At 39.3% G+C, this 72,089-nt stretch overlaps 2 protein-coding genes across 6 annotated transcripts; both read right to left on the reverse strand.

Annotated features, from left to right (window-relative positions):
* Positions 1-21,397: 21,397 nt before the first annotated feature.
* On the reverse strand, positions 21,398-52,030 carry LOC121340022 (cytochrome b5 reductase 4). 5 transcript variants are annotated; one of them, XM_041412388.1, is made up of 16 exons: positions 51,906-52,030; positions 50,473-50,626; positions 47,594-47,694; positions 45,470-45,554; positions 41,353-41,394; positions 39,035-39,089; positions 37,629-37,686; positions 37,426-37,519; positions 36,859-36,891; positions 36,038-36,160; positions 29,646-29,786; positions 28,339-28,491; positions 27,590-27,740; positions 24,582-24,668; positions 23,035-23,199; positions 21,398-22,015 (listed from the first exon to the last, which is right to left on the reverse strand). In XM_041412388.1, the coding sequence occupies exons 1-16, from the start codon at positions 51,978-51,980 to the stop codon at positions 21,961-21,963; spliced, it is 1,572 nt and encodes a 523-aa protein (XP_041268322.1). In that variant the 5' UTR covers positions 51,981-52,030; the 3' UTR covers positions 21,398-21,960. The 5 variants fall into 5 exon arrangements, with proteins under 5 accessions (XP_041268322.1, XP_041268319.1, XP_041268321.1 ...); XM_041412385.1 differs by having other exon boundaries at positions 23,035-23,202; XM_041412387.1 differs by lacking the exon at positions 51,906-52,030 and adding an exon at positions 51,459-51,754 and having other exon boundaries at positions 23,035-23,202.
* A 1,190-nt stretch (positions 52,031-53,220) lies between these two features.
* RIPPLY2 (ripply transcriptional repressor 2) lies at positions 53,221-55,679 on the reverse strand. Its single transcript, XM_041412416.1, has 3 exons — positions 55,371-55,679; positions 55,169-55,233; positions 53,221-53,386 (listed from the first exon to the last, which is right to left on the reverse strand). Exons 1-3 carry the CDS (start codon positions 55,677-55,679, stop codon positions 53,221-53,223), a joined length of 540 nt encoding a protein of 179 aa, XP_041268350.1.
* Positions 55,680-72,089: the final 16,410 nt, after the last annotated feature.

The raw sequence follows: 72,089 nt of genomic DNA on the forward strand, positions 1-72,089 counted from the left end.
CAGTCCAACAAAGCAGCCAGCCCTCTGCAATATCCATCCTTTAATGTTAGTGGATCTTTGCCAATGCTCTGAAACTTGTTAGCACTGTCTTCATCTGTTCCTTTATAGGCAGGACCTGGGTCTTGGACAGCACTGTCCCTCTCCAGCAGTGGTCATAAAAGCTACCAATACTGTCCTCTTCATCTCAAAAACACAGAACTGATGCTTGTGCATGCTCATGATTGTAATCAGAAATGTGAATAAGCACAATGGCAAGTCAGGAACTTCCCATCTCCTGCTATTTGCAGTGCTGTTGAAAAGATAGAATGACTCAGGCTTTTGCTATTTTTCTGAGCCTTAAAAAATAATTAGCATTCAAATTCTCTCTAAAAAGAAGCCGCCTCAGGTAGCCAGTACTCCACCTCCAACACATCTCTGCTGTCCTGTAAGAAAGTATTTCAGAGCTTTTACACAAAATGCAAAGAAGCCAAAAAAAAAAAAAACCAAAAACAAAAAAAAAAAAAAAAACCCCACAGACTAATGAACCAGAATTGTAGCATTTTTCTAAAGAGTCTAAATTTTGTTTCTAACAGTTCTTATTAGTGAAAATGCAGAATTAATGACAGTTCAGTAATAGCAATGCAGCTGAAGTTGCAGCAGAAGAAACACAGTATTCTTGCCTGATGAGATGTGGAACTGCAGGTGCACAACAGCAGGTGTAGATAGGGGCGCTACACAATGATTTTCCATTCCTCCTGTCATTCTGTCAATTAGTTTTCTGACACTTTATGCTCATCATTGCTGTCTCTTCCTTCTAATAGGGACAGCAGTGGGAATTTTTAAAATGCAAAGGAATTCAGCTGAGGGAAGAGGAGCGGTAGCACAGGAATTCATATTGTGGCTGACCAGAATGAGGATGGAGCTTCATCTGCAGAGCTGCCCTTTTATGGCTCAGCAGCTGCAGCATCAGCCCCGGGTTTAGTGACACACAGCCAGAAACTGCATTCACAATTACAGCACAAATTCTGCAGAAATTCATTCTGCAGAATTCATTCTTTCTTCCCAAATCTTTAGATTTGTGTGTAGTTAGCAGCTGCCTGAGGTTTAGCAGGCACCTAGAAAGCAAAGGAAAGTAAACAACACTTCTCACTGCAGCTGATTTAGAACTGACGACAAAGAAAGAAAAACCAACAAAACAACAACAGAACAACAGTCTTGAAAGGAACACTACTACAGAGTTAAAAGCTTTGAGTTCCTTCCAGACCTGTGGTGGTTTAAACGAAAGAAAGAGAGGAGCTTTCCTGCACCACTTACAACAATTATGACTGTGTTATAAGAATAAAGCTGTATGGTTGCAGTTGCATGTTAATTAAAATGATATAAAGAAACAAGCTTCTGAGTTTTTGCCATTTTTCTGTACTACATTAGCAAAAAACTTCTAAAGGTTGCAGATCTACAAACCAGCTGCTCAAGCTGATTTTCAACAGTGCTGTTGACAGACAATTGTACTGACAAATTCAGGGTTCAAAATTGCCACAGATTGATTCTGATATTCCTTCAAACTTTATTGAATTCCTCTGTTTGTCATGTTTTAAAGGAAATAATATTTTAGCAAAAGCATATTTTATATACCTTTCAAGATGAAACTAAATTAGAAGCTAAGACTAAAACACTTATGAATGGAGAGTGAAGTTTTAACAGAAGCCACTCCTTCAAGTTAGATGCAAATCTGCAGCTATAAATAATTAATAAAAAGTGGATTACTCACACACCGTGTTCATATCATTGTAGTGACACCCCTTTCACAAGGGATAATTTTAAGGTGGAATTAATATCAAGTGCAAGCTGCAGAAAAACCATGGGAAAATGGCATGTTGTGCCAGTGGAATTGCTTCTCTGGCACACTCCTTGCCCACAGTAGCCAAAGAGAATCCACCTTCCTCCATCGAAGCATCTTCCACTGCTTTTATACTCAACTACTGAAAATGCTGTCTCCTTTCCTGTTGGAGTTTGAAGATCTTAGCACCGTTTTTATGATTTGTTTCTTGGTATATTCTAATGGTGACTGAGTAACTACAATTAGCACCCTTTGAATAAGGTTCACTGCATCCCTTTTTTCCTTTTAATAATCAATTTTCACTTTCCAATGAAGATAGATCAGAACTTAGACGTTATTCCAGCACCAGACACACAAAAGGTGAATATCAACTCTCTAATGATCCTGCATGTTCCTCTTTGCAGTAGGATGTAGAGCCCACATAACCACTTCATAACAGCAGTCAAGTACTTAACTGCTAGTTTTGTCCCTAGAAACTTCTCCAGAATCATAAATTTCTAGCACATGCTCCTTTTTTCTTTGGTGTGACCTGCAGTCTGTGTTCCTCTCTCTCCAGACTCCATGTTCTGAAATGCCTTTTAACAACATAATAAAAAAAGCCAGGTCAGTTCATGACTGTGACACCTTTCCACTGATAGCTGTTTAAAATCTGAATCAGCACCACACCTGATATATTCTTACTTGCATTTTAATGCAATTAATTGCGTTATCCAAACATGGTGCAGATATTACATGTAACTTGCAATTATTTTTATGAGCCCCGAAGTTGTAATCTAATTTAAAAACTGTCTTATACTGGTTAGATACACCCTAGTTCCCTTGAAAGTACTAGGTGCTAGTCAGGCTTTGAATAAGCTCACCTCTCTATTCTCAGGGGTTAAAACAGTTTCTCTGACAGCCAGCAAATATCAGTAATCAGATTCCTGGATAATTGTCCCAACTTCCCCAACACTTGCAGTTACCTCCTAGAAAAGTTTAAGTCCTGAAAAGAAAGAATAAGTCACCCAGAGCACTTGCAGTCTTCGCTTTAATTTAATTTGATTCATCCTGTGCCAAACTTCCTGCTCGTTTGTCCACCTGTGACAACCTATCTAGGTCGTCCTTGTACAGATCCTCTCATCTGGTCCTTTTGGTAATGCCTTAGCACAGCATCCTTTTTCCTTGGTGGTTTGATCACAGAATAAATTCTATTGTGATATCATATTATACTCTATTTAGTGAAAAGCCTTGTTCCTGGAACAGCTCCTATTTCTGAGAGGAGTAGAGAGAAAAAAGCCCTCAGTGGTTTCTGGTTCAATCTTGTAAGCTGCACAAGGAAAGAGGGACAGGCAGACTTCATTCTGATAAATTTCAGATATTGTTTTCTAAATATTGTGTTGTATATGAAGCAGCTTTATTCCAACAAAACTACTTATGAGTCACAGGCATTATATCCTAGTTTATTCTGCAGATGACAGTTCTGTCATAATTTAGCAAAATAACCTGCAGTGCCTGCCAAGCCCAGCATTAGTAAGTAATGAAACAGAAATATGCTCCATGTCTCTGAGATTTGATAAGCTACATCACACAAAGCCCTACCAGAAAGCCATGTTCACCCACTGAAATCGATAAGCCATGTCAACTGCTGGAAATCACGAGTGTCCCTGACTGCCCAAAGCTCCTCCAGGTTATGTTTGCTTTATTTTGGAGTCTGGGAAACGGGTAAACCTAATTTCCTTCTACTGCCCAGATTTTGCTGTGCTGTGCAGAAGAGCACTTCTGCAATGGAAGCCAAGGCAGTTGTATCTTTCCATAGATGGTTGGAAGGGAAGGAGGAAGCCTAAGTTCCATTCTGCCTTCAGACATGAGGCTCACAAGTCCTCACAGACTCTTGCACTGAAATTCAATTGTCCTGAAGTTGTCTGTGAGGAACTGGCTGATCTGAGACTGGAGGAAAATAAGTGTTTCACTGCAAGTATCCCCCGGCTTCCTAGCAAGGGCAGCTCATCTGTTTTGTTTCACAGATTCATGTCTAGGCAGGGATGACCTGCCAAGCATATTAATATTGGTGTGCCTTGCAGGTATTGACTCAGATGTCTGGGTTGTGATAGGCTTTACTGCACATACTGCCCTGCTCAGTCTGTGTTCTCCTTCTTGTAGCTCAAGTCATAGCTCACATGGGCCTGTGAGTGGGGCATTCTCCCCTGCAGGGATAAATGGGATGTGACCAGACAGCTGGAGACTGCAAAGGCAGGACATGAATATAATTCCACATTCCCTTAGATAGAGAGAGAGGACATTCAGATATTCGTTATCTGGTGATTTACAAAGGTTGTCATTTTATGCTGAACCCTTAGGGCAGGTTGTGAAGCTCCAATCTAGCCTAGAATTTGTAGTATTTTCATTCCTGCTGTCTCCTCCATAGTAGAAGGGGGTACAGTGGGGATCACCTTCTGCCAGAAGTGTGCTTGCTCACAGAAGATTTATAGTCATGTATTCACTGCTGCAGAGAGGATCTTGATCAACCAGGTCTGCACCTCTTGAGAAATCATGTAATTGAACTACAAGGCAACTCACCATAAAAAATTATTACACTGCCTTCGTTGAGGCATTGTTTGCTGGGAGCCAATTTATTTTATTAGATAAATCAGCAGAAATTAATATAATCAGACAGGCAGACTAACATGCACACAGTCCTTCGTCTGGTCTGAAGGAGAAGCTACATCCTCAAAGCCAAGTGCAATTTGAATGAGGTTTTAACTTGAATTTTCTTAATCTGTAATTGGTTTGAAAAAATATGTGATTGAAACCTGTAAAGCAGAGGTTGATATTAGAGAGACCGAGAGCTCTAAGGTTGGTAGCTCCAAAAAAGGAGAGAGAAGTACTTTACTCCATACAGAATAGATCTGTAAAGGATAAATCAAGGATGGGAAGCAGGCAGAAGCCAACATTCTTCAGTCTGTGGTTTTCAGTATGCAGCACAGTTATGAACTATGCTTGCCAGACTCTTCTGGTTAAGGTAAACACTTTGAGGGCCATGAGAGAGGTGAAAGGAGCACTTCTCTGAAAATGCTGACAATAAGGAGGTGTTTGCTCTGTGCTATGGCACAGCAACAGTTTGGTTTCTTCAAAATTCATAGACCAACATCCCCACTTCTACAAATACAGCTACAGTCCAACATAACGAGCTCAGATACTGAACAGTCACTGTAATGACAACATTCATTTAAATGTTCCTTCTTAAAATATCATGGGTTTGGGGAGCCCCTTAAACAGACCTTATTATGTTATAGGAACAACCCCTGATTATAGTACATGCACAGTTGTCACATAGCACCAGCACTGGTGAGTGTATGGAAGAAATACACAATCAAGAGCGACCCACCATCTAGAAAAGATTCTTGGTGGGAAGGAATTGCCTCCTTTGTTCAAGGTGGTCAGCAGAGACTCCTAAAATTTTAATAGATTCCATTTTTGTTAGGCACTTTAAATACTAAACATCACTTTAGAACATCTCTCATTTAACCTCCAGTGCAACTTTAGCTCTTTAAAGGGCTTGCTGTTTTAAAAAATTCATTTTGCACAGTTTGTATAAAACTACAGCTCCCTAAAGTCTGCAAGTAACTGGCTTTTAGCCTTCTTCAGCTTTGAAAAGTTTCCCTTGATAAAGCAAGATATCCTTGGACTACAATCAGGTTTTTTAGTCTCTAATCTTTGTAAGTCATATTTCTTCAAAGAAATAATCTTTCTGCTTGGACTAGGATAGAGCTTGGAAACAGCTATGAATATTTAAGTACATGCTATTTGTATAGGGAAAAGCCTTTCATCTGGAGGTCTCAAGACTTCAGGCCAGCTTCAAATCCAACTCTTGAGTTCAACAGAGTTGTCTGAGCTGCCTCCTGTGTCAGAGAAAAGGTTACAGGCTCTTTTATCTTCTGCACAATCAGACTTAAAGTGCTCCAGAGGCCAAATAATCTCTGTGACTGGAGAGCTTGGAGAACAAAGATGAACAATACAGGAATCCTTCTGTCTAGCACAAGGACAGGAGGTCAGGACTTTTCACCAGCAACTAGGTGAGCTATATTCATTCCTTCACCTTTAAATGAGGCTGCCCTCATCATAAAGGGCTAGCTAGTAAATTGAAAAGGCTGAACTTGCTAACCTGTAGGCCTTCTTTCCCTGAGGGTCTGGCAGTTGTAGCTTCCAACAGTTAAAAGATTATTTTGTAGTATGGAAAAGTTTTTCTCTACAGCACTGACAGGTAGCATGCAGCCTTGCTTCAGTGAGAGTCTTGTGTCAGAGGCTGTGTGAGTATGGAATTATAAGTCTGTACTCATAAAGGCTTTTGGTATCTGTCCAAAATCTTTCTTAGTCAGAGAAAAACCAACTCTTTTCAGCTCCCTTAGTTCAAAAACAGTCTGATGACTCTGCCAGGTCTAACCCAAGCTGTGTTTCAAAGTCCACGCTGTTCCAAAAATCCCCATTGACAACTTGTTCTCAAATGGAACTCAGTGGGACAGAAAAAAGGGCAGAGGTGAGGCCCACCAGCTTCAAGCAGCATTCAGCCCTCTGTGTAGTCTGGGCAAACACATGGCACAAGTATTCCCAGAATGAGCAAAACAAAGCTGCTACAAGAGCTGTACAAGAACAATGCTGTAGTTAAGCAAATGGTTTAGAAAGTTAAGCTAAAATGAGAACACCAGGTATGTTTAAACTGTCAAATATGATAAAGCCTTTCAGTGACAATAGGCCTGATATGCTATTCCTCTTGCTAGGTGGTGTTTGAGAATGGAGTAAGGTTCTAACAGCTCAGTAATATAAATAATAGGCAGCTTTTTGGAATCATACTGTACACCTCATAATGAAACTAATGGGCCTTATCTGTACAGATCAAAACAAAATAAGATTTCAGTATTTTAAAAGAATATAACAGTCATAAATTGGCATCGGCTTCATATGGAGATAAATGTGCAACAATTCTGAGTGCTGGTTTTAGGATCAGTGTGAGTGTAAGTGATATGCCTGAAGCCTCCTCATGAGAGACACAATTAATGCTGCAGTGCTTCTCTCCAGCAAGACCTGATTATTAACTTCTTGCTGCTTTTCCATGTTTTCAAGAACAATTTTTGGATTACACGAGAGAGAATGAAAATGAAACTTATAATATCCATATATCTTTCTTGTGACTTAAGTTCCTAGTAAGCAATTTCGTGTATATATTTGATAAGTCCATTATAATTACGAAAAGTGGCAGAGGTCCTCTGAGGTTGTAGGATACAACAGTCCTTATATCTAATTTAGAAGTTTTTTATAGTGAGGGTGGTAAAACCCTGGAAACTTCAAACTTTCAAGGCCAGATTGGATGATCAACTTGAAGATGTCCCTGCTCACTGCAGAGGGGTTGGACTAGATGGGATTTAAAGGTCATTTCCAACCCAAACTGTTCTATGTTTCTGTGATTAAAACATTCAGGAAAAAATCTTGACATACTAAGCTAAGGAACTCCAAATGAAGTTGAAGAACTTCAGTTCTTCATTTTCTTTCTACTTTTTTTAACACAGCCCTTTGCAGTAGTTCCAGATCTTGATGTTTCACAGTAGGAAGCAGAGTACGAGTCCATATAATGGGGCAGCTCTGTCCTGAAGCAGACAGAGATTAAATGGGAGTGGGGGATGTTACAGCAACATGCCCAAAAGAAGATTTGAGAAACCAAAGCATAAAAATATATTCATACTTTGTGTCCAGGGAAAACACCCCAGCTATCAGTCCCAAGGGGAAAATATAAAAATGCTCTAAAAACCTTGTTCCCAACTCTTACCTTTGTCACTATGATTAAATCCTCCATCATGAGCAGTAGATAGTATATTTGTAAATTGTTGATGGAGTATCCTGCACTATGCTATATTGTTTGGCTTCAAATATTTTTATGACTTTCCAGAAGGGGGAAAAAACCAACCAACAAGTCAGTTACAGGAATAAAATATAATTGAACTCAATTTCTTACCTTCTTCACAGAAGCAACAAGGGCACAAAAGCAAGGTATGTCAGGAGAACATAAGGCTGGAGATACCAGCACAACCTCATGGTTAAAAACACCTCTCTCAGATTATCAAAAACTTACAATTGGTATCAGGAAAGAAACAAATGTGGTGGCTGAACTACTCACAGTGCTACTAGCTAGTACTGAAAATTGTAGGACTGGTGGCACAATCTGCTTCTTTGCTAAGAAGCTGACTCGAAACTTTCCAATGCTGATGGATGGCAATGGGAAGAATTTATGTCATGAAAACTACTCACAAGCAAAATACTGGACAACAGCCAAGGAAGATGGAGAAAAGATTGCTAAAGCTGAGAAATACAATGCGTACTAAGTATTAAACAGTAGGAGAGTGAAGGGAGCTAGGGAGTCAGACAATAAACAAGTGACAAGTAGAGCCCTAAATTAATTTAATCAGACAGGAAAAATCATAACAAATTTTGAAGAAGAGTGAAAGGAAAATGCCAAGAGGCTGAAAATTGAATAAAGGTGCAGAGAAAGCACAATGCTTTTAAATTGGTTTAATTTAAAAATGAAACCACAGGAAGAACACTTATCATTGTACAGGGGAAAGGAGACAAAGAGCTCTCTATCATCCTTCATTCTTCATCCTTCATTCTCTATCATCCTTCAATTTGCACAAGTCATCTTCAAAACATGGAAGAAAGCTACTTGTGTGTATCGTTATTTGAGCCTGATAACAAGCTTTTCTGTAACACCCTCCCACTGCCACAGTACTGAAGCAGATTGTGTGGACCCATGGCAGAGATTTGAAAGGCCTTACCCAAGCAGTCCATGGCTAAGCCAGGATCCAAAGACAGATGATACTTGAAAAACCATGAGCCAAATGCTGCTGGTACTTGAGACCATCCTTTCTTGCTGATGGTCTGGCCAACACATTGGCATGGCTAGGCTGGTCATCCCCAAGCAGCACTAGAGGACAACCAGGGCTTTGCAAGTTGTTGTTTACAGCTATGGAGAAGACACAGACTCCTGCATGTGTTCCCAGATGCTCCAGCCTCTGTATCTTCAGAAGCTCTCTGACTTTCACCAAAGAGAGCTGATTACTGCCTTCACTGTTAAGATCTATCCTGTAAGAGCTGCTTTGCTTTAGTGGCTTCAGCAACCTGCTATATATAAATGTGCCAACAATTACTGTCCCAACCAAGGCTTCAGGAACTCACACAGCTTGACTGGAAGCTGAGCTGTCTTCTCAATGCAGAAGTGTTGTGTTGTGGGTTAACCTGGAAGGCAACTGAGCACCACAAAACTGCTCGCTTGCATCCCCCTCCAACCCACAGTGGAGAAGGGGAAGAGGAAAGGAAGAGCAAAAGCAAGACCAGAATTGTTTAATTAGCAAAGGAGAAGTGAAAGAAGAAAGAAAAAAAGAAAACAAACTGAACCAAAGCAAACCAATCACTTACCACCTCCCACAAGTGGACTGATGCCAGCCATGAAGCAAAAAAAAAAGATGGCTCATCTCCTTAAATACTCTCCTGTCCATTTTGTTGTGAGCATGCTTATTTTGGGACATCTGCCTGGTTGTGCTCTCCCTGCTCTCAATCTGTTCCCTGATGGGGGTGGACACGAAGAGTGAGAAAACATGAATGAATAAACAGCATTCCAACCAGGATCAGTACAGGGAAAGCGGAGGGAAAGATAGGAATCATTGCCTAGATTCCCTGATGGGGGTGGACACGAATAAACAGCATTCCAACCAGGATCAGTACAGGGAAAGCGGAGGGAAAGATAGGAATCATTGCCTAGTGGAAACTTCTCTCTCTGCAATTGACACATCCACTGTAGGAGTCCATTCCTGTCCTTCTCTCCATGACTATAAGCAGGAGTGAGCTGAACATCCTACACTTGACTTCTGGGTAGTCAAGGAAAGTGAATCATGCATCTCACTTTTCTGTCACCCCCACTACATATAAAGGTAGAACACTTTCCTGTTCACTGATGCTTTTGTTTGAAGGCAGATCAACAATGGCAGTTACTGAAAATAACAAACATCTGGAGTGGAAGAAATTCCATTTCCTACAGCAGGCTTAAGGAGGATTGTCCCAGTTTTGAGATGCTCATTATCAGAAGCTGAAAGAAAAAATTTAGGCTCATACACCATGTGAGAGCAAGCAAATTACATTGCTATGCAACTCCTAAAGAAGTGTTTTTAAGTTCAAATCTTGTCTTCCCAAAAGCAGAAATACTAAGTTTACTTCTAGATGAGCCCTGCTGTTCCTTCCCAAAAGCAGAGAGTAATACTAAGTTTACTTCTAGATGAGCCCTGCTGTTTTGGATGCTATAACTTAAAAAAGGAATAGGATAAGTTGTCACATTCACATTCTCTGGAAAAAATCCCTTCACCCAGGATTTTTCTCCTGGGAATCTGAGAAGCCTCAGAGAAAAAGGAAAACAATAATTATTTCATTTGCTTCTCCTGTGTTTTGCTCATGTGGAATGTTTTTGGAGATTGTTCACCCACAGGTGATTGTTTCATTGGGTTCTGGTGTGAGTTGTTTTGTCTCATTGGCCAATCAGTGCCAAGGTGTGTCGGGACTCTGGAAAGAGTCATGAGTTTTCATTATTATCTTTTTAGCATTGTGTAAGTACCCTTTCTGCATTCTTTAGTGTAGTATAGTTTAGTATTCTTTAATAGAATATAGTATCATAAAATAATAAATTAGCCTTCTGAGATCATGGAGTCTGATTCATCATTCCTTCCTGCCATGAGGCACGTTGTAAATACAATAGTAGGTTGTACAGATTACAATTTTCCCATCCCAATCTCAGGTTTTTCAGTTATTAGAACAATACACAAATATTTTTCTACCCAATTTAACAGCAAACAGCACTTGTGCACATCTTCTTGCTGAATTTGATTATTTATCAACCAACTTAATGGACAGTGTTTGGGTACTGCCTAACATGAGGAATGTCAGATTCCTAAGTGTCAGAAATATCTACAAGATACAACCCACAACAAAAAAGAAAAGTCTTGATGAGGGTGTGGAAAGAGAATCTTTAAGGTTCCTTCCAATGCAAACCATTCTATGATTCTATATAAAACCAGCTGATAAAAAGCTGTGTCTTGGCACATTTTCACTTCTCAGCCTTTTCTTGCACACTTCCCACCTCCCGTCCAGACTGGTATGTTTTGTACTTACCCTTTTTCACCCTGGAGAAGATTGTTAAGATGACAGCTGGGAAGGGAACATGGAAATCAGATGCAGTAAGTTCTGGGAAAACTTAAGTATATTAGCAGGAAGTTCTGGGGAAACCGTGACTGCTGAGGATCTACCCCAAGCTGAGGTTCACCTTGTCACTGAAGGCTTGTTGAGGACCAGACTGATGGAACAGTGAGCTCCAGCTCAGCAAGACTCAATAAAGACACTTAAAGTATTCCACACTACGGACAATGATCACTTTGGAAGAAATATCTCATGTCTAAAGAGGATAGAAAAAGATAGCTAAAAGGTAACTTTTTGACAATACCATTCTTCAGTGCCAACCTACCAGAGTATGGTTTAAAAGAGGATCATGCTGCATAGCAGATAAAAGAGCAATTGAAATATCAAGCTGGTGGGGTTTTTAACAAAAATAGCAATACCAGCCAGATAATATGATTTAATATGATTTACCAGATATTTCAGAAAGTGACTTGCACAGACAGGATAGGTCCATAGTGCCAGGATAATTCTTTGATGGTAGTCTATAGAAGCAAAGGACAGAGTAAACAAGTCTTGACACATTTGCTCTGTTATGTAAAGCACCTTACCAAGAGTAGGAAGCATATAAGACAGAGACAGTAATTGGAATAAATGTAAGACAGCTTGCCAGGAAATTTAGTCATTAGGCAAAATAAAGATGTTTTAGATCTTTGCAGAGACAAAGAGGCCAGTGATCAGGCACGCAGGACACACAAGATGCTCACCACAGACTTCCAGGTCCTAAAAACAGACCAGAATTTCTTGGCAAAAGCAATAAAATAATATATCCATGAATACGTCTGAAGGGAAGATGGGACATATTTTGTAAATAAATCTTCCATCTGTCAGCCTAAACATGCATCACCAGCAGCACTGGCTGCCAATGATCCAGGAGGGCATGGCTTACTCTCATCTCAGAGTACTAGCAGAGACTCTGCTTTAGAAGATGATGTGCACAGAGACTTTTTTCTGCAAATTAAGTATATACATTCAGATGCCTGCACTTAGCTAACACAAAAGCTGAAACAAAGGCCTCACACCCACATCTCCCTGGGGGTCACACAGACAAGCCTTACAGCGCTCCTTGGGATGAGACAAGTCACTTGTCACTAAAGAAATTAATTTATTTTAAGAGTCTTACTCTTCCTAAATAATGGGAATCCCTGAAATAATTAGTTCCTTTTCTTCCATGGAAGGGATAAAGGATTTAAATTATGCAATGCTGACAGTGACTGTGATAATTATACCTCTGCAATGCATAACAGATTATTTTCACAGATGACATAGATTTTATTAAAAAACAGTTTCAGGATTTGTTTTCAACAGCAGTGTAGACTTGAAAAAACCGCCATATTTACAGGAGAAGCAGGGGAGACCTGAAACAAATTTACACTTTGATTAAATTCTGTCTGTGCCAAACATTTTTTCCCCAATATGAAGCAAGGAACGAGAAGACATTTACTGCTTATGTTCATCCCTTGGAAGCCCAGATGACAGCAGGAGAATGTGCATTCAGGGCCTGACCTTGGGCTCCCTGAAACCAAAGGCAAAAAAAGGTAACACTTTGCACCTTGGCATCACCCTTGGTTTTCTGCAGGTGCATTACAGAATTTCATGCTGGTTTCATTTTCTTTTTCAAACACTTATTTAGCCATCACATTCCCATCTCTAGACAACCTTGTGAACATGTCAGTGGAATAACACTCACTGGTCAAAACATTTACATTTAGCTTGTCTGTTTTCCCTGATTCTTTATCTTGGCATTTTTTCAAGGAATGCTCTGAGGCATTCTGAAATTGTTGGTTGTGTCAGGTTCATGTCCTCCTCAACCCCTCTGTTTCTCTATTATGCTGCCATTTCTTCTCTTCAGTAAAGGCTGAGGTGAGGAAGAGAGAAGGAATAAAGTGTTTGCTGTCCTTCACTTCCCCCAACACATGAAATCAACCCAAGTTGGTAAAAGGACAGCGGGCACTATTTTCAAGTCAACATTTTTGTAAGTGACAGATACTGAAGAGCCCAAGTCAACTTCAGATAAAGAACTGCAGTTCTCATTGTTGTTTCATTCCAGTTTTAACAACCACCCAGGCTAGGTACATTCAGTCCCAGCACAGCCATCTATACAGTCAATTGTGCACTAAAATAGACACTATCACAGGATCAGCCAGAAGTGGGTTTTTGTCAGCGCCTAGGAGTTCACACTCTAGTTGCAGGTGACAAAACTACTGCTAAAATGATTTAACTCTTTTCAGCACTTTGCAATACAAAAACCTAAGTTGGAAAAAAGAGCTTACTCACTAAACCTTATGATCAGGAGCATCTTTAAGTTCCACAGGGATGGATGAGTAGTGGACATAGAAGTAGGCTAAGCCAATTGTACCTCAATTTGCTTTTCCAAGGGTGTGATGCCAAAGCATCTGCTAAGGCACGACACGTGGATTGCAGCCATGTTTGGCCAGGCCCATCCCTTGCTGAAATCAGTGCCAAGGAAGTGTGGGCTGGACCTACCTTCCACCACACAGAACAATTATTACAGTAACAGCTGCTCCGCAAAAGTACTGAGAAATGTTTGTTTCTAGCAGAAACAGGACAGGCAGCTTTGCTGAGCATTACCTGTCTCCTTTGGGCTAATGGGAGCACTCTTTCACAAACCCCAGAGAAAGACCTGCTCTACAGCAGGGCTGCCTTTGAGGACACTCTTCCCAAGAGACCACCCATCTTCTTTCTACTACAACATTTGACTTGCACTTTGTTCCCAAGGTGTTTGTGCCTCTTCACTGGCAGTATGCAGGTCCCACCCTGCATGACTAGGGGACATAGAAGTAGGCTAAACCAGTGGTTCCCTGCATGCTTTTACATTCTTGGCATCCCGGCAAAGCTCCCCAGCCATTACTGGGCAAGGGATGGCCAGCAGTTTTCCATTTTGTGGGAACAAGTAGCCAATTTGATGAGAGAAATATTACAAGACTGGAGCATCTTCACTATACCAAATTTTCAACCTAGATTTAAATCTGAGAGCAGGTTAGGACAGAGGATGAAAGAGGAATGTCCCACTGATGCTGTGTCCTCACAGAAGACCAGCAAGGTTAGAAAACCCCATAAGAGCCCTGAGCTGAATGTGCAGAGCCCCAGCCTCCACGAGGGGTCTTTCTGCAGTTGCAGGGTCACCTCCAGTGTCTAACAGTAAAGAAGGAACCCCTGTGCCTGAGTGATGGATTCATCCTGCTCTCCTGTCAAGGAGCACACTTTAAGAGACACCTCCAGATAACCCCACTTCTCAGGGTTCTGTCAGCTTCTTTTTTAAGTTCAGGTTGTGTGAGCATCCCAATACACAATTCACAAGCATTACTGCCATGCTTAGAATTTGATTAAGAGCTTTACCAAGAGGAGATTCCACTGCATTAAAAATGTGTATAATAATTATTTTTTAAAAAATCATATAATTATTATTTACTGAGTAAAATTCCAGTGTCTTTGGGTTTCACTGTACACAGCCTAACAAGATACAAATTCAGAATTTGCCACACACTCATTCTCCCTTGAGTACATAAAATTTATTTGCAAACAGTGCCATGATACCAGTCTATTTGAAAGGGGAAATAAAAGCAAACACACTTTCACTTAGGAAGCTGTCTGGACTGCCAAAACTGCTGCATGCCATTATAAATACAACTGTGCATGGAATACAAACAAAAATTGTATCCTGTGTCTTTTTCTGTAGAATTTATTCACCTGTGACATACCGTAGTCTTGTTATTTTCCTGTTTTATTAAAGGTGACATTGTTTTGTTGGCATGATTCCCAGCGAATGGAATCTGAAATAAGTTTTGTTCCAAACCACCCTTGGCATGGTCCATCAGTCCAGCTAATTTCTCTCTTATGCTGAGCAACATTTTCATTGCTATGGTAACTATACAGCTGTTACAGGACTGGGGTAGGAAATCAGTTTAGGTAATTATTTCTCAGTTCCTCAGATCCAAGGGAACTCCTGCTTACTCTGCTATATCCACATGTTTTGGGGAACACAGATATTCACTGATGACTGAACCTCTTTACAGACACATCTGCAAATGGAAAAAAACATGCCTGCCACTGTCAAGAAGCCCACACTTCACACTGTCAAAGGGATCTCAGCCATATGCAGAGAGGCAAGGTTACGTGCATTTTCCATGTTCACGGTATAGGACAGTTTTCAGAGTTGGACTGGAGAAACTAACACAGAGGATCAAAGCCAGGTGCCTGAAAGAAAAAAGTTCTGGTGCTTTCAGCTTGTGTGCCAGATCAGGACACCTCAGTGCCTTGCTCTGAGACATTGTTTGGCTTTTTAATAGATTGAACTATTACCACAGCCTAAGCTATCCATTGGTCTCCATTTACGGCTTCTGGTAACAATTCTGGTTCAAAGGTACTACAAAACCAACCTCTATGATGCAGCACAGACAAAACCAGGAGCATTAAATCTGCTGCATGATTTTGCTGGAGAACATATTGAATATCAAAGTAGAGTTCACTGTAAATTCTCTCAATGGCAACTGATGGGCTGAGGGAGCTGAAACCAGTGTCTTTACTACTAGCTGTCAATAAAAGTGTCTTTACTACTAGCTGTCAATAATAGATGAAAATGTATTTCAAGCATTTTTAATCATCCTTAGCTTCCAGTATAGAAATTTAATTTTTTTTTCTGCTATTTGAAGAATATACAAAATTATAATTCCTAGTTGAAAAAAGTAAGCAGTTATGCACAAGATTCATGCACTTTCTTGACTTCTGGCAAAGGGTGAAAAAGGAAAGGAGCTGCACTCAATTTTTCTTTGTAGCAATTTTGAAGTAGTCATATTAATAATCAGAAAGAGACTACATAAAAGTTTGGCCGTTACTTGCAAGTTTTGTTGCCAGATCTGTATTTGCTGTGAATGTTTTAAAAATTATTTTCCAAGGCAATCATGTGCTGGGCTGGGAGAAGCTATTTTTGGAGCTATAGATACACTGGCATATTTTATTACTAAATTATTCTTATTTTTCTAAGAGCATGTCAGGGAGTGCTACACAGAATTAAATGCTAATCAAGGTAAGTTATACCTCAGCTCAAGGCCTTATCAAGAGAGACTGGCAAATGCCTCCCTTACATATGCAAGATACCATGTTCCTGTGTCCTCAACATAGGCTAAAGGGTTGTGTCGAGGTTTTATAATCTTAACAAGATGTGTTTTGCTGGGAGATGCTATTTCTTGTCTTAGATAAACTGAAATAAGAAAAAAAAAAAAAGGAGGGCACACCGCCTTTGTGTCTGAAACAGAAAGAAGAGATTTCCAGCTGAAATTTGAGATGGTTGATCTGAATTTAACTTGATTCTGTTCCTCAGTTACGCAGCTTAAGGGGAAAGGAAAGAGAGCAGCATGGAGCAGAGGAGCGTGCTCCTGAGAAGAATATGAGCACAGTGTGAGGCACAGGGGACACACACACACACACACACACCAGTCATGAGTGCTGTGGAGTATATAAGGCATACAGGCTCATGGTTTGAGACCTTAGGCTGGAGGGAGTAGGGTAGAGAGGCATTTTGAGACAAAGCAAGGCAATCTAAACTAGGGCTTAGTGTCACTGGACAAACTGATGTATAAATAAGTCTGAAAAATAATGCACCAAACATCCAGTATATTATCAATACAGAATTCCCTCCCTTGCCCTTGTTCACTGACCATCTGTGGCTCTGCAGAACACCACTGCAAAGGCCTGATCAGAGGTCTTTTGAGTGGAGTTTTTGAGAGGTTATGGCTCAAATATAAATAAAGAGTCTAGGAGATGAGTTCAAAAGGTAACCAAAGCCTTATAGGTTCACATTTAAAACGACTTATTTATTTATTTATTTTAATATGAGTAAAATACAGGATAAGGCCTTACTTTAACTGAAGCAGATGACTTTTCCCTAAAATGGTTTGTCTCCTCTTCATCTTCCATGGAGCTGATGCTCAACATTACTTTGTGTTCTGCACTGACCTTCATTTGATCAAGAGGGACACAGTTCAAAGCACTGTGAAAAGATCAAAGCAAAGATCAACAAGACCAAAAGGGAAACAAGATGAGCCCCTTCTCCCCATCCTGAGCTGGTCAATTGGTTTAGCAACTTTCTTCCACTTTACTGGGAGTGAGCCAGGAACCACTCCTGACTTAGTGAGCAGAAAGGTGTTACCATACTGTGCTTTAACTAACATACCTATCTTTACAGACTTTGGCAAAAGCTGCTCTTGTATGACTACAATTCAACTAGCATGAAGTGAAGTCACTTATTCCTGTATCACATAATCTCAAGTGCTTTCTCACCCTTCCATTTTCTGCCAGATAAATATCTTTGTATCTTTTGCAAGTTGATTCAAACTTCTTGCTTTACTTGCTTTTAAATCCACAGTAAGTGGATCTTCCTTACCTCATCTCACTGCATTTTAAACTGATTTCTTAATTCAAATAGGGGAAAATAGTTTCAACAGGATCACGTTTTCTATGTGAAGATGCAAATATACACAGGATTGCCAGCAGGTACATTTCAGTTAGAAATGTTTGCAAGTTGGTGACAAAATCCAGACATTCCTCTTTGACCTCTGCATGCCCAATGATCAAAAACAGAATCAATACATCCCATGAGAAGTTACAAAACACACAAGGTAAGTGCATTTCTCATTATTAAATTCAGAAATACATGCAAGTTGGGAGGAACATTCTGCCATTTTAAGGTTTAACACCATCATCTGCACCCTAGGGAGCTCGTCACTCTCTTCTGGGACACCCAGCAGCAGCTCCTGGCAGATGCCACATGCTCAGGCTTGGCAGCCAGCATGGACTTGACAATTTTCTACACCTACTAGAATTTTTTACCTGTGTTGCCACAGCAACTCAGCATGTCCAGTTTGTGTGAAGACAGTAATATGTTTCCATGGGAACTAAGCATGCAGGCCCGCCCTAAAATTTCAGCTGGGAAAACATGAAATTTTTCCAATAACAAGAAAATCAATGAATGAAAGGCAGGTAGCTAAGTAAGAGAATCTGTACTGCATACTCATAGGACTGTATCAAGAGACAACCACAGAATATTTACTCTGGCCAAGAACTAAGTAAATTTGTACTCTGACTAGATAGTCGCTAGTGTGTGATAAGACACTGATCACACACTCCAGGACAGCTCCGTAAAAATATTATTTTTCTTCTCCTCAGTGATTGGCAGCTTTAATATTTATAATATCTGCTCAAGAAGTTGAAAGGGCTGTGGTACAGAGAGTTTGGGGTTTTGTCAATCCAAATTTCTCCAGACTAGCCTAGGAAAATTACATAACCCCTTCTCCAAATAGATTTAAATATCTGTAGAATACAAATGAAGTAAACTTATTCTTGTGGCTGTTTGTGTGAAAACAGGTATTTTAATAGGACCACTTAAAGTAAGATCAGGAAAATCATAAAAGTATTAACTCTTTAGGAGTGCAGATATATTTTTTAAAATAAACATATAAGGAAAAACCTAGGCAGTTAAAAAACAAAACCACCAAAAACCCTAAACCTACTTTCACAGTACTATTTCTTCGCATTACTAGTGATCAAAGACACAGATATTCAGATAAATTTAGGCATCAAACTGGTCTTCAGATGTATAGACAACATTGTCTGACAGGCATAAATGGAAGGAAAAACAAAGAGGCAAACACAAAAGATGCTGTTGATAGGTCTGGCTTGTCACAGAACATTTCAAATGGCCCTGGGCACCCTTAATCCCACATCCAGCACAGCTGAACCAACTCTCAAGACCTGCACAGGCTGTGCTGATTTGAATTCTAGTGATTACAAAGAGAGCTTGGAAACATAGCCCTGCCGCAGGCAGCTCATTTTAGACAACTTGTTTTCAACCTAAATCCTGCTCTGGGGAGATCAAATATAAAAAAGCACTGAACTGTAAGGTATTTAAAACTTTTTAATGATTTTTTCCCTGTCATTTCACCCCCTTGCCCCTTCTAAACATGTAATGCAAAGAATGAAAGAGTGGGAAAGTATCTCAACTTAACAAAAGCAATCATGGTACTTTCAAAATTGTCCTATAAAGGAATTTTAAAAAGCTATAAGGTAGTGCTTATATGAGCAGAGATAATTGTTTTGTGTGTTGATACTGACCTAACCACACAACACTGTATTGAAGAAATGTACTGGAAGCACTCAACTGAATATTTTAAGTACATTGTTTCTCTTGCTTGTTTTTTAAGTCACACAATTTGCTGTGTCATGTACCTTATTAACACCAGCTCACACACAAACACAGAAAACTTTCAGGAATCACAGAATTATTTAGGTTGGAAGAGACCTCTAAGATCATCAAGTCCAACCTTTGAACAATCACCACCTTGTCAACTAGACCATGGCAGTAAGCACCATGTCCAGTTGTTTCGTGAACATTCTATTGCATGGTGACTGCACCACTTCCCTGGGCAGTCCATTCCAACGCCTGACATCCCTTGACAAAATTCTTCCTGATGTGCAACCAGAGCCTTCTCTGGTGCAGCTTCAGATTATGCCCTCTTGTCCTGTCACTGGTTGCCTGGAAGAAGAGGCCAACCCCCCACTTGGCTGTGGCCTCCTTTCAGGCAGTTGTAGAGTGAGAACGTCTCAGCCTCCTCTCCAGGCAAACAACCCCAGCTCCCTCCTTGGCTGTTCTTCGTATGAGTGAGGCACTCTCCAGACCCTTCACCAGCCTTGTTAACCTCTTTTACACTTGCTCCAGCACCTCAATGGCATCCTTGTAGTAAAGGGGCCCAGAACCGGACACAGAACTCAAGGTGCAGCCTCACCATTGCAGAGCACAGGGGGACAATCACTGCCCTGGTCCTGCTGGCCACACTACTGCTGACACAGGCCAGGTGCCATCGGCGTTCTTGGCCACCTGGGCACACACTGCTCATGTTCAGCCGTTGTCAACCATCACCCCCACATCCTTTTGCACTGGGCTGCTTTCCAGTCAAAACATTTTGTGCCTGTTTGATGACATCACCAGTCAAAAAGGGTAATTACAAGACTGCCAGCAGCTCCATTTTAACACCAGCATTAAGGCTGGGATAATTCCTAAGGCAGGCAGCCACACCATGAGCACTGCTGCCTTCAAAAACCATTTCCACTTTACTTTAGATGCTTAGCCTGGTGGCCATCACTTTAGCAATGCATTATATAATTTATGACCTGCAACAAGTCTTTCAAATATTAGAACAATATAAGTAAAACTTAGAAGATTCACTTCAGGCATTTTGAACAAGTTATCTATCATATCTAGATCAGCAAGTTGAAATAATGTCAAATGACCATTTGTTGCTGAGCAACTCACACAAAGATCTGTTATCAGTAATAACAGATCTATTCAAAATTCCAAAGAATATCTGAGGCTTTTAGAAGTATGACAATTAATCCTAAATTACATCTGAAAAATCCTCAAAGTGCCTAAGGTTTTGAGAGCCAGTCCTGGGGAAAACACACAATTGTGCTTATCTCAGCAGAAAGTTTACTTTGGAACTTTGAAGTGTCCCTTCACTTAACTGCACTATAGATACCAAATTATGACTGCAATTGTGCTTATTTCAGCAGAAAGTTTACTCTGGAACTTTGAAAAGTGTCCCTTCACTTAACTGCACTATAGATACCAAATTATGACTGCTCTAAACTACAGTCTTCTGAAATAACTTGTGACCTATGGGCAACAACTGACAACCAGATCCTTTTCTAACTTCAAGTCCAATAAACTGAGGAGGGGCACTGAAGAGATGACAGTCTAGTTAAGCATAGCCAGTCACTATCAGATAGCAATTTTAGCCTTTTTAAAGGGTATAATTAAGATATTTTTCTTGAATATATTAATGCCACAACCACTAGTCTTGCTTCTTAGGAGGAAGAAATATCCATTCAACACAACAGGAAGACATAAACAGTACTAGATGTCACACAAAACAACACCTACTTATACTAATGACAACATCTAGAAGGGGAGTGGCTGCTCTACTGCTTTTTTCTCCCAAATCCTATCAGGCTGCAGATTACTGCCTCATGACAAGTCATTTTTAATAATGGAGTGTAAAAAACCACACTGATGGAAATAACCTCACTTAATACTAGTGCAACCTGTCAAATATTTTTAGATATTTCTGTGGTCCTGACCCTGGTATCTGTGCTGTCATGCTTTTGTCTTCAGATTGTGTCACAACAAAGTGACATCAGTCACATGGGAAGTTTTGTGGGACACCATGGCTCTGTTTTGAGTTCTCAGCTGCAGTACTAAGCTTGTGGAAACCTTTCTTTATAACACTTAAATAAAAATACAAAAAAAATTCGCAGAAATACATGAAGTAATGTAAAATTATTATTTTTTATTATTTGATGTAAATTTTATGTTTTACCAAAGGTACTTTTCTTCTTTGTTTACAAAGCCAGAAATGTATCTGGATCACTTGCAAGTCAAATACAGACATCAGATGAAAAGGAAAATTTTTCAATGACTGATTACCTGAGTTACAGTGCAGTATTTAATTTCAGACAGTATTGCTCTTTGGACTTTTACAGTAAGAAATAATAAGTTTTATCAAGTCAAAACCTTTATCAGAGCTTGTTGCAAATTTCAGAATTCTCATGAACCAGCAACATTAAACATCGGACATAATGTATACTACACTTTTTTGCTTGCCTCTACAATAAATTAATACCCTGGGCGACTTAAATATTAGCAAAAATATTTACAAAAAGAAGATAAAACACAGTATAAAACTTCTTTTCCAAGATATGCTTCTTCCAAGAAACAGTTTGGTACCAAGAGTGAAATTTCAAGTCTTACAAAATCATTTCTCACGTATTTAAATTCATGAAGACAAATAAATAACACTGAATTATACAAACAATGATATCCTCCTATGGGTTTATGCAGTAAAAGCATGTATCTCTTCTTGGGAGTATCCAAGGTCCTTCAGATATCTGAAAGTCAGAAATCAAGTTGGCAATATTAATATTTGGAACTCAAAACCCACCACAGACACAGATGAAGCATAACTTCAGCACCGCTTCCTTGTTTTTATTCAGACATGCACATTCAACTGTACCCCTGCAAATACATTTAGAAAACAATCAATGCCCAGGAGCCCAGATATACTACATAAACTTTTTGAACTTCCTTGTTTTTATTCAGACATGTACCCCTGCATTCAACTGTACCCCTGCAAATACATTTAGAAAACAATCAATGCCCAGGAGCCCAGATATACTACATAAACTTTTTGAGTAATGAAAGCAATTTCTAAAAACAAATACAGATATCATCTGATTTATCTCAGATTTCTCAAGAGGCAGCATAATTATTGGCCAATACACGTTGACTTCAGTAGGACTGCAGAAATGCAAATGACATCATACTGGTTCAATATTTTGAAGCTGGACTTCAATAAATTTCAAGAGAAATACAGAGGACCTTTTATCTTAAAACATGCATAAAAAAAGAGAAAATACTAGGTACAGACACATATAAATGCATTCATTTAAAAATAATTGAGAAAAGTGCTTCTACTTGAACAACTGCTTTGAACTTCTGTAACTTAATTTATCAAGCTAACACCAACAAAGAACGCTTATTTCCTATTATTACAACTTTTCTATGAACGTCAAATTAAAAGCAGCATTTAAAACCTTGGGCAAAAAAGGTCACTGTTAAAGAGTCGGTTTTAGAAAGTTCTGGAAAAAGTACTAAGTGAACTCATGAAACTCATATATTGCTGATACTTACTTAGCTACATGGAAATATAAATATACTCCTCAAGTATGGTGCCAGGTGGTTTTTTAAATTCCTTTTTTTGTTTGTTTTAATTTTGAAAATTTTCTTACAAAGCACACAACATAAGGCTGTTTTTTTAAAGACTACCAAATCAGAAACACTACAGGTGATTAGGTGATCAAATTCTAAAAATTTTCTCGCTTTCCAGTTCATTATTCAAAATACTCACTGTACTCCTTGTTCTGTAAAAGGTGTTGGACCACAGATGCAGATAAGCACTTTGGAGTCTCTTCTACTTCTTTTCACAAACTCAGATAGAAGAGATGGAGAAATCTTCCCCTGTTTACCTACCCAATCTTCTGATGGTTGTGAAAGAATGAATTGAACCTCAAACCTGGTAAGCAGAAGAATATTTCATAAACATTACTTCTGATTAGAAATCTGCTACACTAAATGCTAGTGACCAAGACATTGATGTTTCCTGTTATTATCTTCCAGTTCTGCTCAGCTCCCCCTTGCAGTATCAGATCTCACATATATTTAGTCATTCCTACTGATCAGGTCAGTCAAATCACTTCCAATATTGCTTATTTATTTAACCAAATATTTCAATGTTAAAAATTCCAGCTTTCTATTTCACCTTACAAAAAACCCAGCTGGCACCAATTAAGATTCTTAAGCACAGATTTTACTGCTCCATTAGCATTTTTGCACAAACATTGGTGTAGCTCAATACACAAGCAGTGAGATCAGAATGCCTGGCCAAACTCGTGAAAATGTCAGCACAATTTCAGTAATAGAAAATACTCATTACTGAATGTTAGTTTCAAAAACTCACTAACAGAATAGTAACTAAGTAAAAACCAAGCACTTCTGTATCTGAGGCTCCTACAGAAAGGCAAAACAGGCTTTTACTGTAAATTTGCACAATGTCTAGACTACAAAGCTTTCAATGTGCCAGACATCAAGAGGGTATGAAATAGTATTGATCTTTCACTTCAGTGTTGTGAAAGAACAAGTGGTTTCTACTGAGGAAGAATTCAACTAAGAATTAACCATAAACAAAACATATTTTTATCACATAAAATCTAAGCAGTGATAATTTATCTTGTGGTAACAGCAAGGGAACTGAAATTAAAGGGTAACCTGATAATCCTGTGTTTCCTGACAGAATGATGGACTGTTGAATTAATTTAACATTACATGTGCACTACTTGCATTTTAATCTGCAATTACATAGTAATTGAGGACAAAATGCAACAATTATTAAGAAAAAATTAAAGTAATGAGCCTATTTAAACTTTGAATTTCTACATAAACATTTTCATAACCAGTGACACCAAAAAGATTATTAGAAGACGTCTCTAAATTCATAATGTTTCTCCTGGGGCACATTATCCTTCTCTCTTCTGTGCTCCTTTTTGCATAACTGTGTTTTTGATAGTTAAGGCTAAGGCAAATTTTTTTCTGCATCAAAAAGCTTCTCAGTTTTAAAAATCATCTCTTCTAACATATCATCTCCAATAACCATCTACTAAACACTGTAAATCAAATCCCTGGCTTCCCATGGGACCTACAGAACTTAACAACATAGCTTCTGCTATGCATCTGTGAGCAATGGATCTCCTTCCACTCCCTAGGTCTCCTCATATTCTTAGCTAAGAGCTTACAGAATCAGAATCTGTCCTTGTGCCAAAGTGAACAGTTAGTCTAACCCCAGGACTTCTTCTGTACACAGAGATGTTACAAGTTGTTCTCCACAAAACTTTTAATTACCTTTCATCTTTAAGAGCTAATTGCTCTAGCTGGTTTCTCCAGAGTATGTCATCCTCAGTTTTGTTGAAGAAGATCAGTTTCACTGTCCTTAAGAAAACAAAACAAAAATGAAAATTAATTGCAGATTATTTCTGTTAAAGGATCAGAATGTAATGCATCATACAGAAACCTTTTACTTATTTTTTGTTTCCTCCAGAGGCATTATAAGTCAAAATGAAGCACACTGCACAACCTTTGAAAACCTTGCCTGGTATAGACAAGCCCCAAATCAGCTATGCTCCATCTTTAAATACTAAAATCATCTTATTCAGGAACCAGAATGTGCCAGAACCTTTACATGCTTCCCAGGGCACACTTCTCTGAAAACATGGAAAATAAAGCCCATTACACTAAAGTAGTGCTCCAAATGGTGGCATGGTGCACCACAGCATCAGTGTTACTCAGGTGGGGGAAAAGTCTATAGAATAAAGTGCATAGGAAAGCCATGCATTTTGTTCATGGGCACAAAAGTAGAAAATAGTTATTTTGAGAATAATGTTTTGAGACACCCTTAGTGGTACTTCCCAGGGTAGACAAAGGTAGCTGCTGCAGTTCTGCTCAGTACTCAGCACTATAAAGAATAGAAAATTAAAAACCTGGAATAAACTGGTCAGTCTTGCTGGAAATAAGGGAGAACACATCTAAAATGAAGAAGTGGAAATTGAGATATGTTCCCCACCAGTAAAGAAAAGCTGGTTGACAGAATGATGACAAAAATTTAGATAACAAATAAGAAGCTTCATCAGCCCTTTGTAAGGAAAGAGAGTGAATCTAACATATTGGAAACTACTTCAAGGGATGTAGATTTTACTGAACTAAAAACATTGGCATGCAAGGTCATATGGAAGACTGCTCAGAAAGAGGAGTTGGAGACCCCTTAAAGGATTTTAAAATGGAGGAAGAAGAGGAGATAGAAAGTTAAAAAATTACTTTCCAAACAAGAATGATGATTAAAGTGGGACATTATATGAAAAGTTGATATGAGAACAGAGGGGTAATTTAGGAATGAAAAGGTGGAGACAATGATACAACAATCAAGGAGAATCCAGAATAGATTACCAGCATCCTATACTTGACAAGAGCATTAGTCCCCTACCTGGAGTTTAGTGCCTTTGTGCTTCAGTCTTCTTTAAGAAATGTACCCACCTGACTGCAGGTATACACAGCCAGTAAAAGGAGCAAAAAATCCTCATTGGAAAAAGGAAGCATAGAGCACCAATATTCTTTTATAGTTAATACCTTGGCCAAATACAATTTGGCCTGTAAGAGAGGAAACGAGGCTACAGAAAAAGCATCATGACTTGATGCACAAAAGGACAGTGCAGCTATGAAGGGAACAAATTGTTTCACCCGTTTACAGTAGGCAAGAAATAGACTTACAAGATAATAGGCAGACTTTGTCAAGACAATAAGAATGAAAATCCAATTATCTAAGCCCATTACAGCAAATACTGCCCAGGAAAGCTGAAGATTCTCCAGCATTCACAGTGCAGCCCCAGAGGTTCAGCACCACTCACCCACCACTGCAGACAGAGGTTGCTTTGGCACCCTCAAGAGAAAAGTCTATCATTGTACAGATTATTCCTCAGCTTTCTGCAATTTGTGTCCTAGCATATACAATCCAAGCTGTGGCTAGTTACTTTACAAAGTAAGATCATTCTATGCAAATCAGATTTATACTGCTCATATATATATATACACACATATGTATCTCATACAGATAAAGATACATATACTAAAGACAGTCTGGTAGTACTTTCCCAAAAATAAATTTAGGATTAAAGAGCAAATATAAGGGCAAGGAACCAAATTGCCTACAACAGTCAGAAAACCAAAGCCTTAAAGAGTCTACAAATAAATAGAACCTGTCTTTGTTCAAGTCACTCCAGCACCTAACCAGCCTCCACAGCAAGAAGGAAAAATTCATTCACTTTGACGAGTGAGGAAACAGATGCTGCTGCACCTTAAACCAACACTGAGTTCCCATATAAAATTGTGCTGAAAAGAGCTAAAAATGTGTTCCCAAGCACTTTGTCAGATGATTAAAAAAAAAACCCAGTCACAAAGCCAGTCAGCCACTTTTTATCTGCTACCAACAATACAGGACACTTTGGAAGAACCAAACAGTACAGTCTCTCTGCTCACAAAACAGGATTATATGTAACTGCTGCAACAATCTAAGAACAGTGTCTGGATTTAGAGTTTGGTTTTTTAGAAACAAACTTTTGCAGTCTATGTCATCCTTTGTAGCTTTAGTATGAAGATTAGTGTACAATTAATCTATGTTTCAAATGCAGAAGTGCTAGTTCTGCAAGACATAACCTGTTCTCTTGACCAAGAACAAGTAATGCTTTCTTCTTTTAGACGCAGAAGTGCTAGTTCTGCAAGACATACAAACCTGTTCTCTTGACCAAGAACAAGTAATGCTTTCTTCTTTTAGAGTACAGAATGCATATACAATACACATCTTTTCATGAATTCAGATATACATAATGCTGTACTTACATAAGTGACAAATAAATCTTCTGTGAAAACTGGAACTCACCTGGGAACAACGTGTTAGTGCTGCTTAGCAGGTGAAAACCATTAGCTAACAATTCTAATGGATCAGAGAGAAGCCGTAAGTAAACAGTTGCAGCCCTCCTCAGTCCAAAACTCAGTATCTACATTGTAGTATCTCCATACTAAAAAAAGACACTCAATTGTAAAGGTAATTTAAAAAAAAAAAAATTCCTCAAAGTTTCTGTTCAGTGAGCTCATTTGTACCACAACTAAAATTTTAAATGCAAATCAGGTCATTATGTTGATGGCAGTCCACAAGGAAATAAGTAGAAGTTGCCTCACCTCTGACAGATTCTTCCCTAAAGCATGCCAGTTTTTGGTGTAAGTTGAAGAAAAATTTTCATACTATTTCATTTTGTTAACTGTTTCATTAACACTGAAGCTTGTGTGTCAAGAAGTCCACATACCTGAGACAGCTAACTTCAGTCAGAGCAAAATTCAGCAGCTTAACCATTGGTGTGAAACCTGTTCCCCCTGCCAATAAAAGGAGATCTTCTGAAGTTTGAACTTGTGACTTCTTGAAGTTGCCTTCAGGATTGCTGACAGAAATACAGTCTCCTTTATTTAAAAAATTAAAAAGTAAACATTAATTTGATGAAAACAAGCTAATTAACATTCTGATTTTTAAAGGCTATTTCATATTGCCTTCATCTTTGTAATATTAGGACTTCTTTCAGAAAGGTATTATACACTTCACATAGAGATCATTCTTGTTAAAAGAAGAGATGTACAAATAAAATGTTATGTCTTGATGGATTTTACACAATGAGAACACAAACATTTGCAAAGTCAGTGTTAAAAATCTACCTCTGTATCTGAAATGGAAAAGGAAGTGCATCCTAAGTCCCATAAAATGGACCTCCTTTCTTTCTGCAAAAGTTGTTCCCAGAGCATATGACATCAATGTCATCAACTATGATGTGTGATACAGTTCACATACATCACTCAGGAGAGAGCTTTCTGTAATGGACAACTCCTAGTTACAGTGAGGACAAGCCTTTACACTCAGGGAATGGAGAATAAGGTTTAAAAGAAGTTTTAAGTAGGTCCTGATTAAGTAGGTAAACAATCAGAATGTCACAATACTCAGACAGTGAATCTTTAAAAATAATGTAATTGTTGCAAAAGTAAACACAACCCCTTAGCATATATTTACCAATTTGTAGGTGGTCAAGTGCCTGTGTGAACAGTCCATGGGAATAAATTTTAATCATTAAATATAGATGCACACCATCATGGCAAGGTGGTTCTTGGAAATCCAGTGGCAAAAAAGGCAACACAGGTGTGTATGGTTTTACTACCTCTGTCCCTAGAGAATAGACAGAAATACAGCTCGAATAATATGAAAAGTACTCTACATCCAGATACTACAAATACCAAAATAAGCAAAGAGTAAATAAATAACCCATATAGACCATAAAAATAAAACCATCCCATGCTTTTACTCAAGTTATTACTTTCCACTGCACCAGTTTTTATTACAGAATTGGAAGCCTTCTACTTCCAGCTAAAAACTTGAGCATGTTATTTCCACACTACTTAGCAATTCAGGACACAGGATGAAAAGATCGTGAGTCATCCCCAAAGAATATGAAAATCTAAACATTTTCATTAATTTTCAAGTACCACAGCTTGAGTTATTTCAAATTTAAACAGCAGATTGTTAATATTGCACAAGTAAATTTTCTTGCAGTATAATTTTAAAAAGCTACTGTATAATGACAGTAATATCTCAAGAGCTGGACACTACTAAAGAATTAGGAAGGGGGGAGGAGGAGGAGGAGAAGGTCAAAACAGTTCTCAATTAAAAATTCTTCTGAGAAGTATCCACCATGTATACGCAATCCAAGTACAGTGACCAGTACAATATTAATATGCAAATTTTAAGAAGTATCCTTCAAAATAATAAATTGGCTATTTCTTTGACCTTCTGTTTTCTAAGCTTTCACAAAATTTTGAAGAATAGCACATTGAAAAAAAGCACGTGATTTTCAAGACACATTCTTCTCATAATCTCACATTATTGTTAATATTGCACAACTGGAGTGTAAAGCAGTGTTACCATGACTACTATAAATCCCTCAGAAGAAGGAAAAAAACCCAAAAAATTGCAACAATACCCTCCTCATTTCAAAATACCTGCAAACTAAAAGGAACTGACTAATGATACCTAAGACATATACAATAACCTTCCCACACTTCAAAGAAGAACAGCACTGCTTTGGTTTTTTAAAGGGAGAGTTGGCAGTAGAGACAATAAGGTCACCAGCCAGCCATCTCAGTAATTAGCTTTCCATTAATATTAATCCAGTCAGTTCATTATTAAGTACTGATCGTGACCCTGGAAGCAGAGACTTGCTAACAACAATCAGGGAGTTAGAGGCCATGGACTTGGCATTTTCCCAACACTATGAAAAGGATTTATGTAAATATATCCACTACTACATTCTCAATTTTTCTTACCTGCAATGATGTGCTTGAGGTAAATATGTTGTCCAGTAGGAACACGGAGATGTGTTCCCTTAGGCAACATTAGGCAGAAGAGTTTGGTGTCATGGGTAACTTCTGTCTTAGAAACCAACTTGCATTTTCTGTAGAACAGTCCTAAAAACATTTTATTTGTTAGTTAAGTCTCAATGTCATTCTGTTATTATATATCTTTCAATAAGAGAGACAAATGTATTTCCCTATATACTTATAAAAAGACAATAAATAGATGCTTCTTGTATAATTATTTATAATAATTTTTATAGTTTTGGACTAAGGACTCATTTATAATGTTATTTTAAGAACTTCTGAGTTATTGACTGGGATAAGCAGAAAAGCACCAAAAACTATCAGAAGCATTTGTACCACATTGCACCTGCACTGAGCTCCCCATACAAGTACAGCACGGGTACACACCTAAGCAGACCAAAAGCATCTGATGGGATGCAAATGAAACAGAAGCCAGCACAGCATCACACTCCTCAGCAACAGACTGCCCACAGCCACCCAGCAGGCTGAGGGAGGTGATTCTGCACCTCTCTTCTGTTCTTGTGAGACCTCACCTGGGGCACCATGTTCAGCTCTGGGGTCCCAAACATAAGAAGGATGTGGACTGCTGGAGCAAGTCCAGAAAAGGGCCACAAAGATGAACAGAGGGCTGGAGAGCCTCTCCTGTGAAGATACACTGAGAGAGTTGGGGTTCTTCAACCTGGAGAAGAGAAAGCTCCAGGGAGCTTATAGGAGCCTCCAGTAAAGAAGATAATCATGAGTTATTTTTTCTCCTCTACCTTTAGGAGAGCATTTTTCAGCCAGGCCTTTGTTTCAGCACTGCAGTATTTTAGCTCCAACCTGAAATATCAGTGTGGTCACAGCACCACACTGCCTAAACAGGTTTGCAACTCAAGGGAACTTTCAGGGGCTATTAGGTACTCTATTAGGAAGCTCTACAAAGAATTTAAAAAAAAAAAAAAAAAAAAAAAGAGAGCTAACAAGCAACAAAATCCCATGAGCAGCATTATCTAAACTTCATACATCCAAAACAAGACAAATAATTAAAAAAAAAAAAAAAAAGGCAGAGAGAAGAAGCCCCCTTCCTACAATAATGCCACCATGTCATTTGCCATTTTCAATGTACAATTTGTGACTAGTCCCAGTGGATATTTTTATGTAAAGCCTCTCAAAATTTGGCAAGTTCATGTATGAGAATACTTGAGCATGACACCCTTCTAACAACATTCTACAATGGAGCAATTTGAGTGAAGCAACTTTTTTTCCCCTTTTTTTCATGGTATTGAAAAATACTCATGTTGCTCACATGAACAGCTGAGCTACTCATGAAACAGGGTAAGATGCAAAGAAAATTCCAACCAGGCATCACCATGAGGATGGTCTGGTCAAACACTGGGGCAGAAGCTCAGAGGGAGTCTGTCCTTGGAAGTATTCAAACCTTGACTGAACAGCTTTGAGCAGGAGGTTAGATCAGATAACTTCCAGAGCTCCCCTTCAACTAAGTCAGTCTAAAATTGGCATTTTTCTGCATACACTGGTTTTCCTAAATTATTCAAACAGCTGCTAGTGAGTTATCCACTGCAAATGCCTGCAGAAACATGACGTAAAGCTTCTGACACGGAATCATTATTTCTTTATTAAGATTTTATCACATCTTTCATCTAACATCCTACAAATCCCTTATTTTGAATGAACAAGCATTTCAGATGAATCAAAAGAATGCCTAAAGCACTGAAAAAGTAAAGTCAGTCATTCTACTTCATACCAATCTTGAAGTAAAACAAAACATCAGCATCTCTCCAACTACATAAATATTATGAAAAGTTTGTGGAAATTTTTTTTCTATCCTCCTTTTGAAAAACAATACACAACAAGACTGCAAAGTACAGTAGTAGTCAAATAATATGCCAAGATTGCTGTCAATTCTGCAGACTTAAGAATTGCTTAAAAGGATGTGTGAGGTTGGCAATGCAACCCTTAACACTCATCAGCTAATACTCTTACACATATTTGGGCGTGGAGAAAGAAGTTAAAAAACTGATTCATCAACTGATTCACTGTTCCCTGACAATTTTTTTCACCTTTCCAACCTGACTAATTCCAGCCTTTTTCTCATAAATAACCTTTACCTCCCTATTTCTAATACACAGGTCTTCACAATTGCCACACAGAACTTTTGTCCTGATTCATTCAATTTAACTTTTGAAAACTTTCTAAGTAATCTTCTAGTTTAGACTGTAGTCTTTGCTACGTTAACTAAAATTAGTTCATTATCACTCATTCCTATACAATCCGAGGCCACAAGCAAAAATAACTGTCAAAGCAGAAAAGCCTTTCAACAAAAGGAGCTAGCCCCTAGTAGCAAGCTGAAGCCAAACAGTTGCTTTTGTCAACCCACAAAGCCACATTACTGTCAGATACCAAAGACGTATGGTTTGCTACTATACAGAAGCGAAAGGTTCTGTTCTCTCAATTTTGATCACAATGTCAGTGTCCAGCAGCAAATCCAAATTTTTCCAAGTGACCAAGGTTGTTTGTGAGGAGATTAGGTTTGATTAAACATTTTGCAGACATCAAGTGGCAGCACTGCAGCTCCTGATCCAGGAGAAGCAGCCCTGTAGCCCCTCACTAGCAAAGGCCTGCCACAAAAAACCAATACAATTATGGGCTAGAGACACCACTGTCTAACCTCAGTTTCCACCTTTGCTGGAATCAAAAACTACAGCACCTCAATTTATAGGCATACAAATTCAGTTTTAGTAACAAACCCGCTGTACAGATAATGATAGCTTTTGAAGAGTATCACCCTTCTGTGTACTGCGTATTCTTCCTTGTCATGAAAGGGAACTGAAGAGTTTTTCCTTAATTAGGTTTTTTGCTTCTCTTCAATGATAAAACTTCAGCGACAACTCTTATTTCTTAGTCACTAGTGATGTTCATAATCCTAGTGATGTTGCAGTGGCAACACTAGCCTGTTGGCTTGGGAAAAAGATGAATAGCTCCACTACCCTTCCATCTCAGGTAGAGGAATTCCACTCCATTCCCAGCAAGCATTTACCACCCAAACATGCCCACCAACCTGAAAGCTGAAAGTTAATCCTTATTTTGCTCAGGTTACTTGGTTATGGAGCCTCAAGTACTACGACTGCCAATGGAGTATGCTAATGGAGATAGTACTGCTAATGGAGATTAGACCACAGCTAAAGGAAGGTGGCTTCCTACCACTTCCAGCAGCAGCCCAGTCTTAGGAGTTAAGACAAACACAAACCCTCACTGCTGACTATCAAATCATCAGTACTCTCAAATGCTTCAGTTAATTACTACATTTCACAAGCTATCTCATATTATCCAAGGCCAGGCATGCTCTTCCCAGACAGCCTCTCTCCCCTCCCAAAATAAAGTTCCCACTCAATCAGTATCTTCTAAACTTTGCCTGGTTCCGCGGCACCCAGTCACAGCGTCAGTCTCGCTGATACACAGTAAATGCTGAGGCAGCACTCTGCTCCCTTCTGGTACTTCCAACCAAAAAATCTCCCACTTGATCTGTACAAAAACCACTGCACAAAACAAGGAAATTGCATCCCACTTCAGCCCTCAGAGGCAACAGCACCTTGTTTCTTTCCTGAACATCTGCCAGTAGTTGCACACTCTTTAAAAACAGCATAACTTAGTAATTATTAATTACTAAATAATTCCTTTCCAAAACACAAATTTGAGTAAAAGTTCAGAATCATTTTCAGAAGGAAGAATTTATTTTTTCTCCATGGGAAAAAATACACACACACACCCCCAAGTTCATCCCTACTAACATGTAGTTTTTTTAATTGCATATGGCTACTGCATTTATGTGCATGCCCCCTCATGAGTGGGCTTCCATACCTTATTTCCCAGAAAAAGCACCAACAAAAAAATCACATCTTAATACCTACATAAAAACCTGCACTCTGTTATTGTGCTATATGATATTTTGGTTGGTTGGAAGGGGTCAGGTTTTAGGGGTTTGTTTTTTTTTTGTTTGTTTAGTTTTAATGAGAAAGCTCTACCTTACTTTTTATACTGTATTTAGATTTCACAGCATGTCAGCCCTATGACCATAAGCTTTTGTTTACACTTTTACTGACCAGTTTCACCATAGCTACCCAAAAGTAATGTCACCAACTCCCCTACACTGACAATCTAACTATACTGAATTGTGTTTTCTATGCAATACTGTGGGTTATAAATAATTATTTCTCCAGAAAACTAAGCACTTAATCCTTCTTAAAGAGTAGAAACAGTATTGAATATTCTTCCAAATCTCCCAACCATCCTGTGACACAGTGCAATTAACTGAAATTGCAGTATTTTTGAAAAAAAAAAGCTCCTCTTCAACTTTGAGGAAAGTCAACAATTCTGTTCATTCCTTCCAATTAACTGAACTACACAGGTCAAAATGTTAGTATAAACTCAGCAGGAATTTGAGAGTACATAAGCAATTTATCTGGGAGTATGACTTCCCCAGCCTATGAAGAAAAAAAGTAGGGGTTTATGTTAATTGTTTCTTCATATAATAAAGATATCATAGGCTTCCAGTACCATCTTTGCATTATGTAGTTTTTCCTGAAGAAGACCTCTATCACTTTTTTTGTAGAATATTATATAACTTTATAAAGTGTAGATGCTTTTGCACATGTAGTGGTCACGCACCTGTCCTTTACAAACTCATTTGTGAATGCTGTCATATCAACAAGCAGTAAAGACAAAGTCAAGTAAACTTTTCAAGTGTCAATCTTAGCTGGTTTTCAGCCCTTCTTCCTGAGCTCTGAATACAATGGAAGTGTTTTAACTCGTCAATAAACACAAAAATACCAAAAATCTCAAAGACAAGAAAATCCTAATTAATTAAACACCATTGCTCCCATAAGCATTCACTATTCACAGCCTTGCCACCAAACTGGAATCATTTTGGGTAAAATGATTACTTATATTAGAAAGCAAAAGTTACCAAAAGAACTAGTAATACACAAAAACTGTATAAAATAAACTACAAAAAAAAAAAAAAAAGGGCAACAAGATGTTATCTAGAAAGCATTGGTTACTAATGCTCAATATGTGTTTTGTCAACTGCATCTAACCTTCCTCATTTGCAAAGGATCTATAAAGCCACTATATCCTGTATCTCTTGTTCTTTCAGATTATCTTCTCTTTCTGTTTACTATAATCACAAAAAGTGATAAGGAGGGAGAAAATGGCCAACAGACAGTGGACAACACATTAGATCAGGCTGAAACCCCTTAGATACAGAGGATTATATCGAAAAATCTGATTTTAAAACGGATGACTCAACAGTTTCTGAAACTCTCAAAAGGAAAATTACATTCCACATAAGCTAAAGGTAGCTAGAGAGATGAGCTTTTCTGCAGTCTTCCTTTTTGTACCATAGTAATCTCTCAAATTTAAAGGCCCGTGTAGCATAACTGACGGCCAGTAAGAGGGGTACAACATGGTGAGCAACATTTCATTAGCTCTTAAAAATGCACAGCTTTGCTTTCACACATAATAAGGCAGACTATAATCCAACAGTCAATTTTTGAGCATTATTAGACAGAAGACCAAGAGGGCTTTTGAGAAACTAGGTGACCACAATAACATCAGGAGTGTGGTTATATTACACAATGTAACTGTGCAGAAATTTTTAATCTAGCTCAAAAAAACCCAAACCCACACTGAACACTGCAATATACTTTGGTGCTGCAACAAGTTCATACTATTCTGTCACCACATACGTAACATTTACTGCTTCTTGTAGACACACCAGTTTATTCAGAGCTGGCTTTAATATCTACACATGACTTTAAGCCTCTTATTTAATCTGAGCTCAAGTTACAAAGACGCAGTGTACTGGAACAACCTTACATCTGTAGATACAGATGTTACTGTCTCTACAGTAACAATTGCAAGTGAAGGTTTCTGATACTTCACTCCAGTTACTCCCATGATGATTGATACATGTCCATGCACTCTCCCCTCAGGGTCTACTGAGGTTTTCATATGGACAGAGAGGTCATTAAGCACACAGATGACCATGAGATGGAACAACACTCAGGCAGTGCTCCCCTTCCAATATGAGGTTCACCTTCAACTCCACTGTGGGACAAAACAAACACAGACACTACAGCAAAACAAAAAACCCTTCTCCAAGTCAAACCCTTTCTAGGAAAATAGAATAGCTTTCCTGAATAGCTTTCAAGATCAGACAACAATTGTGAAAGAAATGAAGGTACATCAATAGAAAAAGAAAATCCTGGAAAAAAACAAATGTAACTGACAAGCTCCAAGAAGTCCTAAAACAGCTGGTAGCTGGCCATAAAGTTGCTTACCTCTGTCTGTGCGTTTGATAAAAGTATTATGACCCTCACGGGGCTGTCCCAGCATTTTCCATTGAATGTTATCCTTTTTATTTAAGATAATCTCTACTTTCCCTACTTTTTCAGCAATATTTACTAAAAGAGAAAAGATTTCATATTGTTACTTTTAGTTAAACTTTGCACAAAAAAATATTTCACACGTAAACTATAATGAAATTCAGCACAATTACTCATTTCTCAAGATACAAGAAATTAACTATTTAAATTAGAATATCAAATTATGCATAATTAATACACATTATTTGCTTAACAGATCGTGAAACCAGGACAGCTTGACAAACCATATGGTCAAGAAAAATGCTCATGAACCCAGAATCCTTGTCTACTGTAATTGTTAGTTACCACTACTTACTACTTTCTTTTCAAGGCCATTTGAATTAACAATTAAATCCAAGAAAGTCTCGGTCTAAGCAAAGAAGAGTTTACAAATAAACAACAGAACTAACTTCTAGCTCTTTTAGCCTTCAGTCATACTCAGAGGGATCAGAGCACTATCAGCTTATTACTTTCACAGGCCCAAATGCCACAATTAAGAAAAAATATTTAATGTTATGGCTTGGTTTGATTGACTCTGTCAGGACCTGGTGGTAAGAAAAACTGTGAAGTATCTTATGAGTCAGAAAAAAAAATTGAAATTCCCAACTGAAATTGAATTCTGATATCAGAATCCTAGAATATCCTGAGTTGGAAGGGACCCACAAGGATCCTGGAAGTTCAGCTCCTGACTGGACTATCCTAGAAGAGATACAGAAGTGCTGCAAGAGACAAATTACCAGCCACATCTTCTGAAACTGCATGGTCCAAGTCTGAAATAAAAACAAACAGCATGTTAAGCATTAACAAAATTCTAATTCAGGATCATATATACACAAAGTATAAGTAAGTCTAGGAATACTGAGTGAGCTAATAATACCAAAAATTTGGCCTTGAAATTTGACTTCTGACTCCTACAAGTCTCATGGATGAAGACATTATTTTTCCCATTACTTTTAACAATGGCTCATGTAAAGCTACCAGTCTGCAATTACTGCACTTGCCCTTCTGAATGAGGGTTTTTTAATAATCATAAAAAACACACTTGAAGAAAAATTTTACACAACTTTAAAATCAATTTCTTACAGCATTTTAGTCCATATGTAAGAAATTTAGTCTATACTAAATAAATGAAGATATGAGTTGATAAACAATGTAACTCCTTTACATCAAGGCACTTTAATTATCTCTAATGAAAGGAATAAAATATTAACTGGTACATGTAAAATGCTAATTGTGTGATGAGCAGGTTTTAATACAGTAGAATGAAAATTCAATACTTTCAACTGTAAAATTACAGTACCTACCAACTTCTACAAGATATGAGTGGTCATCCATGATGATTTCTACTCTTAATTGCTTGTCTTGACAGTCAACTATAACCAAGTCTGCATTCATGTCCTTTTATAGCCAAGGGAAAAAAAAAACAACAATTTTTATAAAGTTCTCCCAGAATTCAAGCTAGATAACAACTGGATCTTCTAATTCTTCCTTCATTAAATATACTTACCTTCTGCTTAGTATATATGACAATTGTGATCAAACTATCTGTTTGGAACCAGTCGTAACTGCAAAACAAAAAATACAATGAAGAAAAAAAAATCTTTTATTTGAGCATATCAAAACATACTTAACCCCAAGCCTTCAAACAGAGCTTGTTTAAAATTTTACAAGCCAAACAGATTATTTGCTACTTTTGAAGACTAAGTTCAAAGTCAGTAATTCTGACAAAACTACTAAAATAACTATCTAATCATGTATTCTGATAGTCAGTACACTGTAGATAAAATTGTATGGCATTAGTTTTACTTAAAAAGCACATGTATTCTCTTTGTATTATATGAACCTTGCTTACGGATGATTAAAATCTTGAGTCCAGACAAAAGCATTAAATAGGCAGGGTGGCTTCCATGAGTTAAAGATTTGATGCACATATCACAAAACCACAGTTCCCCTCACCTCCACAAATCAAGTTTTTGCATTCATTCGTATGTTCCCAAGTCCAAACCTTGTAATAAATCCAGTGTAAAGTAAAAAAAAAGAAAAGAAAACCTTCAATTGCTAATTATTTGCAGGGCGTTACACTTGCCAGGAAGTAATTTCCATCTACACCTGGACCAGAAAAACAGCGACAAAGGGAGGAGAAAACACTCCTGACAGCCAATACATCTCAGGCTGCACACCTTCCAGTCACATGCCAGAATATGCCAGACACACATGGGAAGAAAAGCAGCAAGGTTTGGAGAGCACTTCAGGAAATAAACCTCATTCCAATGGTTTACAAGCCACAGTATTTTATGACTGCATGTAACTAGCCCAGAGAACACACACCCCCAGGGGATTTTGATGCCAAGTGAGAAACTGGACCTTGAGGACCAAAGGCATCATGGAGTAAAATGACGCATCAGTGACATCAGCAGGCATTATCACAGTGACCTTTCAGGCCTGCTTTGCTTTACGTACTGCAGGAACTTGAACGCAGCTGTCACATCTCAAAATATTCCGGCTTGGCATGATGCCCTTTTTCAAGGCACGGCAATTGTTTATGGACAAATTCATTTAAGTCAAAAAAGTAATCAGTCAAATTGGAAACACTTTCCATGAGTTTTCCCAAGAAAACAAGGTGAGAAGCCTGCAAATATAATCCATACATTTGTATACAATCAAGACAGCACAAGACATAGGAATCAACAGAACAAGTAAAAAACCATCATCTGCCGATACAACCTCTGGCAAGTTGTTTTAAACCAGAACTTCAACTTTCCTACTTATACAAGGATGTATATATGATGATTATATTCATTTAACTGAAATTTCAAGAGCTACCCATGGAAGAACTTGCCTTGTATTTAGTAAGAATTGCACAGAATTCTTGAACAAAATGTTCAACAGACAATGACAGACAAAGGCTTTTACCTCGGACTTAAATCTTTAGCAGAAGAAGCCAGTACTCTCTTCTCAGGAAGCACACCTGCAAAGAGCAGAGAGTCATGAAAATATTTGCTGGGATGCTTGCGTAAAATAAATAACACTCAGGTATGTTTTGTTTGCGATTTTTTAAATTGAATGTTCAAAGTGTTCTCGAACAATATTTGGCGGCTTTATTTCCACAGGTAGCTAGACTATATATATTTTGTATTACTTTTTATTCAGCACTTCCTCTTGGAGAGCAGTGTTCTAGAACATGGAGGTGCACTTCAGAATTTAAGAGTTCCATACACCACAGTACCTGTGTTGTACTCTGTTTCATCTGTTATTAGCTTCTGTTTTTACACTTTATGATAGTGAAGCACAAAAAGACAAAAAGGTTATCTGAATGACTTTCCTTTAACAGAACTCTTTGTTTATACAATTCAGATGAATAGATTCAAATTGAGATGTCTGATCTAACCTAATACACAAGTAAAATTTCATGTCAGTCAATTACGCAAAGATAGCAGCCTAAATCTTTCTATATAGCACTTTGCTAGGAATTTTCACAGAATTCAGACATTAACTATTTTACTGCATGAAACAATGTGAAACAGCCTTTGTTGGGAAGCAACAGTTGGTCAGTCTTTCAAAATGTCAGTTGTACTAATCTCTGGCAGAATAGAAATTGAACATATTTTGCAAAAACTTGAGGACAGAGATAGATAAAAGCAACTGCAATCCTGCATCAGTTTTAACACAAAAGCTAAATAGAATGATAATGGAGGAAGCTGCAGATTGAACTGCTGGTAAGTGCTGGTTTCAAGCCAAAGGCAAACCTGCAAACCTGAAATGGCTATGCATAAAATAATTAGCACATGAATTCTCAGTTACTCAGATTATTATCTTCTAATTGCCAGTAAGTTTTCTAGTATGACTAAAAGCTTAAACGTGTAATTGAGTGGCTCCAACACGTGGGAAGTAGATAAAAACAAAAAGAGCCACTCTGGTCTAACCCAATCTGTCAAAATTATTTGATCATCCAGAATTAACCCAAAGCAATTAAAACTCAGTCAAATTACTCCTTCTTTGATCCTTAATTACTCCTAAGTACACAACATCTGCAGCTGCCAAGGAAGCTAAATGTCAGAGCAGTCAGATCACTGCAAAAGAAAACCAATCACCTAATGATAAAAGCCTTCTCAAAGGCTTAGCCTTTCTTGAGGACACCTATATGAACTGCTTGGTCTCCAGGGATAACAGGAATGCATGGTCATGCATACTCTTATTTGCTTTTGCAGGTCTAGAGAAATATATGAACAGCCACAATAAAACAGAAGATTCTGGCAAACCAAGTTATTTATGAATTATTTTGAAAAACTGTAAGATGCTACATGAAAACAGTGATTCACGCTGCAAGAAGAAGACAGTGATTCAGGTGATCAGTGAACCAATGAAGCAAAGTGCTCTATTAGTCATGGTGATCACAAATAAGGAAAAGCTGTGGGTGAAGCCAAAGGCTGATGGCAGGCATGAAATGAAGAGTTTAATGTGACCAGATGAACAGCAGAATTACAACCCTGCACATCACAGGGGACATAGCTTTGCACAATCCTATGGGACAGCAAAGCTAGTGATAAAGGTTCTCACACCATCTTCACAGCCACATTGGAAAGAGCTGGGTTTGGTCGGTGGATTGCATCACAGTCAGAAAGTGAGTAGAACTGCCAGTCACAAAAGGTGTGATTAGCATACCAGGTCCAGCTGGAGGCTAGTTACTGTTAGGGAATGCTGATATTGTTTCACAGTCACTAGCAACCTACGGGGCACACACTCTCCCAGTCAGAGCAATACCAAATGACGCAAAGAGGCAAAACATGGAAGCTTAAGGTTATTAAGGGATGCAGAGAGTCTGGAGAAATGGGCTGACAAGAACTTCATGAAGCTCAGAAGGAAATGCAAAATTCTGCACTTCGAAAGAAAGAAAAAAAAAAAAAAAGATCCAGCAAAACAAGTGGAAGACCTGTCTGGATAGAAAAGACTTGGGCAGAAAATCTTCCTGGCATTTCAGAGACAAGCTGACCTTGCTTGTCCATCTCATACCTCCCTTATCTACTCTATTCTACTGCAGTCTTCTAATACTTTCAAACACAGAATTCACAATACTTGGGTAGGATTTTGTCTTTTGAAATTTCCACAGATCACTACAGCCTGACTACTGGATTCAAATGCAAAGAGAGGGAAGTGTGGATAAATACTGCTCATTCAATGATATCACATAAGTCTGATATTCACTCCCAACTTTCCTCCAGGTGAGAACTTACCATTAAGCTGTTTCTTGTCTTCAGATACAGCAGAAGAAATCTCTGCAAGCATTAATAAAAAACAAGCACAATATTAAGAAGCTACAGTACTTCCCCACATCATGCTAAATTGCCAAAGCAAGAGTCTCCAAGTAGACCTTACAAAAGTCTTAACGGAACAACCAGGATGCTTCAGACATCAAAAAGTAACAAATAAATGCAGCACTGATTACCATTCCAAAAGAGTAAGTCTAATTAAAAAATTGGTACATTACAAGCACCAAAAGTTGCACAGCTCTAAAGGACAGGAAATGCAGGAACTCTGACACTTCAAAAAAACCATCACAGATTATCTTGTGCAATTATAAACTTCATAGCTGAGAAGTTCACTGAATCTGTTAAGAATTCCAACGATATCTGTCTCACAACATCACATAGCAGACTGCAAATCTGACCAACCCAATCCTTAGAAATGTGAACCCAATCCTTGGCAGGAACATAGGAAAAAGGAAATTTTTCTATAAGCTTCCTCTGCCAAATGATTTTATTTTCAAGTTATTATCTGAGTTTTTCATTTATTCTACAGTATGCTACAACTATTCCAAACCAACCGACTCTAGCAGAAAATAAAAAAAGGGAAGACCAGGTGCATTACACAACATCAATTCATTTATAAGGTGCTCAACTTGATGGGAAAGGCACTGCACCTCTCAGCCACATGTCCTTCCGTTCACAGTAAATCTGTGGGAAAACTAGACCTCAGGACATAGCTGGGGCCCCTTTCTGCCCTTCCCTACATTGCACATCTCAGAATGTCCTTATATGAAAGGCCCAATTTACATGCTCTCACAGGAGCCAAGTTTGGGAAGTAGGAGAAACAAATCTGTTCTTCCTGATCCCTTTTAGGAAAACCAAAATGGGAATGTTTCTTCCCTGTTCTTCCATATCCTTCCCAGTGCTCTCCATAACACCAGCCAGTGTTAGAGAAAAAATGCAAGAGAGAAGTTAAGAAAGGCTCATAGAGCAAAACACCAACCATATGGTATTCCAAAATTACTTGAGAGCTCTTCAAGAACAACCTTCATCAGAGGCTTTCATGTTGTGCCATTTTAATGTAAAAAGAAAATACTCCACACATTTTTAGCTGAGATAAAAAGAAAATACTCCATAAATATTTGGCTGAGGTAACATTTGTCTGCATATTCTGCTACACACCACTTCATGGTTTCTGCCAGGATGAGCAAGTTGTTCACAAAAACTTCTTTCTAATGAAAGGTAATTTTTTGTATTTAGAAGCCTACTCTCATTTCACTACATTTTAATACATTGCACAGAAATCAGCACTGCAATTTTAAGGATGATGAGAGATAGATCAAAGGCACAGCGCTACCTCTCTTCCTTGCATGACATCACAGCTCTCAGTCTAATCTTGCTGAATTAACAATAATACAACATGCATTCTGACTCCCCAGTAACCACTAAAGTAACATTGGGATTATGTTACCACATACTAACAAGGGTCTCTGGAAACATCAGCAGTACTAAAATATTTCAGACTGTGCCAATGTTTACAGCTGAGCACCCTGAAGGGACAACAAGCAGTTTCATGCTCTACAGGTCTGCTGAGGGAGATTCTGAAATAATCTCTTATATGCCTGGGTATGGCACTGGACTTCTCAGCAAGTACAAACACTACATGTTTCAGTGCAAAGATCCACTGTAACACTACAGAAGGGACACTTCAGAATTTCCTCTTAATCACTACAAAGCATGAAGCAGCATTCTCAAAATACAAACTGACAAAACATTAACTATTACCAAGATTTTCAAAAGACTCGTCTTCCTCAAAAATCCTCAGCCTAGAGTGTGCAAGGACAAACCTCAGCTTCCTTAAGCAGTTCAGTAGCAAACCATTGTACATCTCCCAAGAAAACACCACACCACAGGAAAAAACCCTAAGGTAAACAATCACAAATCTTCCAGCAATGCCCTAACAAACCTACATCTGCCTTCCTTGATCTGCACTGAGATTGCACCAAACAGCAAATACCAACGTTTGTCCTACTGCTGAACACTCATTCTCTGTCACAAAAAGAAAGCAATGTAACCCATAATTTGAAGTCTTGTCTTCCCTCTATACTTATGGGTCCCATTTAATCCTCTATTCAAAAACATGCACCTTAACTAGTAATTTATTCTTCTATTCTGAAATGCAAACTTTGCAGAATATGATCTTCTCAAAAGATAAATGACTAGAATTATTGCTGGCTAATAGTGAACTAAGTAAATCACTTTTTGATAATTCAAAGGAGGAGGATATATAACCTCACAGGAATCACAGTAATCCCTGAGAATCTTACAATGAAGGATTTCAGCAAGTCCAGTGCTGGAGTATTCCAGAGAAGGGCCAGAAAGCTGGTGAACAGTCTGGAGGGTAAATCCTGTGAGGAGTGGCTGAAAGAGCTGGGGTTGTTTAGGCTGGAGAAGAGGAAGCTGAGGGGGGACTTCACTGCACTCTACAACTCCCTGAAAGAAGGGTGTAGCCAGGTGGGGGTCGACCTCCTGGATGTGCATGGGGAGGTTCTGGTTGGAGATCAGAAGAACTTCCCTGAAAAGGCTGTCAAGTATTGTATCAGGCTGCCCAGGGAGGTGGGGGAGTCACCATCCCTGGAAGTGTTCAAGAAAAAACTGGACACAGCACTCAGCCATGGCCTAGTTGACAAGGTGGTGACTGTTCAAAATGGACTCAATCTTGGAGGTCTTCTCCAACCTAAATCTGGAGTCAGATAGTCTACAGACTCTGTAGTTCTGTTACCAGTTTGATTCTTTATCAACAAAATTAAGTTTTTTCAAGTCTGAAATGGGTAAAAGCAACACAGGCAACAGAACTGGTTTTATATAGATGACAACCTTTATCCTCAAATTTTACTACAGCAAAACAGACAGTCCTATTAACAAACAAAGGAGAAAAAGGGAACAGCAGAAAATGGACTGCCAGAGCCAGCAGGGGGGAAGATGTGTTTATGTTTTACTGACTGGCTATGACAAGAATTCTTTCCAGAGAAAAGTTAGATTAATAAAATCAACAAAATGCATGTTTACTTTTAAATTTCTAACTCAGTTGACAAAGTAGCAGTAATGTTTCTGTAACGCCTCAACTCAGTGAGGCAGCAATGCTGCTGAGGTTTCTCCATACTTTGCAGCATTTACCTTAAAAGTTCCACACTGGAATTAGCTACGTAGCATCATGGAGATGTAAAATACTATTCCACTTCACACAAAGACCAAACTCAACCTAACTGTTAAGATTATGTTATCTAAGCATTAAGCAAGCATGCAGTGCACTTCTTCAGGAGCTGAAGAGCAACAAGATAGCTGAAATCATGAACTAAAGAGAAAATTGGAGAAAAATAGTTGTAATCATTAATCCTTTCATGTTCTCACTGCAGTTTTGCTAATTGTCAATACTAAGTAACAGCGTCTGCTTCCCGGGTATAGAAAATTTTGGCTGTGGCCTACAAACCAAAAAGCAGACTGAAGATTGAAGTTTCTGGAAGCCATCACCTGCATTCCAAGACTATACTACATTTCTTGCTCTCCTGGATCAGAGGAGTCTGTTGTATCAGCAAAATTTTCTCAAGGTAAACTCAAACTAAAGGACCCAATAAAGTGTCCTGGAAAGAAAAACTGCCCATGAAGTGTATTCAAATAACTCAACACATATGCAACTTGCCAGAGGAATGGAAGGCACTGAAATCACTAGATTGAAAATACTGACTTTTATTTCAATATGACAGCTGCCTATGACAGTTTGCATCTGGGATCAGAAGAAAAAAGAGGGATGGCAGGACAGTAAAAGGTCTTTTCTATATACACAAACATATAACACATATGCACAGCTGTTTTCTAATGACTAAAAACAAAAGAAGAAACATAGCAGTACATTACTAAAAATCTTCAACTATACAACAATTTCATCTTCAGGTATGTAAAAAATTAATATATGCAAAAGCCTCCAACTCTACGCAAGAATAGAGATTCTCCTCATAAATATGAGGTGATTTAGGATTTCTCATAATTTCCAGATAATTTTGGAATAAAGTATAACAGACAATATTTCATTCTTAAAACAACTCACCTTTCAGAGCAGCAATGGGCTTGACAGCCATCCTCCCAACAAGACATTCTTTCAGCATTGATTCGTAATTGACCCAACGATGAACCTATATTAACAAAATTTTTTTCATAAAATTTTGAATTCTTACTATGTTTTCTATGCACTGAAATAGAAAAAGTTCATTTCTGCACATTGACTAATATAATTCATTTAGCAGATTATTTTTTAAACACATTAGAAGTCACTGTTACATCAGTCAGTACTTATTTTTACTTCTATTACAGATATCACGGCATTAAGAGAAACAATAGGATTATGAAAAAAGTAAAAATAGTTTCATTTACTCATTTATGCTTTGCAATATCTAAACATCATAACCTTGAGCTACAGAATATATTTCAGAACAGCATTTTTATGATGCATGCTACACAATTAACAGAACAAAGACCTTATCATTACCACAATGTTTATTAGTCTTGTTTAGATAAGTAAAGGGAAAAGGGATGAAAGAAACAAACATAAAGAATAATAGTTAAGACAAACAAACACCTCCTACCAAGCTGGTATATTTCTGTTTGCTTCTGTCTTACTATCACTGAATCATTTGGAAGTTCCCTATTTAAGAAAGTAAAATAAAGTGAAGAAAAAGCAGTAGCTTTACAGACCAGAACTGGAGAACTTGTAGAGGAAATGGATGGCAGAAAAGCGAATTCTGATAGGGCATCCAGGATAACATCACAAGAAGAGAAAAGGAAACAAAGTGTTGCATGACAAATTTGAATGGTATCTAGATTTAAAAAGAAAAACTTTCAACTGGACTAGCTAAGAAGATGAGATAAAGAATTGCATCAACAAGTTGTAGTTTCCTCATATACAGGTAACAGAAAGAAATGAAGGATTATGAATGAGAGTTAATTTTTCCAGAAATTTGCGGAATGCTAGCAATCTACCAACCTCTTAAAAAAGAAAACATCTGACAGATACAGAATGCTAAAGCAGAGGAGAAAACAAACACCTCCAGTAACAGAAAAGTCGTAAGCCAGAAACAATAGCAGTGAAAAACATATCTTCAGGATCTAAACCTGCTTCCATTCCCATGACAAAAAATTAAAAAGTTGCAAGCATATATCTGAACTTAACCACAGGGGCTATTCCAAATACTCCTGATGTCAAGACTTCTATTTTCAAGGACATTATATAATGACCCAGCAACATAATTCCAAGCCCCAACTTGGTACTGGATACTTGATACTACAGATTTCTTGAAATCAAAGAATCATGCCAAAATGAACATTTCATTTGTGAAAGGATTAACCAAGGATAAACTCAACAAAGCTAAAACATTATCTATCTTTATTTACAATGTTAAAAATATTTGCAAATGAAGGCAGAACATACTCTGACGCATGACATGTAAAGAGGTAACATATTTCCTTTCCGAAACAAAGGAGATTTCTTTTCTGCTCTTTCACAGTTTCTCAGATAAACCTGGTGAGTAATGGAGACTCACAGAATGTCTGTTTCTTTCTAAAAAATACCAGCTCAGTGAATCACATTTTACAAGACAAACTTTGCAATTCCTTACAGAAAGCACATCCATGCTGCAGAACCTTTATTTTCTGAGCATTTTTAAAGCATTTAAGGAAATAGTAAACAAATAAGAGACCAACTGTCATCTTGTGAGTTGTTCACCAGTTAAGGTTAATAGAAGCTCCAGCATTTTTTCTGATAATGCAGCTGCCAAGTAAATAGACAAAGAATTCTACAAGCTTTTTTCAAAAAGTGAAAACTCTTAGAAAAATAGGTCTCTCCAACAACAGTAGTCATTGCAGCAATTTATTAAGAAGGTGGTATCTCAAATTCTTGCTAGCTTTATTGCTATTTCTGCTAAAAAAAACAAGTCTAATTGAAGTATAATTCTAACAACATAAAGTGACATTTTCATTACTGTCTTTTGATACAAAGTTTAAACTACCTGTCTCTTCCAGCACATGTAAGTGTCATTCTGAGCAGTGACCTGCTGCCTTTCTTTAGGACTGAAAAAGTTCAAATCCCCATTTCCACTGAAATGCCTTAAAAATAATCGCAAAACATGCATTTTTCAAGTATGGTGAACAGGTGTCATTTGCTGCCAGTTGCTCTCACCTGATCAAAGAGATCTGTGCCATCAGTTCCTGCTGCTTTCATTAGTTCATCCTCACCACCCGGATGGTATTCCATGTATGGTGTGACATTATATACAAATCCTGAAGAAAACAGAACATAAAAGCATATGAGCAACGTTTCTACAACCACTCCTGTCTCCAAAAATAATGGAAAGGTTAGCACAAACTGAAGAGTGTACTAGCAAACAGTAGGCATAATCACAAAAACAGAAACATAAGTGACACAATTGTATAGAGCACAAGAGGTTATCTTATTCCATGGAGATGCCAATCCTACAGTGCCACACCACTTGCCTTGGGTAAAGACTTCAACCCAGAAATTGAATATGATGTATCCTGTCTAGAGGGTAAAAGTATCACAGGCAGGTTTAAAAAGAGACAAAATTGAACCAGCTAGTGTACAAAATGGTTTTCAGTTTCGCTTCAAATTAAGTTATCCCTGAAGTGTTGTCATAGTTGGGTATCACCCATCACCATCATGGAATGAAATGCCTACAGGAATGAACTGTCTCACACAAGCAAATACTGTCACCATCAGCAACAAAATTTCCATTCTTCAGATTCAGCAACATATGAAACTTAACACAGCTTGCGCTCATTAAAGGCTTACAATTCTGGTGGTATCTGCCCCAGTAAAAGGGCTCAACATTGTTTCTACACTTCCAGCAACATAAAACAACATTTCTTCACAGGTCTGAAATCATGAAGTCTAATTATTGTTGCTAGGCAACTGGGCTATTGGAGCCTGAAGAATGTAGCTATTAAAAAAAAAAATTACTACAAACATATTGCTGTTAACATGATTATTGCATCCCTACCTGCCTGAATATTTGAAGATATTTAACATTATCAAAACAGGAAGCTACCAAAAACAGAACTGTGCCAGCACTTGCAGAAAAAGCTTTGAAGACATCGGGAAGTGTACATTAACTACTTCAAAAGGACAGAAAGGCATTCAGCACTGAGCCTGGGACAGACATACTTGGAGCAATCCTAGCTGGCAAGAACAACCACCCCAGCCAACAACAAAGATCCAGTCAATAACAAAGGAAGGATCCTTGCACACTTTACCGTCTTGCTGTTCTGATGGCTGTATTCACTGTGCCATCTTGTGTGCAGCAGCGATTACTGCACACAATAAATTATAAGATTCTGCATAGCCATGGCCTCCTGAATATTACTCAAATTTACCATCAAACTTTCTAGAGCAAAAGGAGTATCATTTATACACCCACCCTTCGTGTGTTTTTTAACTCCGGTGAACCCCCCTTTACGTACAAATTTGTGCCCTATATGACAGCTTTCTCTGACCACACTGGGGTTTTGAACCAAGTTAGTTCCTCTTCTTTCACTTCACATTGCTCCCATGTGTTTCTGCTCTTTCTTTTAGAGACACAGTCTAACTACCAATGCAGAGACCTAATTTAGCTTTTCCATAATTATATTCTTTTACTACCTGTCCACATACGAGGGCTACCGTGATTTTAAGTTATGATGTTTTTTTCACTAGTCATCTGAGAACACAGAAAAGGCAGACCTGGAAAAATTTAAGGAAAGATACAGAGGCAACTTGACGGAGTTCTTGTAAAAACCAGCCTCAGAGAAGCAGTAAAGGTAAGATGAGATTAAAAAGAAAACAGAGGCATTTTTAGGCAATAATTCTGTCTGCAGTAGATGTTCCTTTTTCAGAGTGAAAAATGAACAGATGAACATAGCAAACAAGATTTCTTTAGCTCTCCTCCCACTGTAGTTTTACTAGCACATGCCACTGCAGCACTATTATTTTACTCAAAGGCCAGTATTGAATAACATTTTACCTTTAATTCCACTCTTATCCCCTTTAACACTCAACAATAATACAATCACCCTCACACAGAAATTCTTAACTTTCATTCACTGAAGTTCAGACATGACACTTTATTAAATATCAATGCTGTTCCTTACCAGATCAATGTTATCACTAACAGATTAAGATCAGAGTAGCTAATGGGACATTTCTGTAGAAAGACTGGTTCTATCTTCACAGAAATTTGTGTTACCTCCTAATAAATTTACCGTGATACTAGTGTATTTTATCCTCTAAATGACTAAACTGCAGGGCAAATGTTTTGCTTCTTTCTGTAGGACAATTAGGAACTTCATTTGCAACTTTGAAAATACTCTTGTAGCCACAGCTACAGCTCCAGACCACCTTCACACACTGCTAAATGTATAACATATGATTCAACTTCTGAGCTACAATTTCTTTAAAATAATAACAGAAGTAGAATTGCATAGTTACCACAGGTATTTGTCATTGTAGTCAGAGATTACAGTTGCTCTGTTTGGCAACTGTCATTTGAACTACTAAGTTAAATGAAGTAGTATGTGTGCTTTCACAATTATTTCCTAAAGACCATTCTCCAGGTTTAAGTAGTATTTTTAATATTTATATGGTTTTGGATGCTCTAAAGCAAACCTTAAAATAGACAACTGCTCAAAATAATAAACTGTCCAAAACTGATGAGTGTACATGTCAGCATTTTCAAAGCCAATTTTCTTGCTAAGTCCTTTTTATTTGATACATTACCTGAAATCTTATGTTTTAATATTTTCATAGGCAGCTATAAAATAAAATATGCCAATTTGGAAGATTTATTTTGAAAGGCTTGAAAGCAAAGAAAATACTTGTAACGCAAAATCTCTTACTTGAAATTATGCCAAAATATGTCAAGATTACACCTGGCCTAAACACAGGAGGTGCATAGTTTCTCTTGGAGGGTGGCTTTTGTTCTTGTTTTTTGAGTTTTGTTGCTTCTTCTTTAAGTGCAGAAAAGAGAAGCCAGGTAAAAAAGCAGAAGAAACGTCACAACAACCAACCTCTTATACATATCCAGCAGTCCTCCTTTTTGTTGTGTTTAGAGAGCTCATCTTCAGTAACTTCAATCAGCCTCCCCTTCAAACCAGTCAAGTCCTTCCCACTTTTAGTTAGCCGAATCCAATCCATAAGACTCCTTCCCGGTTTTAAAGGTACCTGAAAAAATAACAAATATACAAACAACTTCAACCTCTAAAGGAAGAAAAAGCCATTCTAAGAATACACTTTTTTAAGCTCCATAGGAGGGCTCAGACAAAAACAAAAGAGAAATAACCCAACTCATATTATTCACTGATATTTGGGAGCCCTACTCAGTAGAAAGGGTGCTTAAGGGAATGTTTTGGGTAGTGACACAGAAATTACTGAACAGCAACAAACATTTGGAAGATGACTCTTCCCAAAGCAAACTGAAGACACCAAGTCTGCCTGTGGTGGCAAACCATTTGAGATACAGTCTGGAAAACAACGAACAATAAAGAAAGGAAATTTAAAAATCATGGTCAGGTAAGACAAGTTTCGCCTTCACAGCATTCATTAAGACTTTTCACAAGCCCTACAGCAACCGGAAGGAAGCCTGACCCAGAGAAAGCTGGGACAGAAGTTCTAGTAGCTTTCCAGAGAAGTATTGCCATGGCCTGCCTGTCCTGAAAGGCAGAACAAGACCTTCTATCTAACATTTTCCTTTTCAACAGCACCTGGTGAGTAATGGAGACCCACAGAATGTCTGTTTCTAAAAAACACCAACTCAGTGAATGACATTTTACAACATCACGTTTGCAATTCCTTGCAGAAAACACACCCATGCCTCAGAACCTTTATTTTCTGAGCATTTTCAAAGCATTCAAAGGAATAGTAAACAAGTAAGACCATAGTCTGGGAACCCTTTTGATCCAAGCTTTAGCAACAGGAAACAGGGTTAAAGAACTGTGCTCTTACAAAGCCACAGGAAAAACAGAAGCAAAAAAAACTAAAGCGTACATAAACTAACATTTCTTAATGCTACTTTAGTCCAAGTCTGCTTTCCAAGCAAGGTCTCTAGACAACAAGTATTCTCAAAACCCCTCCAAAGATAAAGATCCAACACATAAAGCATGAGCTGCAGGCAGTAATTCCAAGGTGAAAGCCTCCATCTCTGCACAGGAGGAACAGCCGGGGCAGGAAGCGCCGGAAGCGTTATCACCGCCGCCCCGAACGAGAAGCACCAAATGCTTTCCAGCGGCGCAGCCGAGCCGGCCCCTCGCCCGAGACCCTGCCGCGGCTGCAGGGGGGCGGCCGGCGGCAGTCCTGCCCCGGCTGCAGCCGGGAACCGACCGGGATCCCCCGCAGCTCGGCCGGCGGGGCAGGGCCAGGCCAGGCAGCCGCCGGCGCAGCGGGAAAAACGCGGGCGCCTTTCACCCCCCACACAAGCGACCACCAGCGGCAGGGCCGCCTGTACCTTGCTGCGGCCACCCGCTGCCGCTCGCTGCTGGGAGCCGGACGCGGGGAAGGCCGACGCCGTCACGTTCAGCATCGTGCCGGGCCAGGCCGCAGCCGGGCCCGCCGGGCGGAGCGCTGGGACACAGCGCGCAGGCTCCGCCGCGGCGGGCGGGGCCGCGGCCCGGCCGGGAGCGGGGCAGGCGGCTTCGGCTCCGGCTTCGGCTCGGGGGCGGTGCGGGGAAGAGCGCCCGAGTCCAGACATCCCTGTGGGCAGGGAGCAGCGCGTACCCCGCCCGCCGCTTTGTCTCCCCCGGGGGCGAGGGGGGTGCCTGCCCCTGCACTAAGATCGGTTTTCCGTCCAAGTGTCCCCGCGCCAGGTGCTTAGGCTGGAAGGCTGCGGCAGACACAGCCGGTGCACCCCACGCCCCGAAGGCTCTGAAGTGTGGGAAGGCTCTGGGTGAGCTGCGATCCTGCTGCGGGGCCCTGGGAGCACGGGACAAGGCTCCCTGGCTGGTGCTGGCACGCTGAGCCAGCGCGGCTTGCAGCACACACAGGGCAGGGGCAGGTCCAGTACACGGGAACTACCTGACAGAGGCACTGCCTTTAAATTAAAGCTTTGGTTCGTTTTGTTGTTCTTTTACGGGCTTTGGCCTTCACGATGATTGATGCCCAACTTTGTTTCAATTATTAAAACCAAGCTCACTACTATGACAACTCAGACTTTTTTCTCGTTTCTTGATGTCGACTTTACAAACAAATGCAGTATGAAACTACCACTTTTATGTATAACAACACAGCACATATACATGAGAACACGAGTGATGTGAGGCAAATTCTTCTACACAACAAGAACTAGATGAGAATTTGGACTCTTTTCTCCATTTCAAAAACAGCTATATTGTTTTTCTTCTCCATGTTTGAAACGCTGTTGCAGCAGCGGGTACAACACAATTGGAATACTTAATCCAATGATTCCTTGATATGCTTCCATATGGAGCCTACTAAATCACAATAACAAGCTTTCCTTGTGTCCTCAGACTTTGAGAAAGTCACAACCATAGAGCCCTTCAGTAAGGCATCTGTTGTTCAACAAAATTGGTGTTCAACTTATGATCTACAAACTATAGGACTTCAGATAGAAAAATTCTAATCAAAACCTTCCCCACTTAAACCAGGACAGGAAACAAACCAAAGGAAAAAGGATAAAATTACAAGACGTCTCAGTTTTATTAAGAATAACTTACATAGAAATAAATTATCTTTAAAAATACTATAATACATATTTATATTCAGTTTAAATTAAGTCTTAGAAGTAGCATTAGTCTTCCCTGCAGTCAGCAACCTGATTCTGTTCTTGAATCTTGTTCCAGTTGATCTTCATCGTCTTCACTTTCCGAATCTTCATAAAAGGAAATTGTAGCCTGAACTGGGAAGTTTTTCAGAAGTGCTTCAGCTTCCTGATACAAGTAATCATAGCACCTTGATTTGGGCCAAAATAGTCTGAAACAAGTGTAGCACAATAGATTTGCTTATTTTCATTACGTATTTTACATATGCAAAAAACAGTGAAATTCTACTAAAACAAGCATCCAACAGAGCTTTTCCTTACATGCTCAATTGCTAAGTTGCTTTCTACATTCAATTAAGAAAAAAAATTCTCGGAATTCTTATTTTCGTCTAAAGAGACAAAGATGATTTAGAGTGCTAGTTTTGCAGCAAAACTACGAAAGCCCAGGACTCTGCATCTGGAACTTCCTACTCCAGTAACTCATTAACAGTATTCCCTGGGGATCTGATCCAAGTAGTACTGCCCCTACTGGGCAGTATTCCTAAGGAATATAATGGGCATCAAGCAGGATCAAAAATACATTTGAATCAAATTAGTAGTTTTCTTACTGGAGGTCCCCAGCCTAGCTGGTTGCTGATACTTGTTTCACACCGTTGTAAAATTCAAAGGAATGCTAACAGTCTAGGCGTTATCAGACCTTGATATTTCATCTGTCTTTCCAAGAACAGTCAACAGAGTGGAGTCTATTGAAGAAGTCAACAGTGTTAAGGAAGATGTCCCACAGATGTAGATTTTAAAGCAGTCTGTGTTGTATCCAGAAATAACAAAATATGTTGATGAGATCACAGCTAGCATGGGCTATCAGCTAATGACAATATCTTGCAATTAATATACTCCAAGTTCCTGCTCCTTTTCAACTACTGTCCTCTTTTGCTTGCAGTTTGGAAATAGCTAGAAGGAACTGACCATGGAATCCCAAGAGCCAAGAGACTAGTACCTACAACATAACGAAATGCTGGCTACAGACTGTTTAAAATAGAAATGCTTTAAGAAACAGAAGTAGACGGCTTTCTAGCAATTACAAGAAATACTTTTTAAGCTACTGTGTAACAGAACACTGCTTCCTTGGCAGCACAAAGTCACTGTTACCTTTGTAACAGGTCTCCATTCCCAATGCTCCCTGCAACAGCATTCACTCAAACCTAAGCATTGGAGCAGTGACAGTGAAGTCTGCCTGTACAGTTGTTTAGTTAATGCATCACTGTTTGAAGGATGAAAGCCTAGATTTGAAAGAAAGCCACTTCTTGTCTGGAAAAACTACCTGTTCAATTATTTTAAGCATCTTACAACACCTAGCAGCATTTCTGAATACAGACTTTCCTACAGATTCAACTGTTATTTTCTTTATTTCCTTTTCAGAACTGACAGTGCAGATACTATCATTGCCTTTATCTTTAAAGCAGCAAGTATTTTCCTTGGCAATGGTGGCTCAGCCAGTGCATACCTTCTCTTCCAGCCACTCTCTCCCACGCCTCCACCTGCTTCTTTGCTGTGGGAGGGCGCTGGATGTTTGCGCAGCAACACAGCCTAGGAACTACACCCCCGTGCCTTTTTTGATAGTGGGTACGGGAATGAGTAACAGGGTTCTTCAGCCAACTCCACTAACACCAAAAAACCCTCACATAACTGTTTAATAGGGCTTAAGTCTCACACCGCAGAAGCACATCAACAGCTCAAATATATTAAATACGCGAGTCCTGGCAATCATTTGCCCAAGGATCTGTCAGTTAAAAAGGACATAGAAGACCAATTCATTCCCAAGGCACTTTAATATCTACATAAATATATGCGTGGAAGCAAAAGGGGCGGGAGACCTAATGCTAAGCCACTACACTGGCGAGCGAGGGACTCTCTCCTGGCCGCACAACGCCACGGGCCCCTGGTGCCCCGAGGTCCCCCGCGGGAACCGGCGGCGGCCGGGGACTGCCGCTTACCTGACGGGGTGCGTGTACTGCGCCAGCTTTCGGGAGGCTTCCGCCATCCCGCCGGGGCTGTGAGGCTGCGGAGGAGAGAGCAGAGGTCAGCCCGCCGGCACGGCACAGGGCCCTCCCCGAGCATCCCCGCCCCGCCGGGACTCCCCCGCCGAGTGCCGGCGATGCCGGCGGCAGATGCTCCGCCACGCCGCTCCCCACTCACCGCGGCGGGGCCGGGGCTCCTCCGGGCCGCCTCAGCCGGCGCGGGCACCCACGGTCTCCAGAAGGGCGCAGGGCTGCGGGGCGAGGGCAGAGCCGTCAGCGCAGGACCGGGCCGCCCCCCGCACCGGGAGGAGGAGAGGGGCGAGTAGCCCTGCGGGGGCAGCGTCGCCGAGAGCGGGCAGGGGCAGCCGCCCTCCATCCTCCGCCGGTCCGCGGCCGCTCGCTTATCGCTGCTGCCCGCGGGCCCGGAGGCTTTTATAGCCGGCGGCGGGCGCTGCGCGGCGCGGAGCCCCCACCTCCCCCGGCTCATCTGCCAGCGCCATGCACAAAAAGGCTCCTCGCGAAGGCGCCGCCGTGTAAACACGGGGCGCGGGCGCGTGCATGCCCCAAATGGCCCGGGGAGGGGAAGCGGGCGTGGGGGGGATTTGGCGAGTCGGTGTTAATCGCATTCGAGCAGACACATGGCAGCTGCCGGGGGGCGAGCGGGGACAGCCCTGTGGGAACGGAGCGGGGGGCGGCGGCACCGGGGATGTGCCCGGCCGCTCCGCGATCCGGCGGCGGGGTCCGGCCGCCGCGACCGCGGCCTTTTGTTGTTCCAGCCGTGTTTGTTTATGCCCCGGAGCGGCGAGTCACTGCGTGTGGGCACCGCGACCCGCCCGCGGATGGCAGCTCCCCGCGGGAGCAGGCACGGACAAAGGGACCCCGTCCCGGGGTGGCGGAGGACATGACGCCCTTTGCAGCGGTCCTTATTCAACAACGCGCCAGCCCCAGTGCGCTCCCTGACGTGTTCCCCCTCAGGCAACGGTGGTGGCTCTTTTTATATATTTACATCTATATATGCACAGGCAACCCCCCCCTCCTTTTTTAATAGGGTATTTTTACCGAGGCTGCCTTAATTATTTTTGACTGTGGTCCCAATACTTCGTTCCGCTTCTGGCACTGGATGCTGTCACTACACGTGCAAGGTTTTACGAGGAGCTCCTGCCGTTTCATGTTCCCCGGTACCGAGGGAGTTAACTTTTTTTTTCTGTTTTTATTTATTATTCTTGTTTCCCCTTTTCTTTCTGAGGTTGCAGTCAGTGATGCAAGTGAGAGGGGCAGACACAAGTTACATAAGAGCTGGTAAACAGTAATAATACCAGCCTTAAGGACCAGGAAGGTTGGTGGGATGGAGCTGCCCTACATGTTGAAGGAGGGCTTAAACCCCAGGTAATTTATTGTCCCGTTAAAGACCCACATTACTGAGGCACTTCTTGGAATAATATTTTGACTTCTTGAGTTTGAGGCATAAGGAGTGTGTCTACCTTAGCATTGCCCAAGAGTAACTGCAAGTAGCTGCTGCTCTAAAAAGAGTAGCTACTTGTGCCTCCTCCACATCTTCAGCACAATCCATTTCACTAAACAGTACCAGCAGAACCAGTTGTAAAAAATGTTACACATTAGAAGCTATGTGGGAAATGTAATCAGGTTAATCTTTCACATCCTGAAGTCAAAACCAGATGTAGACTGACTTGCCTTTCTGAAGGAAAGCAACCACTTGTGTTGAACAAGAAATAGTTGGAAGAGTGCACACATTCAAGCTTGTGTGTGCTGTGATTCATTCCAACTTTACCGGTGGACATACTCTGTCATTTTGGAGGTTTGTGCCATTTGGCCACTTGGAAAAATTGATAATTATGACTTTAAGAGTTAATGAAGGAAAATGTATTTTCCAGTGAAAAGTCCAGTTTAGTAGGACGTAATGTTTGTAGCTCTTTGTGTTTTTCCCTGCCTCATTTTCACTCTGGCCTAGAATGAGATTAATTAAAATCAGTGAACAAAAGGCTCAAGCTACAGTACATATTCATCTCACAGCTAAGAAATAGAGAATAGAGCAAAGTATAGTAACTTGTGCAATAAACTAAGTGTGATCATAAGCAAAACTGTTTCTACTTTTCTCTTTTTCTGAATAGCTACTGTGAAGCTCATCAGGTGAGGTAAAGCAAAAAAGAAATATTTAAAAGCTCTCTGGTAGTGGATTCTTCTTTGGCTTTAACGAAGTGAAAGCAGTGATTTTAACATTTCTTCTTTTTAGAAGTTTAAGACAGGCTGTGTAAGGGAAAAAAAGTGGCAAGGCTCATTGTCTAAAGAAGAAAAGCAGAAACATCCTCCATCACATTAGTAGTGACAAAGGGCTAGGAGAACACAACATCAGCTTTATCTGTTTGATAAAGCATAAAAATTAGTTTTAATGTCTACAGTGAAAGCAACAAAAGATGGGGTGTCTTTGACCAATGACTCAATTTTCTCAGAATTCTTTTTAGTACCTGCCTGAAATGAGAAAATGTCCTAGGGAGAAAGTGTGATTTACCCATTAGAGAGCAAATTGGAAGAGAGTTGTTGAAAGGATAAGGAGAAAATAATGACTAACAGCTGTTGTTCCCCTGCATATTTTCACACTGTATGAGTTTTGGCTTTTTAGTTCAGTACTGCAGTCCTATTTGTTGAGAGAAATACAGAAGTCTGTCGTTGCAATAATAACTTGTTATCTCTGACATAATAAAAAAACCCACAAACAAACAAACAAAAACAAACAAACAAAAAAATGGACAACAAAAAAACCCCTTAACATTTTGCTATCTTCCCACTGACCTTGAAATACAGGGTGGAAACTGGTAAATCAGGAACAGAAGATGCTTTGTCATGCAATTTGTGCACTGTGTAGTAACAGTGCATTGCTTCATCATGCTAAAATCTCTTCAGGTAGGAGCTACATACCACTGCTGAACAAATAGTTGGTCTAGTGGGAGTGATGGAATACTCCTTAAACTGGTTCTTTTAATACAGTAGTGGAATACATAGCTCTAAATTCAACATGAAGTCCATTAGAGGCAGTTCCTTCATGTATCCTTCAAGGCATGCATTCTTGACTCATCTGACTACAGCAATATTCCCCATTCTGTGCCTTAGTTCCTGCTTTTTTGTATTTCTACTTTATAAAAAGTAGTCCTGAGTTGAAGGTTGTTCTTGGTTGTACATATATAACCAGACTGCCTCTAGAAAAGGCAGGCTGGGAATCAGGTTCTAATGCACTGTGTTTTATTATATTGCAATGAAAACTGGAAAATTTTGGTTTATGGTTTTATTTACTCTTGTGCAATAATAAAAATACCTGAGCTTTTTGAAAATTTCTCTCAAGTTTATAGATTTAAAAAATTTCCTTATACCACTTTCCAAGCAGATCATAGCTGGTCATTCACAGGGTTCAATCCTGCTTAGCCGTAGGTTGATTTTTATAGGGATTTTTGTACAAAATTGCAATTGAAGAATTTCAAATGCAGTACAAAAATTCTTCTGCAGTGATTCTTGTACTCTGATTTAACAACAGTGGAACTGTGGATTTTGTTTTATCAGAATTATACTATCAAGTAGTATTTTTCCAGAATGAAAATAATTTTTAAAAATTTTGTTTAAATTGATTAAAAATGCTTTTGTGGCTTTCTGCAGTGTGACATCTTGAAATGTAGTCCACTGTTAATAGGATACACAGAAAAACAAACACAGAGATCTGTGCAGATTTCAGTGTGCTACTATAAACAAAAAGGTGTTCACAAATGGCTTAGAGCTAAATTTGACAAGACAGTGCTAATCACACTAGGACATGGGAATATCTGGACAGAGGACAGTCAGCTGGCTTCATATTCACTTCCCTTGAGGCAGAGATACCTCTCACTTATTAGTAAAGCAGGGACACTGCATGAAAATTATTGCATGAGTTGATATAGGGAGAGAATTGGCTTCATCTTGTCAGGAATTTGTTTCAGTGACAAAAGCAAGGTCAAACATATGAAAGTGTTCTGCTTACTGAGACTGAGCTGAGAAAACTGATAAACAGAAAAAATTTGATCTTGATTATTTTATAGCCTAGCTTCATCTTGATGCTTCCACTTTTAGCAACACTTTAGGATCAGGTTTTGAAATTAAGTCTATGCTTGATATTTGCACATAGGTATTGACTGTACATGCATATGTCATTAATTTACAAGTTTGGTCTGTTAGCTCATAAACTGATCTCTTTTTTCCCACTAAAAACAAAGTTCACATAGGAAATTTGTGAACAACTTTGATAGATGTTCATCTGTGTGCAATAACAATTTATTGAAAACTTTGCAGTGGTGTCTTATGAGGCCTTAAGCATTTTTCAGTTGTGATATGACACAAAGGGCATTCTTTCTGCTATAGTTAAAAAATAAAATATCCATTTGCAAAGTAAAAATACCACCACAGGTGTGCTCACCAACCTTTATTCTTACCACTATTTGGATTCGATACAGTATTTTCAATAGACCTAATGTACCTGAAAGTGGGCATCATTCAGCATTTCCACAAAATGATTTATTTTTGTCAATAAATAATATGAGATCCAAACTACATTCCAAGTAATAAAAGAAATATAAATTAACTTTTTATTCAAAAAAAAAGGAACAGAACTAAGTCAGCAGACCGGTCTATTCACATTACCAGTGGTTCCAATGGCTGTAGAATGATTGCTTGGCTAATAAAGGTGGTGCTTGTCCTATTGCTGGTGTGTATTTTTTCCATCCTATTTATATACAAAAATGCAGTATATAGTCAAACAGAGTCATTCCACTTAAACCAAAGTGCCAGGTGATTCCTATAGAGGTGTATGTTGGAGGTCTAAAGATGGAATCCTTTTTCATGGACATATCCATCCCACTTGTCCTCATTTCACTGGATTTTGACTAGGCTGTAGTAGTATTAAACATAGTTCTTGCATTTTGTGGAGAAAATTATTCTTCCCCTTCCTCTATTTAACTGAAACACCAGAAAGAAACTTTGTGAAAAGGAGGGATGCAAATCTAAGAAAGGATGTCTTTTTACCCTCTTTTTGCTATTGGGAACCAGCTCCAGGTGATTTGGGAGTGAATGGCCTCACTTGAAGGGTCACAGCTCTACATTTCATTCTGTCAATGAGACTGAAACCCTCCATCTTCCTTGGGTTTATCCCAGAGCTGGTGCTGCTACAGACTTTGTGGTGGGGAGATCGTTGGAATCTGCTGGGGGATGAACAACATGTTGTGTTCGTGGCACGCGTGCGCTGCGTGAGAGCCCCGCGTGTCCAAGTGGCAAAGTGTGACTGCACACAGCAGCTTGGGCTTCCTCATTTCCCTCCCCCTCTGCACTCTGCTCCCAGGTCTAGGCTGGCAAATGGTAAAGGATAATGTATCCACATGGGAAAGCAGCACATTAAGGGACTGAGAATGTGTAATGGAATCAGCCACCAGTTAGAGGGATCTTTTAAAAAAATAGGAGTATCACTTGCTATTGAATTATGGGCACTTTAAATTCCATGCAGATAAGGAGCAGAGACATCAGTGCTGAACACCAAGCTTGTTAACCTCTTTCAATAGAATAGGAGTCAGTGAAACACTGATACATCATTGATGCCAGAGCTCAGCAGAAGTGTCTGGCTGGCTCAGCATAATGCAGCATAATGTCACAGTGTTTGCTGCAGTTGGAGCACAGAGTGCTGCAGTGTGGCACTGGCAGAATTTGCCCTCTTGCCTCTGGAAATAAGTGAGAGGCAGCCAAATGAAATGAAGTCAACAGCTATTGACAGAAGAGATGAAAAAATTAAGATAATCATTGGAATGTCCTGATCTGACCCCTCTGGTAATACAGTCCCTAGCAATGTCATCTCCTCTCTCACAATGTTCCATTCAATTAACTGTTTCTTCAGATATATTGCTTTCCTGCTACAAAGATAGCGATGGAGGCAGAGTGGTTGTTTTTCAATTTCCCTTGTCTCTCCAAGCTATCAGCACAGCATCAACTCTCCATAAAGATGCATGCCACTAAGCGTGATGTATATAATGCAGAATGATGTATATAATGGAGCATTTAACCTCTGTCAGGAGGGAATGAACTGCAGGAAACAGAGCTGTACCTCTGACAAACAAGCACCTGAGAAAGGCAATGTGAGTCCTAAAGATAAGCAGTGCCAGCCAGAGGCGCACACTCAGTATCTCGTACTGCACTGCAGGGATGTCAGAGCTCTTACACAGGTGCCTGCAGATAGGTGCTGACAGAGACCCTCTAAGCCTGCAGTTCCTCTCTGGCTTCTTGTGACTGATGGTATGAGGCTGCCAATTCCATCGTGTCAGAATTTCAGCACTTCTTTGAGCATGCTCACATCCCAGAGATCCTTAGAAGCAGCACTGAACACAAGGGAGCTAAGGCGCTGCTAGCCTGTTTGTTATTAATGAAGATGCAGGCAAATGCCAAAGGTACCAAAGGTAAAAACTGATATTGCTAGTTGTTCAGGCTGCTTGTCAGTATCCTTAAAATTACAATTTCCATTGCTTATAATTTTCCAAATTTTATTTGGGCTAAATTTTCCTGTGGTAGAGGAATTGGGGGGGGGGCTGTTAATAAGGGAATGTGGGAGTGGAGGAGACTGCAATCAAAATAAGACAGCTCAAATCACTGAGCCATTTTCAAGAACCATAGAATGTTTTACATTTAAAGGGACCTTAAATATCACTTAGTTCCAACTCCCCTGCCCTAGGAAGCAATGCCACTCATTAGATCAGGTTGCTCAGGGCCCCATCTAATCTGGCCTTGAACACTTCTGGGGATTGGGAGATCATCTTGCAATATCAAAAAGTTCTGGTGCCTTGTTTTGGAGAGGAGTAGGCTTCAGTAGACGTGGGGAAGGGCAGCTTGAGGATGTGGGAAGAACAGACAATATTTGAGCAAGCAGACTGGATCCAAGTCCCAAATAGGCAGCAGAGAACAGGAAGAGAGGAAAGGCAGGACAGTCACCAAGGAGCAAGACTGCGGAAGCAAAGCAAGAGTGACTAGAACAGGAGCTGGAAAAAAAAAGCATTTAGCATGGGAATACAATTTTGACTGGAAAAGAATAACTGGGTAATGTCAGAAGGGGGTAAGAAGATTGAGGTGAAGGACTGAGGACAGGAAGACCTCCAAGTGCTTACAAATACTGCGAAATACTGGCGAAACACTCAAAAGAAATGAGACAGGTACTTCTTAGTGAAGGACATTGAGCCTAGACATGATCTAAAGAGAGGTCTGAAAGCTAGAACCTGGGCCTGGTTAAGAAGAAGATGAAACGCCAAAATTGGGAAGATACATTACTAAAATATTAGTACATTGAGTAGAAGGGAGAGGGGAATTGATTTGGGAATAAAATAGGTGTAGGAGTTGTAACCCTAGCGTACATCTTTTCAAAGCCTGTGCGGACCTCAGGAGACCCTATTCCAGAAAAACCTGAGAAACCTCCTGCAAAAGTCCCATCACCTTCTAGAGAGGGTCCAAGTTAGTACCACTAACAGTTATTCTTTTACCTCAGAGAACAAAATCCTCCATCATAGGCCTGAATTTTTCTATCCAGGTGCTATTATTGCATGACCTGATGATTTTTTCCCTCCTAGTTGTTCCATTTGTATTTGTGTTTAATAGTTTTAATAGTGTTAAAAATACTGTTAAATAGTTTTAAAATGTTTAATGGTTATTAATCTAAATCTAACATGATGAATTCAGGCTGCTGTTTGATAGAGATCTTCAGACAACTGATTGTGTCCTAGAATAAGAGGATGTCTTCTAAAAATGTTCTAAAATGTCAAAAATGCACAGGGCAGGCAAGTTGACAAGCTCTCTGGTACAATCTGTGTCTCTACTGTCTCTGAAAGATGACCAGTTTAACTTAGAAATAGTTTAGCCTGTCAATAACTTTTAGATGTCTCAGGCTGGGTAATGTGAATCCAAATGGCAAGTTTCTGTATTTTTTGTCTGATGCAAGAGACTGCAGTAAGATTTGTAGAAGTGTTTAAGTCCATCCCTCCTAGGCTTTGCAAGTGAAAATTCCCTCTTGCATTTTTGTGTCCTAAATAGCTTGAACACTGTGGATCTGAGGTTCATGAATGCATTTGAAATTAATGAGAACCATGCCTTTAATGCAGTACTATATAATTCAAGTTATGGATAAATGAAGTCCTCATTATCTCAAACTGGCCAGATAGGTTTAAAGAGCCTTTTTAGCCACTTGGTATAAAATTGCAGCAGCAGTCCCTAAAGGCTCTGTGGAGTCTGTTTAATTCCTGCAGCCACCACGGTTACTGTCAGAATCTTAATATCACATAATGGTTTGGGATAGAAGGGACCTTAAAAATCATCCTATTGGCCAGGTCCAATTCCCCTGGCCATCAGAGCAGCATTTTGAAGTCTTGTCTTGTTTTTGCTAAGAAAGGAAGCTGTCAGAGTGTGCAGGCTGAGCAGAGAACAAATGATTTGCTGAAAAACCAATCAATACCTTCTCATCACTTATTCTGAGCAGTGAGAGAGGGAAGGGACTTGTGAAAAAACAGGAGGTGGTGGTGCCATTGACTGCCATAATATACACATGCAAGCTGAATTTAGGTTGTGTAGACAAGCATAATTCTGGTGTTCTTCCAGCTTTCTGATGCTCACTCTCACAGTCTTTATAATGTTGCTTTGACACACAATTGTCTGTGAGCGTAAGACATGTCTGTGGTGTATTCCAGCTGGAAATTTTGCCTAAGATCCTCCCCTTTTAAATTTCCCTCAAAAGCCTTTGTGCATGTCTTTATATGCCCAAACATAATATTCAAGATATTACTCACTACCAAGTTTATCAAAATATTCAATATATTTCATATCAAGCAAAAAAATATGGGATACAATGTTTGGATTTGACATGAATGTAGATACTCAGATCAGGTATCATACAGGTATCATACACAGGTAAAAGTTTCAAGGTATGTGATTGAAAATTTTCTCTGTTAGTCATAAATTTGTAATTTTTAAGACCTTGAAGAACACTATCACGACATTTTAAAGCTGCATCCTCAATATTTGAATCGCCTTCCTCTGCTCACATTTTTATTGATTTCCTTCCTGTTTGAGCTACAGCCACATTCTCATTATGAGACATTGCATTCCTGCACATCCTAGTATTCACAATATGAAATACAGGATAGCCAAGTAAGTGTGATATCACATTATTAAAAAAATTTACTGTCTCCTCTTTTACATTTTATCGTGGCATTTTTTCATTAGTATGCTTTAAGAATTCCACAGATCCCACTTTCCAAGTTACTGATGTGGCTTTACTCTGTGAAACAGAAGTCTCTGGAAAATTAGCATTTTGTTAGTCAGCCAAGTATCTCTCTGGCCTCCAGGCATTACTGCAGCATGAGTATAAAAAAAGAGTCTGACATTTTTCCATTACATTTACCTCCCGTCTCCCTAAACTGGTTCTTTCTTCAAAATAGCAGTTCATATCATATGAAATTTGGGGGTTTTTTTGTTACTGAAATACTTTGTAGCTGTAACAGATGTTGTAAATTATTGTTGTTTCTCTTTTTTTTCACCTTTACAGAATTTATATTTATCTCTAGTTATGTTTGTACTGTAAAAAATATATTGTATATTAAATATGCATTATATAGGAGAATATATATATTCTTACTATCCAATAAAAACTATTTATATATATATATATATTCTCACTATCCAATAAAATTTTATATATATATATATACACCATGAAATATATAGAGTATTTTTACATATATATGAAGTACATATTAAATTAACTTTCACCTAAATATATATGGCCTAGTTGGAAACTGAAAAATAGGAAAACTAAACCTTGTCAGATGTACCTTCCTAAATAAAAATTTCGAAATATATGTATTTTTTTTAAATGGTGCTACTATTAAAGAAAATTTAAAACACAAAAAAATTTAAGAACATTTTCTACCCAAAATGCAGAGCTAATCCTGGAAATTATTGCCTTGGGTATTCATTCTCTCAGCACTGCAAGAATTCTTTCATATTGTTGGCAAATACTCCATAATAAAATGTGGTTTCACATGCACACCAAGTACCTTTCTGTCTAAAAGAAATACTTTAAATACATTGAAACATGTATATTTAATTGTGGCCTTATTAATTTATTTATATACTGAGTTACATAGAAAGGATTAAGAGGACATGAATATGGAGTGATAGGTATAATTTTTAAAAATATTGAGTGAATGCTCTGTTAAAGTAGCTTTTGTGCATAAACATTCTTAAGCATCTTGTTGAGAGAAAGCTTTGGGGTTTTGTTTGCATTTGAACATATTTTAGTACGCATATTAACATATAATTTTCATTATATATGAAACCCAAAGCTATGTATTAACTGCAGAATAGCTGAGAGCTTTATTTCCAGGTGCACATTTTGCTTTTATCAGGAAAAACCTTATGTTGATTGGCAGCACACTGGAAATCTAGAAAGGATTCAATGGCCTCAAAAGGAAATTTTAAATCCTGCCCTGGCTCTGAAACCTGCAGTGACTTCACTTTGACCTGCAAGGGAGCTGCATGAATTCTCAGGCGATGTCGCAGTGCCAATAAACACGTTCCATTCCAAGGGAGGGAAAGAAAACCTGTCTTGACACTGCAAGACCTGTTACTGTTCAATCAGATGAAGAGAAAATACCAGCTTCTGAGGATCCATCCTTTCATTTCAATTCTTCAAAGAACTGTAGAGCTGAGATGAACATGAGCAGGGAAAGAGTGGAAGATCCATGCTTGTTTTTTTCCTCAAACTGAAGCCAGGAGACAAATTGTCTGAATAAAAACTGATGGTGCTTTTCTAAAGAGGTTGCTATTTTTCTTCCCTTTCCTGATGCAGCTTCTGTTCTCTCTCATTGCTCTCTTTCCATGGTAGGAGAGCAGGTGCAAGGCAGAATCTTTGGCAGATAGAAATGTTCTAGTACTATAATTATAATCAACATTTCTATGTAAAATACCCAAGAGTTTATGCATGCACAACACATATAGGAAGTTCCACATGGAGTTTTCAGTTTCTTGCTCTTAGTCATAAATACAAATACATTTAATTTTCTGGAGAATTCCATTTTTAGGGGAATGAGGGTGTTTGAGGGGGGTGTCAAGGGTGGGATACCCCTGAAAGCACTGGCTTGACCAAGCTTAATTCTCCCTTGTATTCAAGGTGCCCTTGGTATAGTGGAATGAGAAGAGGCATGGTGAGTGTTCTGCAAAGGCTTGGATTTATGAATGGCATCAGCCTCAGCCTCCCCAGCACACCCTTTAAGCATGCATGTATGGCTGACTGCGGAGAAGGAGCACATGCAGCACAAGGCTGTGTTATTTCCACGGGCTTTACATGGACATGGGATTCCCTACAGGCCAAGTAGCAGGACAAATCTGTAATGGAATTCAAGGCTGGAAAGCTTTCTGGGAGCTCTCCCTGGAGGGGGAGGACACAGGTTTTGTGTCTTTCTCTGTGCTGCACATGCAAACCACAGTGACAGTTGGGGTAATGGCTTTCCAAGGCAGACACAAGAAATTAGCTCAGATGAATAGCATGCCTCAGTGAGCACCTGAGCCAGGGATATAATTTTTAATAAATCATTTACTTCAAAAGGTTCATCTCTGTGTTTGCAAATGTGTCTCTTTCTTTATTTCTGTTATATAACTGTGTGCAGGTGGAGAAATACTTGACTTTTGTTTGCTTATTTAAAAACACAGATCTCCATTTTTGATAAATTATGCACAAACTGTGTTTGCTGTTCCTTCCTACTAAACTGATGTGTACCAAGGAACTCTGTCAGCAAGATCAACAGACTCACCACATCTCTCTGCTCTCTTGTTGAACTGGGCTGCTATTATTGAGTGTCCCATGAGGACATTACACAGATTCATATTTATCATTTAAGATTTCTATTCCCTGAACATCTCAAGTATTGTGTTTAAGAGTCTTTCTTTCCATAAACCATCATTCCAGTAAATATAATAAGGCAAATGCAGAATGTGTGAAAACCCCAGCTTTCAGCTAGAATTCAGAAAAAAAGAGAATGTAGAAGTGCTTTAAAGTGGGGGATTGATGACAAGGTGACAGATGCAGGAGAGCACGCCAGTTGGAGTGACTCATTATTAAAAGGGCAAAACTGAAAACACTCTGCATGCCTGAGAGAAAATGACAAAATCCAAACAGCAGACAACAAAGATTGGTGCAAACACTCAAAAAAAGTCAGACATATAAATGGAGGTTAGATCAGTACGCCACATGAAAATGCTCCGTGTGACTGCTGGGATGGATGTTAGTGAACAGGAATATTTCATTTTAAATATTTATAGTGGTAAGATCTGATGGAAAATAATCAGTGTTACACTGTACTACAGTGGCGTTCAAATACATCTGAATAACAGAGAAAACTACACCGTTAGAGGAGCAGTAGTGTTTGTTAAAAGAAAGCTCAGCTTCACATTGGAAACAGAAAGAATAGGTGCTGTAAAATCAATTTGGATTGAAATTTACTATCCAGGAAGGAACAGTAGTTAAAAACCAGTAATAATTACCTGATTTTTCTTCAGAAACAAAATAATTATTTTGTTTAAATACAGGGAAGTCAGCCTGGACAATCTAGAGGACAGCCCCTCCATGCCAAAGCTGGTAGAACCAGCAACACTCTGTGCATGCCTGTCCTCTGTGGATGACAAGCGTGGGAGTCTGCCTGGCAAACTCTGACAAAATATTTACGGGTTCAGTGGGTGAAGTTCAGCATGATAAATCCACCTGATGATCGAGGCTGTGCCTCTGGTGACTCACACAGAGAGTGACAACAGCTGCATAGCACCCTAAGATTAGAGGCTGCAAGGATCAGATAGGTGCAAGGGGGGACTGCAGCTGTCTGCAGGAGGATTAGGAAGAGTTCAGAGCACACTGCTATTCAGAGACAACTGGTTTAGATAGTTTCAGCTCTTGGCCCAACTAGTCAGATGATCCACAAGAAGAAAAGCCATTCAAGATTTAATCCTGAGCAGTTTAAAGGAAGTATTTCTACATATGACTATGGAAGAATAGCTCTGTAGCAGTCTAAGCTATTCAAATACAGTATCCCTGGGAAAAATGGAAAAGGCACCAACATCCCAAGCTCACGAAGGGAGCTTCTTGCAAATGGTGAAATTAATCAAAAATAAATGACAAGAGTCATAAAAAATAAAGGTGAATTTATATGGCTTTATATGTGAGGGAGTAAGCATGACTTGTAAATGTTGAAGTCACTCTTCACCAATGAACTAAACACTGTTTATCCAAGCTCATTTAGGGCAGGTATCAAAATAAAACAGAAACCATTATTATACCACCCTTTGAGCCACTGGTGAAACTGTATCTTGATTATTGCATGGACTTTGGCTCCACTGATACAGTATAACTAAAAAATGGTACAGATAGGCAGCAATTAGGATCAGAGAATCAGAACTACACCTAAGCAAGGGGAGAAAATATTACAAACTATTTTCTCCCATATTACTCTTCATCATAGAAAAAAAAAGGTGGCTAAAAGAATTTTATTGGATATCTGTAAATCATTAATGATATAGAATGTAAACAGCTATCATCAGAAGATGCTTTTTCATACAGCATGTGATTAAAATTACAAAGTCATTGCTAGGGGGTGTCACAGAGACCAAAAGCTTGAAGAAGTTTGGAAAATTACCAGACATAGATAAGGCAGATCCATCACATCCTTCTCAGCATCCAGTGTCAGAGACTGAACTGGACCAGTGCCCTGCCTATCTGCAGGTTGCTGTTCTCACATTCTAACCAAAGTAATTTAAAAATTGCAAGGAAAAAACCCTACAATATTCCTTTCCCCACTTATACCCATCAGATAATAACCTTTGATTATTGCAAACCAGGCTGTATTCCAAGTAAAAATTTCAAGATGAACAGCTCCAGCTAAGCTATCATATCCCAGGGGTTCTCATTTGCAAATGAAAAATAAACATGAATACCAAGTCTTTCTAACCGAATGAAACACAGCAGCTCTCTGTCAGGTTATTTTAAGGAAGATCTTTACCTCTCATGAAATATATGTCTTTTAATGCACAATTTGTTTATTTCTACTTCCACATTCTTCTTTCATAATGAGGATTTGGTAAGAAAAACTGTTAATAGAATAGGGTCATTTTCAGACTGGTGTTTCCCCTTGTTACAGTTACTTGAAAAACACAGAAAATGGGATTGTCCTTATCTGCCTTTCACTGGTGCTCAGTGTGTGAGACACCATGGGCCAAGAACGATAAATTTAATTAAGCTCCTTAAGCAACAGCATTCTGTCTCAGTAAACATTAACACTTCCCCTTATGCCTGAGCAAACATAAAGATCTGGTCTCAGCTTGGGAATAGTTTAGAGTGCTAATGCAAACAACACAGCTACAGCTATTTCTACAAATGGTCCTGAAATGTTTTCAAGCATGTGTTGATGCCGCTTCTCACTTAGGAAGTTGACTCTGTTATTCTGTATCTCATGAGAAGAATCTTTTGTGTCAATAAGTGAAAATATTTCTTTGGGACGAGGAAGGGAGAATCTGTGCTTAGAAGACTCTAGGTAGTCCTCCCATAGCTTAAAAAAAAAACAAACAAAAAAAAAAAAAAAAAAAAAAAAACCCAAAAAAAACTAAATGCCAAACCCTCAAGTTACTAGATTTTCACAGCTCCACCACCACAGTCTGGAGGGGCTAGAGTTACTTTTGTCCAAGTGTGCATCAGCCAATCTACATCACAGAGAAGTAAAAGGGGCATGCGCGCAGATGTGCATGGTTATATGCCACTTGCTCAGTCTGCCCCAGCACACCTTCCTCTCCATCTGAGGGGCTGTGTAGCACTCCACTCTCCAGAATTCCCTCCACTTGTGTTGTTTTATCTGCTGATTGGTGTTTGATCTGAGGGTGCAGAGGAACTGTACAGGAATTATCCATCCTCATACTGTGGAAATGCCCCATGACCTCACATGTTTGGAGCTCCTGGGTCTCCTGGGAAAGAATGGCTCTGCTCAGGCTGAACTAGGAGAGGAAAGCATCACAGCCAAGAGCTCATCCATGAGAAGAGTATTTGGGAGCTACAATGTGGTAAACTGTTGCTTGACCAGTGGCAGCACAGCTGAGGTCCTGTGGGCCTGTTGGGGTGTCTGAGGTTCTTCCAGAGGGATTTTAGGTCAGGCATCTTGGGAGCACTGTGGGGATGACTGCATTGCACAGTGGCCCAGTGGTGCATCAGAAATGCAGGAATTTTTGCTTTTGAATTAATCCATGTTTAAACTCGGCAGTGCACATATGGTAATGTAATTTCCGTTCTTGTTTCTTATGTCTTTGACTACAATGGAGACAAAGAAAGATGAAAAGGTCTATATATTGTCAATATTTCTGTAAAAGGAAACCAAAGCACCTGCATTTGTTTGCACTGGAAGACATCAGGCCTTGACCTGGTTACTTTTTATTATTTCTATTTCATCTAAACTGGATGCCAAAAAATGCAGATACACTTGCTGAGTTTGTATGCTTGCCATTTTGTGTTCTACTGTTAAGTGCCTAATTTAATTTTGCAAAATCTGAAAGCAGGGAAGTGCTCATGTCCAAGGTTTTTTTTCATTTGAAATACAGGATAGCTATATTACTTAAACAAGTCTTTGAAATTTTAGGAACACTGAAGGTTCAATTGGCCGAATTAATGTTCCATTCAGTCAGTACATCATCCAGGCCTGACTCTTTCTGACTCCAAACTACACCTTGTTTACAAACACATACATATTTAGCAATCAGCCAATTTGGCCCATGTGAATTTTGTGTCTTTTAGATTCTGAGGGAACGCACCAACTGTTTTAAAGGATCCCTATTATTTCACTATCTTTGTTTGCAACTGTGTTTTATTTCCTTTTAGGAGCCCTACTCTCATTCATCACATTTCTTTTGTTCCCTTTTATTATCAGGCTGTGTTCTAAGAAAACATGAGCTAAACACCAAACGCCCCTTTGTCCTTATTGTTATCATCAGGATCAGTTCCCTTTACATTTTCACATCTGACCAGCCTTCCTGAAACTCAGAATTATATTACAATTAGAAATGCTCTAGACGTAACGTGCACAGGAACTTCCTATTCATATTCACAGAGTTGTGTATTTTGAACTGAGCAGACAAACAAATCACTGCCTTTGGAGTGCTAAATTCAGGGACAAGGCAGGGTGGACTGTGATCTGCTCTGGGATATGTCCATTTTATCTACCATAGTTATTAGTTGAAAAGGAATTATTGATCCTTATAAACACGTGGGAGGTCTCAGCTGTGTTTTGCACATGCATATATCTGTTTGATTGTTATCTCAGACTGAAAGGACTAAAGCTCATGTTTTCCACTTCCCCAGAAAATGCTCTATCAAGAAGCATCATGCTGGTAGGGAAGGGTTATCCTGGGAGTAGGAAAGTCACGCTATTCTCAAGATCCCCATTCACAGATCAGGTAGTTAAAATGTACTTTGTAACTCAAACATATATGTGTATTTTTCCTTTGCTTTCAAAACTTCCTTGTGCAGATCTATTTCCAACAATGTCTTGTTTCTTCCTGGAGTTCCAATTTTATCTCCACCTGTTGACATTTCATCAAGATGAGAATGACCTGCCTTTTCTTCAGAGATCAGCAGAGAAAAGAAACTGATGTGTGCTGTCTGCATCTCTTCCCTCATTAACTGTGCTGGTAGTATGAAATCTTTCATTATTTTCCTTCCTTGCTGTAAACCTTGGGAATGTATTTTGGTAACCTTGACAATCCTCTGAGCAGATCTTGCTCTACCTTCAATCAACTCAGTGCACAAAATGAGGCAAGC

The sequence above is a fragment of the Onychostruthus taczanowskii genome, unplaced genomic scaffold, assembly GCF_017590055.1.
Source record: "Onychostruthus taczanowskii isolate IOZ18803 unplaced genomic scaffold, ASM1759005v1 scaffold39, whole genome shotgun sequence".
Lineage (NCBI taxonomy): Eukaryota > Metazoa > Chordata > Aves > Passeriformes > Passeridae > Onychostruthus > Onychostruthus taczanowskii.

Coding starts and splice junctions, on each gene's coding strand:
- LOC121340022 (XM_041412387.1), bottom strand. CDS start 51,563: ATGCTTTATGTGTTGGATCTTTATCTTTGGAGGGGTTTTGAGAATACT. Junction 50,627..51,458: donor CTAAAGTAGCATTAAGAAAT/GTTAGTTTATGT, acceptor TTATTTTTTCAG/GTACCTTTAAAACCGGGAAG. Junction 37,687..39,034: donor GCTAAAGATTTAAGTCCGAG/GTAAAAGCCTTT, acceptor TTTGTTTTGCAG/TTACGACTGGTTCCAAACAG.
- RIPPLY2 (XM_041412416.1), bottom strand. CDS start 55,679: ATGAGCCGGGGGAGGTGGGGGCTCCGCGCCGCGCAGCGCCCGCCGCCG. Junction 55,234..55,370: donor GGAGCCCCGGCCCCGCCGCG/GTGAGTGGGGAG, acceptor TCTCCTCCGCAG/CCTCACAGCCCCGGCGGGAT. Junction 53,387..55,168: donor CAGTACACGCACCCCGTCAG/GTAAGCGGCAGT, acceptor CACTTGTTTCAG/ACTATTTTGGCCCAAATCAA.